The sequence below is a fragment of the Rhynchophorus ferrugineus genome, unplaced genomic scaffold (genome assembly GCF_030347505.1).
Source record: "Rhynchophorus ferrugineus isolate W39M unplaced genomic scaffold, kcgeb_rfMv2 rfM8, whole genome shotgun sequence".
NCBI lineage: Eukaryota > Metazoa > Arthropoda > Insecta > Coleoptera > Curculionidae > Rhynchophorus > Rhynchophorus ferrugineus.
The window spans coordinates 31,107,211-31,179,299 of NW_027472587.1; the positions used below are offsets into that span (position 1 = coordinate 31,107,211).

The window sequence follows — 72,089 nt, forward strand, 5'->3', positions numbered from 1 at the left end:
ATTCAAAGAAGATTCACGATAGTGTCGGTAAAGGCCCAATTAAGAATGTAGTTTTACCGCGAATTTCTTTCGTTAGTTTTGTAAAGGTAAATACTTAATGTTTTATTTGTAAAGATAATTGGTAGAAGCTTACAATAATAAGAATTACGTATACAACGTTTATTATAATACTTTGTAATTGTATATATAGTCACTTTAAAGTTTTTTATACATACGTCATTAAGTTGTTTAATGTATTCCCTCCCGCATTTTGTAAATTCGTTTCAGAATCAGCCAACAATTTCCTTCTCATTTTATTCTAGTTAAAAGGAGACACACTGCTGTCTGATTAGTTCGAACTCGTAAACGAATGAGCTTGTCAAAGTCGTCCAGTTATCAGACGGATGCAAAAATTTCCTGAAAGCAATAGTGGAAATAGCTCATAACTATAAACCATTGTTGCAACTGTAGATTTTAAATATACTATAATGCTAGAATCAATTATATTGCATAAAATGTTTGTTCAGTTATTTTATTTTTGGAATCTAGTTTACAATTTTGTTGTATATCAAGGTCTAACTGAGCTAAAATTCAGAGTTGATGCGGCAATATTACTACTTTAGCTTTGACTAGTTTTCACATTTTTTAATAATTCATTACAGATATATTGTTATTCATGCTGGAAACTGGAATAATTTTATTTTTATAGTAGAGCTGGTGTTTTCCTTCAGGTCCAAGGGCCACTACGACGAAGAAATGAAGCATAATATAATTTACACGAACTTGAAACAGCTCCTAAATACTTGGATAAACCATCATGTGTTTTTACGGTCATTGCACCTTGCCCATAGTAAACTGATAGGATATAATTAAAGAATAGCTTGATTTCAGTAGTGACTGTGATTGTTATTTTTTATGTAAGAAGGATTTTTGCTCAGGCATTGTTTGAAAATATTACAAATCAAAATTAGTGCATTTTTTATATAAAGACAACTATGTTAAATAATAAAAACAACTATGGTAATCACTCTTGAACGGAATTATGTTGAATAAAAGAATCTAATTTTGCCAAAAAATGTGTTTTAATATGGTAGGCCGGCGACTTTTCAATTGATAATTTTATAAATCCCTTAAAAATAATCTAAAGTCCTAATATTAAAAAAAAAATATTTGAAATCGTGCCAAACTCTTAAATTATTGATATAATTTAACGCATTGCTCAACACAACGCATTGGAAAGAATCCGTTCTTATTTTATGAAAGATTTATACTGCATTTTCTTCCATGTTAGATGGTAGACTGCAACTGCTCGTTAATTTTCAGACGTTTATTTCAGCGTGGACCATTTTCTGACACATTTAAGACACCGCAAACAACTTAAAATTTGCATACACTGAAATTTATTGTTGATTTCAGTTGATGTGTATTGATTTTTGATGTAAGTGATATATTTGTATAAGGATTATGCAGTCGAAAATATGAGAAATGAAATAATTTTTGCAAAAAAAAACATTTTAAAGACGTTATCATAACTTATAGGATAGGAACGTGTTTTAGAATGATAAACAAAATCTTTTTCCATATACTTTGATCATGTGTTAGCGCAAGAGCTATACAAAGGAAACATATACTGTAACGTATTCCTGGGTAATATAAATAGATTAATTGGGCTAAACAAACAGGATATGCGACATTGTATCAAAAAAATCAGGTGTGGTATTAACCAGAAATGTTTTTATTGTATTTCGAACCATTTGAAGGAATTTATTGAATATTAATTTTATGTCTTTCCTCATTGTTTGATCCATAATACTAATGAATAAATAATCTAATGTATGGTTCATTTACGGTAATATTTCTTATTCCTTTATTGTGGACTGTTAAAGTTAAATACAATTTTAACAAGAGGCACACATACTTATATCAGTAAATGTGATAAAATATTATGCCTCTTATTATTACAAACCCAAAGAGTGGCTTCACTTCAAAAACGAGAATAAAAACAAACAAATTAAATAGAGATATTGGGCAAAAATTAATATTAGAGAAACAGCAAATTTATATTGTCCGATGCCTAATCGTGGTGAGATTTAGAAAAGAATATTCTGTGGCAATAACAAACACAGTAAACACATTTCCCAGTCGTACCAGCTATGCATTGATGATCATGATCATAATAATCTATGAATATTACGAAAAACTAATACAAAAATGCATTCTTGATGATAACGAAACAAAATAAAAATTTAGTCAGTTTAAAATTCGAATAGAAATAGAAAAAATATGTTATGCCTGATATCTAATCCTTAATATTTTTCTCACATATTTATCCTTAATATATAGCGTCTCGTTCCTTTTTTCAAATGGTGGAAACTTGTTATCGCCAATAAAACTGAATGCACTAAACAAATGGTCGGCGCAAACTTGCATTTTAAAATCAGTAACTTCATTTAATAGCCTAGCCGATTAAGGGGAAATTATATTACGAAACTAACTACGAATGGCGGAAAATTCACTTTGCAGGAAAACTGGGACGCGTCGGGATGGAACTTTTTTAAGCTCCATGGTTCTGGACGACAGAGAAATAACTCGGCAGACGAATAACATCATTTTCCTTTAGCATATAAATTAACGGGGCAATAGAAGCAATAATAATATGTCGACAGTGGAAAAAATAAATTGAATATCGATAGAAAAAGTCAATACGGTCATGTTCTTGACAGTATATTGAATAGGGTATATATTATATAGATTTTTCTTTTCCACAGATCCAGTAATTTTTTTATGTACGAAACCAAGGACAAATTGAAATAATGTTTTTTTGTTTAGAAAAAAAAACATATGGAACTCTAAAAATATCTTATTTATTCTTACAAAACCATTAAAAAAATCGGTTTAAAGCCATAGATTTTGATTTTATTTTTTACATTTTAATATTAGTATAATATACAATTAAATAATTTTATCTGATGACAGTAGTTAATTAATATATTTCCATTAATCGTATTTATATCACAGTTTGTTCGTTTTAAATTTTCGCCTTTTCTGTCCCTATATCCCTATGTGCGCTTAAATCTTTAAAACTACGCAACGGATTTTGATGCGGTTTTTTTCAATAGATAGAGTGATTCAAGAGGAAGGTTTATATGTATAATACATGCATAATATACTAAGGCAACATTGCTAATTTTAGAGGTTTCTAACGTGATGTCGTAAATTAACCTATTTTTTTAGGCTTATTTAGCAATTAGCAAAAACCCTGCCTAACCCTACGAGTTAGATCAAATTAATGTACTACAGTATTGTACACCATAAAAAGGTCTACAAACGCGATGGTATATGTTTATCTTTTAGGGATAACCCACATTAACCATTTTTATTGTTTACTTTTTACGTGAGAAAATGGCTTATTTACGAAGCTATTTTAAGCAATACGGCTTTAATCCTTATCGAATTAAGTACCTTAAATACAGTGTGCAATTAATATAGATCAATATGGTTTCTTACAGCATGTAAATTAAACAAATATTTTCGGAGATATTATAAATTTAAAATTTGCGTTTAAAAATGTGTAATGTAATAAAAATTTTATGAATTTAGATATTCCAAAGATAGCAGGAAATCTTCATAGTAAGTATAGGGGAAGAGGAATTGTTTTACTCCAAATTTAATGCGTGCAGGCCAAGGGCAGTAATGAATGAACCAAAAATACTGGATCGATTTTAATCATGTTTTCATTGAGTGACATAGGCATATATATTTTATGCCCGTGCAAAGTCGGAGCGGGTCGCTAATATATATATATATATATATATATATATATATATATATATATATATATATATATAATACTCTCATTAAATATTATACAAGGGTCACTATTTATATTTAGGGAATTGGCAACACTGTTTTCTATCATGTCAGTTCTATCGTAAAGTTTGATATTTTTGACGATATACGTGTAGACGTCCGGCGTGACGATACACTCCAAACATTTTGTCGCACGGATGCTATTGATTTATTTTGTGTTTAGTTGAAAGTTTCGTCTCGGCAAAAAAATGAAACTGAATCCTGAACATTTTCGTGTGATGATATTTTACGATTTCCGATGTGGATTATCACAATAAGAGTGCAGCAATCAACTTAATTTGACCTTTGGCGATGAAGCTCCGTCAAAAACCACAGTGTATCGCTGGTTTAGTGAATTCAATCGTGGTCCTAGTTCACTATCCGACGAGTTTCGTGAAGGTCGTTCAAAATCGGCTGTTGTGTCAGAAAACATCGATGCTGTATGCGAAATGATTAAGCAAGATCGTCATGTCACCTATTGTGAGATTAAGGCATCCCTAAACATTAGTTCCACCAGCATAAATGCGATTTTACATGAACACTTAGCCGTGCGAAAGTTAGCGTTGGATTCCACACAATTTGACAATCCCTCAAAAAAAGGCTCGTGTCCATTGGTGCAAAGAAATGCTTAAGAAACTCAATCGTGATGCTTCGAAAGACGTTTATAAAATAGTGACAGGCCCAAAAATGTTTGAGCATCTCAATTAAATCGATAAGATGAAGATACATCATATCAAACAGAAGATTGTTGTCAGAACCGGCTCGTATAGGTTTATATTGTTTTTGGAAAAACGTTCCACTACCGTCACCACAAGAGACGAAATGTTATACACATATTACGGATATATATCAAAACTAATGTCAATATATTGACTGTTGTTGTGCCGTTTTTTCTTGCTCCGGGTGGAATGTTTTTTTTGTTCAGTACCTCCTGATGCCCTCCTAGCAAGTTTATCATCTGGTATTTCTCTAACACTTCTACGTCATTTCATTTCTGCAGTTTAAGTTTTATTATGGTCTTTTTTTTGGTAGTATAGAAGTCGTAGTTGAAAACTTTAGAACTTCTTGAATATATATTTCTTATACCTCTATTTTCATTTGGTTTGGTATCAATTTCTTGTTAATAAAAATTTATTATTTATTGCGAAATACACATTTATAGTTTTTTTTCGGTTTAACCTTACGTTAAAGCTAAGTGGCAAGGCAAGTCTTATCTCGAGACATATGAGAGCGAACTTTAATTAAAAACATAAAAAATTGCTAAGTATGGCAAAATTTCTAATTTTAAGAGATATAATGAAGCAACTATTAATAATGAAAACTTGATAATATAAATTGTCATCCGAATATTTGGGCTTGGAGAACAATATGTGGAAAACACAGAATCAATAAGCTATAAATCACGGAAATTATAAAACAATTGGAATATATACTGTAGGAATGTTCGTCTGGTCGGTCGGAATGTGTGGCTGTCGATGCGATTGTTTGTCCAAACACTCACTACTCTTTTGTGGAAGGAATACGCACGGGAACTAGAAACACTGGTTGAATAAAAACTTGTTTATTGCAATATTAAATGATACATGTGGTCGACGCGAAAATGTACAGGAAATTATGTTAGCTAAAGGTAGCGCTTTGGTACTGTTAAAAGGGGGTAGAGAAAAAAGAAGATAGCGAGACTTTTTTTTTTTGGTCTGGAATCGGGTAGGGGAATCCTGTTACGGATACCTGGTCGGGAAGACCCGCAAGAATAAGCGAGTTGGACTGGTTATGTGGAGGCTGCCTCGGGGCTACCCACTAAACCCCACCCTATCAGCTGATCCAATGACCCTAACTGATACTTCTTACTGTTAGTAAGGAGGGTGCCCGTAACCGGTAACACCGTTAAGAGGTACAACGGCCAGGCAAGGACGTGGCGTCGTTATCACACCACGCAGCTTGCGGTACATGAGTTAATCGCTCGCCGGAGAAGGTCGAGACAATTAGGAGTTAGAGCACGACGGGGTAGTGTCGGCTGTGATAGAATAAGGCTACGAAGAGCCGAATGAGTTATTGGCCTGAAATATCGGCCAGCTCGGTAATACATCTATTGTCCGAGAGACGAAGAGTGGAGAAATATCTCGAATAAACCTCGGATATAAAATCGTGAACTTGGGGGACGTCTGTTTCTCTATGAATTTGATTGTTCCTGACGAACCATGGGGCATTGATAATTCTCCTGAAAATTTTGTTTTGAAACACTTGGAGACGTTCCACCTGGCTAGGGGAGACGTATTTTAGATAGACACTGGAGCCGTATAGAACGACTGATCGAACCAGCATCTTGTACAGGAGAGATTTTATAGATACAGGAAGCCTGCTGGCTCTGTTGATAAGCGGGAACAGCAAATTAACAATACCTTGACCTTTATGGAGGGACTTTTGAATGGGGGAATTCCACCTAAATTTGCTATCGAAGACAAGACCGAGATAGGTGGCTTCTTCTGACCATGGGATTTCGGCGTTCTCGATTTTAAGACGCGGAATGCTCGGTGCAAAACGCTTCTTGTGGAAGAAGATAGCGAGACGACGTGGTCGTGGGCTTTTATATCCGGGAACCGCATGCTACCAATCCACCAGCGTTGCCAACCTTTGAACTTGCTGTAGGTGAATGCGTGGTAGCCTAAAATGTTCATAGCGATCGCTATAATACTAAATACCAAGATAGATATGGCAAAAAGAATGGTAAATATAATAAGAGAAAGCAACAGCTACAAAAGTAGAACGAATGAAGTACTAGAGAGTAAGGAAAATTTAAATGAAACTGCAATCAGAATTATCTTGTTCATTCTTTCAGATTGTTTGTTATAGAAATGTTCAGGCATAGTGAGTCGTTTAATGGCTTTCAAGAATAGTATAAATAAATCACAGTTTTATTTAGTTTTTCTTCCAAATAACCAATATATTTTTATAGCATATTTATTCTAGTTTTCCTTCTTTTCTCTTCTTTTTGACATGTTCTTTCCAACAAAATTTTGTATCTAGATTCATGGTACTTAGCATTATTACTGTATGGGTAATAGTGTTATTCATATTTATTGGTATATGAACAATGTGGTTGTAGGTTCATGTCATTATCAAATGTAACAATAGTAATAGTTTCTATTTGTTGTATGTCAATGTGTAGAGAAAATAAAAAACCGTACTTAAAACATTGTATTGCGTGACATTGGTTTTTGTATCTTTCTTCTTTAACTCTAAATAAACTGGCTTTAGGAGTGAAAAACTCGTACTCGTTCACGTACTGCTTCGGTAACATCCTATGAAGTTTATATATGAGTCACTTATACTAGATTTTAGCGAATGCTTTTGATACATCCAAGAACAGTGCTGAACAAACTTTATTCTCTTCGAAAGCTTTTTATATAATGTCAGTAATTCTAACTACCAAACCATTGTTAGATATTGGTGCATAAAACTAAACTGTATAGGTATTAGATTTTTTCTGTTTGGGTATAATTTTTTAACAGTATATTTTTTAATATTTTGTATATTATTTTGCCATGGTAAGCCGGGGACTTTTCAATTGACATTTTATAAATCCCTTAAAAATAATGTAAAGTCCTGATATTAAAAAAAATTTTTGAAACATTGCCAAACTCTTTAATTATTAATATAATTTCATGCATTTCCTATCTCTTGTTAATAGGTGAAAAAAGAATCCGTTCTTAATTTATGAAAGATTTATACTGTATTTTCTTTCACGTTAGATGTTAGGCTGCAACTGCTCGTTAATTTTCAGACGTTTATTTCAGCGTAGACTATTTTCTGACACGTTTAAGATACCGCCAATAACTAAAAATTTGCATACACTGAAATTTATTGTTGATGTAAGTTGATGTGTATTGATTTTTGATGTATGTGATGTATTTGTATAAGGATTATGCAGTCGAAAATATGAGAAATGAAATTATTTTTCGCAAAAAGAAATTTTAAAGACATTATCATAACTTATAGGATAGGAACAACATTTAGAGTGATAAACAAAATCTTTTTCTATATACTTTCATCATGTGTTAGCGCAAAAGCTATACAAAGGAAACATATACTGTAACGTATTCCTGGGTAATATAAATAGATTAATTGGGCTAAACAAACAGGACATGCGACATTGTATCAAAAAAATCAGGTGTGGTATTAACCAGAAATTTTTTTATTGTATTTCGAAAGATTTGAAAGAATTTATTGAACATTAATTTTATGTCTTTCCTCATTGTTTGATCCATAATACTAATGAATCCATATTCTAATGTATGGTTCATTTACGGTAATATTTCTTATTCATTTGTTGTGGACTGTCAAAGTTAAATACAATTTTAACATGAGGCACACATACTTATATCAGTAAATGTGATAAAATATTATGCTTCTTATTATTATCCATAGCTTAGTACCAATCCATTGTTAGATATTGGCACATAAAACTAAACTGTATAGGTATTAGATTTTTTCTTTTTGGGTATAATTTTTTAACAGTATATTTTTTAATATTTTGTATATTATCGGTAGTAATGCAATTGATGTCTTCTACTTCATTTGAGATACGTTTAAATGGGAATGTTGGCAAGCTTAAGTTGTCAAGCCTTTCTTGTTAATTTGTTTATGACACATATTTTTTGAGGATTCCACAACATTGTAACAGTTATATATTAACCATTTATAAAATATCAGTAAATATTATTATTTACGTGTTTAATTTAAAATTAGATCACATAATTCCTCATGTTATCTAACGAAGTCAATAAAATCGAACGGAATTGCGTCGCAGGAATGCTAGTCGACGCAAACCAGAGATAAGAAACAATCAGTGGAACGATTTTCGAGTCAGATAAAGGCGGTTAGCGCCGATTGAATGTTTACGTTCGGTTCTCTACCTGTTCGCATTGCGCGCACATTCCCCATTCTTTCGGCATCTCGAGACGCGAAAAGAAGAAGAAAAAAAAAGGAGGAACCCTTTCCTTTTCCAGATGAATAGGTGAGTTAATTGCAGCGGCAGCACGCGTGCGGAATAAGTAATGGCCCTCGGGCGGCAGACGTTCTGAATACGAATTATTTGTTTTTGCAATTTGGTACGCGCTTCAGGAGTTTTTCAACGCTCGGAAAAAATGCCGGAGTTAACTGGCGCGATGACAGACACGCTCCGAAGTGTTTACGGTAATGACGCCCGAAACAATTGGCTCCGGAGTAGGGTAACTAGGCCGGGTTATGCCAGTAGTACATTGCTACTGATTTTTTTTCTCATATCGATTTTGTTTGACCGAGAACTTTATCATGTTATTTGATTTTATAGTTTGGAATTTGATATTACCTTGTTCTCTTCTGCTTCGTAAAGCTATTATTTCATTAGTGTTGATATTTTTCATTAATTTTAATTTATAGTAATGTAGGAATGTTCGTCTGGTCGGTCGGAATGTATGGCTATCGATACGATTGTTTGTCCGAACAATCCCTACAATTTTGTGGCAGGAATTTGCACGAGAATTAAAAATACTGGTTGCAGAAATACTTGTTTATTTTTATTTAAATTGATACATGTGGTCGGCGGGAGAATATTAGGTTAGGTGAAGGAAGTACAGTAGAGCTGTGGAAGTGTACAGTTACAAAGGGGTAGAGAAAATAAAAGAGAGCGAGACGTCGTCGTGGTATTCTTTTATATCCGGGGGTCGCATGGTACCAATCCACCAGTACTGTCAATCTTTGAACTTGCTGTAGGTAAACGCGTGGTGGCCTAAAGGGTCGTAGCGGTCGCTACAGTAATAAGATACATATATTTAATAATATAACTGCTCAGTAGATAGTTCTTAAGGTTCTTCTCGTTTAAAATCATTCAGTTAACCGGAATTAAATTAATTAACAAGAACGGAAGGCAGGTTGACCTTGGATTGGCCACCTTTCTAAGCATTTCTTGCTGTAATTAAGTGGAGTTCGGGTAAAAGTAACGCAGCTGAAGCAGCAAAAACAGACTGAAGTATCTGTGAATTTAGGTAGTCTACTAAAGAAGCTTGCAGTTAAGGGTAGACAGCCACCAAAAGCGGATTGCGGTGCTTCAGTTTCTTAGCTGAAGATCATTGAATCTGGAATCACCAAAACTTAGAATACCATTCCGTGTAGTGACATTGTGTAGAAAAAATGTCGTTTAGAAGATCTTCAAATGCAGGGTGTCGGACGAAGATACACTCGATATTAAAAAACTATTTTAATACTGACCATAAGCTGTCAAGATGGAGTAACGATCACCTACATCCCTGTGGCTGTTTCTCTAGGAGGGAGGTGATACATAACACGGCTCTCCTTATCAGGCTATTTAGTTTAAATCTAGCGAACCGTTGAACGGGACCGAGATGATCTGTTTTCTAGTGTTTCTAATACACAGATTCTTAACGAAAGAAAACTTAATAAAACTGTGCAGAAATTTGCAAAATTTCAAAAACCAAACTTCGCTCGTTTGGTTTTCAGTATCACAGTAACACTTTAACAACATCGTTTAATATACTTATTAATTTCTCAGTGAACCCTCCGTTCAATCTGAACGTTTTCTGTTGAGCGCAGTTAGTTCATCGCAATCACAACTTATATTAAATATTTAATTTAATATCGATTTTTAATGAGTTTTTATAGACTAACGCGCGATGTACATGATTATCTAGAATCATTGAGAAAGTCAATTTTTAATTTTCATTTTAATTCGGTTCTTAAAAATGCTACCAATTAGAAGTGCCAACTTAGGTCGCATGGGTATAGCCACCACGGCCACTACATTCATTGGTTTCCGGAAATTGCTTGTTTATTAATTATACGTTTAAATCTGCCTCCTAGCATAGAAATTAATTAACTATAAAGACTTATTATTAGAATTTCAATATTGAAATGTCTACGTCTATGTTTTGATATGTTTTCAAATACTTTTGTATTCCTATACATTTCTATAGCTTTATCGTTCACGATTTCTAACTTTATTCCTGTTTTATTGTAATCATCAAGCGCATGCTCTGAAATTAATGTTTCACTGTGAATTTCCTTGTTCAAAATGTTAGACGTATAGAGTTTATATTGTTGGAAATATTAGAGGTATGGCAAGTTTGTGTAAAAAGCGTTTTATTGAAAACATCGTATGTCCTTTTGCTTAGAAAGTATACGTTAATTTGACCATGAAATGTTAAAATGAATGTTGCAGAGAATAGCCCATAGGCTGAAAATTCCCGAATGTAACAAAAGAAAGGCGTTTTTCCTGTTCAATATTGGCTTTATTCTTCAACGTAACCTCAATCAAGAGCCGCACAATCATTTTAGCGCCGCTCTAACATTTCAATACCACATTTGTAGAACGATTTAACTTTTTTCTCCACATAGGTATCAGTTTCAGCGATAATCTTCATTTGAACGAAATTTCTGACTGTTTCACATTTTTTTGAGGTCTGTCAACAGTCAGTAGTAGCTAGGAGCTAAATCCGGTCAATACGGTGGATGTGGGAGCAATTTGAAGCTCAATTCATGTAGTTTTGTCATTGATTTGATAGACTTGTAACAGCCAGCTTCACCAATTGCTGTCGACCTAGGAGACGACCGTTTTGATTTATAGAGTCAACTAATGGATCCATGTGTCATCCGTTGTCACATATCGATGCAAAACTCCGGTTTGTTACGTTTCAAATGTGTTTGGTCAACAATGAGCAAAAGCGGCAATAATTTTCCATAGAGCCCTCTCACAGTCAAATGGCTATGCAATATAAGTAAGTAGTATTAGTCTTAATAACATAATAATTCCTAAACTTATTCCTTAACTAAAAACGCAATAAATTCAATAAAAATAGCACAATCTATGTGTTAGGCCCGTGACTTTTGCTCCCATGTGTTATTTACAATTATAAAATGGTTAATATAATTTTAATTCCCAATTCATTATATCTCACGCAGGACATAAAACAAAATAGAATGCAGTAGATTAACGATAGATATACAAAGCAAATATCTGACGAGCTACATACAACATTTAAGAGCTTGAAATAAATTAATATAGTAACAGGAAAGAAATTTGCGCCACTATTTTAAAGCACAAGTTTGGAATACTTAAGAAAATTATTCTTTAATCAGAATTAGAATACATTAAAATGGAACAAACACATAATTTGTTTAGATGGAATATACAGGATAAATATAAGAAATTATGGAAGATTAACAGTAATTTCGTAAACAGTTTAAAGATTTCATAAATATTAAGGTGTTTATAACTTAAGACAATAAATCAATTAGTTTGATTATATACTTAATTGACTTAAGAGTAAGTTAGTTATTAGTATTATATAAGTTAGTATAATATAAAATATAAGTAAATATAAGTAAAACTCATATATACTTATAACAACGCTTAGATATTATGATATGTTATAATATTCATCGGTGTAGTAAATTTAACTAAAGCGTACTTCGTTGATTATTGGAAAAAAGAAAATTAGATTTAATTAAATGCAATTTATAAAAGGTTGATTACTATTGGCTCTTGAGATAGTTTGCATATATGTTTTGTTTTAATATACAGACATATATTACTTTAATTAGTATTATTTATCAAATTTATTTCCGATATTATGATGAAATTATTATCAAAACAAGTTTTAGTAGCATAACATTGTTTTTAATATTATTCTCTTTGCTCATGATTAACCTAATAAGTCATGGTTTAATATCGACCAGTGGGATCACTAGTTTTTATAAATACTGAAACATATATTTCAAACCGTGGTACTAAAAACTAACTAGTCCGGATTTTGCATCCTAGTTTTTGCCTAATTGGCTTCGCTTTTAAACTAGATTTTAAGCCGCGGACATTCATCTTTCTCCGTATCCGTTCAGAGACCGGCTCATAATTAGAATGTAGAACCAAATAAACCTCATAAAATCTTATATAAGTCAAATTTCTACCTAATTAGGGAGGCCAGGGATTGAATTACATCGGGATGAAACGGAATGAGAACTGCATGTTACGGTTTCCTACAGGTTCGGTACATAATTTATAAAATTACACGGCGTAGAGCAGCTCTAGTCTCTTGCCAAATAAGTTGGATTTATGATATGCCGCAAACTTGCATAAAATGGCGAAGTTGTCGGCGTTATATTAGGGGTCTTTTGTGGGCGAAACTCTTTAAAAATGACGCACCAACATGCTCCGAAAGTTTTCCTACATTCGCCCGAGTTAATAAAGTGTTATACATCATCCTGTTGTTTTTGACATGCCCTTTTACAGTGTTAATGGACTAAAACTATTTCGGAATATACTATAAATTTAAATACGGACGTATTTCGTACTTCTTTCACGCGGATATATTTCCTAAATTACTCATGCGTTTGAAATACTTTAACTATTCGGAAATAAAACATTTAACGTATTTATGCACAATGAACATATCTAAATAATCTCGCGATATATTAAATAGGCAGTTAAATAGACAAGAATAACTAACATGCTTCTTTTAGTAAAGAAATAGTTTTTGAAAGTAAACAATGACAAACTTAAGGGTTCCTACGACAAACTTTTGAATAAGTTGTTCTGTTTGAACAGGTTCGCAAAGAAAACGCCGGTTTGTTGTTGAAAATTAGCTTTATCCATCCACGTTATCTCCATCAAGAGCTACACTATGTTTCCAGTGCACATTTGTAGAACGATTTTGCTTATGCCCCAAAATAGGCCTGTAACCACTGTACTGTCAGATGATGATCGTTTTCTTTTGAACACATTATTTTGATATCTTTACGATGTTAGGTAACTCACGCAACTTTTGAAATTCAAAAAATTAATCAAGATGATCAATTCAAAAAATGAAATTTTCTTTGATCCACTGTTTTGAAAATAACAAAAGTAATGTCACTCTTAGCCAAATTCAAAGAGGTTGATCTATAATACAATTATAAAGCCAATTTGGACCTATGGGGTGCAAATATGGGGTTGCACTAAAAATTTAAATGAGTTAGTCATACAGCGCTGTCAAAACAAGATTCTTCGATTGATTACCAATGCCTACCGCTATGTAACCAATGAAGAACTGCACGATGACCTGGAAATCAAATGGATTTGCGAAGTTGTGCAGGATTTCGTCTTGAAACACGAAAGAAGATTACTAAATCTTTCTAACGTGGAAGCAATACAACTACTGGACAGCGCACAGGATGTCAGGAGATGGAAACGAACAAAACCATACGAACTTGTGTGAACATTTAGTGTGTATTATTAGTGTAAACTATAGCTATAAGTTAATAATTAATAAATAATTATAATTTTATAATTGAGGAATACATATTGATGTATTTTCTCGCACTCGTCTTGCTTGTTAATTAGTCCAAGCACATAGGAAAAGTAGTAATAAATTAATTGTAATAATAATAATAATTAAGATTGTACTAACCGTATCTAATAAAGATGTTATAAAAAAAAACTCTTAGCCAAATAACTAACAAACTTATGAGTAGAATATCATAAAACTTTACAGCCTTCTTTTGAAATCTAGATTTAACTGAAAAAGAGGTAAATGTAATAAAACTAGCGCCATTTATATGTTTTGCAGTTTATATAAATGCACACGAATGTGGAAAATAATTTCGTGACCAAGATGAAACTTCTAATTATCTTCTAATAAATATTATCTATTCTTCAAAGAGACAGATTCCTGTGAAACAAAGATCTGCCTTCCATTTGATTTATATAGGAAGGGAACAAAAAACCACAAAAAGACTGAGAGGTAAGTATACATGTGCCACAGAATACTGTAAGTAAAAATTGTTAAACTATTTGTTATGTTGCTACTGCCATTATGTTATATCACCTAATTGTTACTTAATGGCGTTGGAAATTTATTTTAATTCTTTAGTGAATGATGCTATATACTGATATTTCGTTAACTTTAAATTAATTATGTACAACGCTTAATTTAACTTAAATATTTTGTCCTATTTTATGTCAACAAATGAAAGTAATTTTGAATAAAATTACAATTGTTGTGTTTGTGTTTGTTTATGTTTTAAAACTATTTCAATCTACCTTCTATACATAGAGAATAAGAATTTTATTATGTCGCATGGATCTAGAGGAAGGAGCAGAAAGTCCGTTTAAACCAGAAGTCGGATAATCTTAGCGATATAGAACTCAGAGCTATAGACCTCCATCAGAAGCATCAGAAGTATGGTTTAACGTGTTATGTTAAATTATTCATAAAAATATTCTATGTATTTTTTTAATTATCTATATCTACCTTTAATATTATTTATTTGAATATTTTCATTGAAGCTAAAACAATATAACTCAGTGCAAATTAAAAACGGCTCAAGATACATTGGTGTTATGCCCAATTGTCTATAGTGGTGTTAATTTGCCAGATTTCTATAATAAATAATCTTTCTTTGACTGCAAGGTCACGATGCAAATTTTCATTATATAGATACCAAGGTGCAGTGACTGCATTACACAATGCCTTGTTCTGAAATACTTGTATTTTCTTTACATAGCTATCCCTAGTACAGCTCCACAACTCTAGATCATATTGCAATAAGATAGTAGCAATATTGGTTTGAACATCCAGTTGTAGATTAGTGTCTTATTGTGAATTGGAATTTTCGATTTTCTTAATTTGCAGTTAGGCTAATTTCTTTTTGACATCTTCCTTTTATTTTAATTTAATATCCAAATCATGCCTATATATTTAGCACTATATACACTATGATACTATAACACCATTCAGTTTCAAGACTGGGGGTTATTTATTTTCTTGTTGCTAAAATAAGTAGTAACATATTTTACCCCATTTAATTTTCTGTTAGATTATCACTAGCTATCTGTAGTCTCTTGCTAGATTGATGCTTCTTAGTTTTCGTCCACTGGTAACGGTTTTGATATGTCTGACTAGTATAAAGCAGATAACTCATAACTCACTTGTATAAAGAGGATAGGTCCCAGGACGCTGTTTCGATGCACTTCTACTTGTATATCTTTAAGTTCAGATATTTCTTCTTCTCGTTTAATTCTGAAGACATTATTGGAGATATGTAATATTCATATTTCTACAATAATCAATAATAAATTAAACAAAATTAATATCTCAAAAAAACGCACTGCTGAGTAATTTTCAAGAGGAAGACAGACAATAAACTTTTTATTTTTTAGTTCAACCTCTATCCTCTTATACATTTTAACAGATCCTGTCTATAACTTTGTACATGGTGTTATATTGGCCCTTATTTTTCTACAAAAAGTGATTTTTCTCTTAGGATTAGGCGCTTTCTTCAACTAATTTTGATATTGAAACCAGCTCCAGATTATCTGCTATTATTTATATTTGTCTTTCGAATTTTAGCAATTCTGCGTTATAAAGTAATAGCATGATTAAGATGAAGTCAGCCTGGTATAACAATAACAAATTATTAACGAATGGTGCTAATGTTATGTACTACTACAAAAATGGTGATCCTCCCGGAGATTTGGAGATGGTCACCATTAAGCAGACTATTAAGAACACGAACACAGACTTCTTCACCATGTCATCAATATTGAGGCAGTCTGGCCTTTTAAGTTGACGTAGTGTAATATTAGTGTAAAAAAGTTGATGAAACCTGGAATAATTTAATGAGAATTTAGTTTTTTTTTTGTAATTTAGAGCTGGATAATATTACACGTTAAAAAAGTAAAAATATTTATATTGTATTTTTTACTTGTATTACTGAAATATTATTTAGTATTAAAAATTCTATTAGTTTGGTAAAATGTTTAATATATCGTTGACAACGTCCTGTTTTTTTTGCCTCCTTTTAGTCCAGAAATCTTGAACCACTTATGAATTTATTAGTATGCTTTTCCATCACTTTATACGCATTTCGTTATGATACATTACGGATTTTATATCTGACAGTGATGTATCATTGCCTAAATTAATTCCCCTTGCGTCTATATGTGTGTGTTTTTTTCTATCTCTCTCTGATGGCTTTTGTGGTCGGAATTTCTCATTTTTCTCAATCTTTTGCGGTCCAGTTACCGTGAAAAATACTGGCTTTATTCTGGTCGTTGGTTATATGAAACGGGACCATCGGCTAGTTTAACAGAAAGTTTTTTCTTATTGTCCCTCTATATGATAATGTATTAATTAAAAATATTTTGGCATTTTATTTTTCTTTTGTTGTGATATAAATTATATTCTCGTGACGTTTTTAGTTAACATATGATATAACTCTGGTATAATGTTTTTGTAAAAAATATATTGATTATTATTAACGGTTATATAATTATATCAAAAATATTACTAAAATAATGACTAGAGATACAATTTAAGTAATGGTCTAGCAATAAATTCCACTTCTAAAGTTCATATACGTTATATATTTTGAAATAACAGATCTCAATTAAAACTTTCCACCAGATGCTTCTTGTTATTTTTATTGATTTTTACAAGGCTTGACACTCCACTGATACAGGAATAGAAAGCTAGCCTTTCCCAACAAAAATCTCCGATAGATCATAACGCGGAAACTCATTTGTCCCCACTCTAGGATTAATTTCTTATTTCGCAGACATATTTTTATATATAAGGTGGGGCAAAAGTCCCGTTACTATTGACGCAATTTCCGCTGAGTTGCAATAATGGAACGTTTATTTCTGCTCGTATATTTATCCATCATAAAATTTGGACATCTGCACAACACAATGGTTAAAGCGAAGCTTGAACTAGTCAGTCGTCACATAACCAAGATGGCGCGCAATCAAAATGGTAGCTGGTCTTTTGCTTTTGGGAAATAATATTATCGAATATATATTTTTTGTAATATAATTTTGAATGTTATATTAACATTGACAAAAAAATTTAATTCCAAATATAACACGAAACTCAAGGTTATTAATTTTAAAGGCATAATGAAATGTAATGATTTTCTCGAATTCCTTAAGATGTAAACAGAGTCTTTTATATAAACTGCCAAGTGTATTCATTAAATAAATTAAAATGGGAAATCAATCGGTCAAAAGTTTATAAAACATAAAAGAATTTATTTTTAGAAAGCTATGTAATGTTATGATATAATTAATAATATTACTCATTAATATATTAACATTATTAAACTCTTATGTCTATTTGAATACAATATAATTTGAACTGTAATATAATGACAATAATTAGATAATAATAGCACATAAGAAGCATGTTTTAAGAATGTTTTTGGAGCAAATATGTATACGGATAATATAGGACAATAACATTTAAATTTAAATTAATATAAAAGTGCTTATGCCGGATTGGTTGGCGCAGTAATAAGGGCGACAGGACGGTCCACCGGTCCGGTGTACTGTTGTGATAGTCGCGGGTTCGAAACCTGTTGATTCATGGTCGTAAATTCATGTTTATGATTGTTTAATATTTGTGATTGTCTTAGGCAAGGGTGTCAAACCCGACAAGGAAAATTATACCAGTTACGCACGCCAGTAACCAGGCTGGGTAAGACCGGATGCCTTCTGGGATGACTTCTAAACTTGGTCTCGCCAGCCGGTCGACTTAATGCCGAGGACCGTGATTCGGAGCCCTCGTTAAAACAGTAGGTTCAGCCCAGACAAATCATCTTAGGTGAAAAGGAGACTAAAATATTTTAAAAAAATTTGTACTAGCTATAAAAGTTTCTCGAAAACTACTTTCTTCAGTTTTTCGCCTTTAAATCGAAGAAGAAATGTATGAAGAAATTCGCTTTGAATAACATGAAGAATAGCGAAATTGCTCATTATATAATGACCCATTATTTTCTAATTATTTTCAAGCGTTCTGATCAAAATTTCACGTGAAAAAGGTACTTATTGAGAGAAGTTTGTTTAATGTGTACATATCAACCAATTTTCCATAATTTCCCACAAATTCTTCTCATCTTTTTAGTAACATAGCAGTACCAATTCAAGCGTACGATGATCTGGGCTACCTAAATAATATCATCAACATGGGGGAAGCCCTGTTTTGATTTGAGTGGCATTATCATGCAATTAGTTCTCCACTCACATCACTGACTGGATTACTTCAAATATTTTGACATCCTCAATAATGAAGTTGTGATGAAGACCAGCATTTTACCGCTAAGCACAGCCATATTTCAAGATAATAATGCGCCCATTTGCATAGTCAAAAAGGATCATTCAAGGTCAGTCTCGAACATCTTCTTTAACCAGTACAATTGCCAAACCTCAACATAATTGAACCGTTATTGGAAATTTTAGGACTGATAATGAAGAGCATATTTCCACCTTTTCCAACATCGTTGAAAAAACGCAAAAACTCTTATGATGTATTAAAAGAACGGGCAAACTTTAACATAGAAACTATTCAGACACATCGAAATTATTCGACGAAGAATTGCAGCTGCTCTAAGAGCAAATGATGTCAGGTGTCCATATTATCTGGTCCATCCCCTGTATATATCCACAAACAATTGATTCCTCAAGTACTAAATTGCCTGTTGTTCATTGAAAATGATTGAAAGAAGCCTGACAATTTATTGTCTTCTTCATTTCTTAGTTCCTTGTCAATAACGCCACAAATACTACTTTAAAATTGTTGAATTAATACCGAAAATGCAATTTGCGAATTCTATTTTAGTGACTGTATACTAATATAATATGTATTGGAAACTGGAAACTGTAAAACCATTTGTTATGTAAGAAAATATTAAAATCAAAAAATATAATAGTTGTCTGCAAAATGCACCCAATCACATTATAAATATGAAACCGTTTTCATATTGAAAGCTCAAATTAAAATTAAAAAAAAACTTATCAGTGGCGTTGAGAACTGTCGACTGAAAATAGTCGAAACAGTAGATACTCAAAAAAGTAGCGTCAGAAATAGTCAAATGCACGGTTAAATTTTTGTTTCCATTCGTGATGTCAGACGAAGATGTACGAATTCTTTCCTGTATAAATTGTGAGAGAGCAAAGGACGGATATATTTCCTTGAAGCAGTTTATTTTAGAAGTGATTATATTTTCCAACAGTAGTATAAGCGAGACGGAGATGTATATACTCCTTCACGTACTAACTTTACAAAAGAAAAGGAAACAAATAATTACCGAATAATATTACGGTGCAATGAATAATTTCATTTTAAAAGAAGTAGAATTGGTTTTATATTTGAATATTCTGTGGATCTGTAAAAAGGAATGGAAAAATAACCCCTAATAATAAAATAGATGTTGGGGGTATAGCAGATTATTTTAAATGTAACTGATATAATTCTAGTAATATAATTTTATAAGATTGCCGAAAATCTAATGGGTTTTCTAAACGCCCAATAAGTGGCATTTCCAAATACTGTCAATATTTAAAATGTTTAAGTAATTTTAAAGTCGTTGTATCATCTGATGTACTTTTTTCTTTCATACTAACTAGTATTTGTGTCTTCTTCGACTTGTAGTACAGTATTTGTATGTTTTAATGATTTCTTATATCACCTCAGAATATAATAATAACAAATACTGATTTTTCAAATTAAGGATCTAAAAGGATTATCTTTTATTGACTACATCTAATTGCAGGTAGCAGAAGTTTTCCTTCAATATATTCTCAAACCAACCACCACTCTACTAAAAAATAGATTGTGAACAAGTTTTCTATTCCTGCTGCTAAAATAAATCTTACCCAAAAAGTGTCGCGACCATCATTATTTTGTTGTATTTATTAATAGCCAAGAAAATAAATGGTTGAATATTAAATAATTTTCCTATCAGAAAATTTATTTATTGGAAATATTTAGTATAAATATTGAATATAGTTTATCACCTCTATACAGTTAATATTTTTTAAGTAAAAGTACACGACTGAAACAGTCGATAGTAAATAGTAATAAAATCGGTCGGACTCAAAATAGCCACTGAAAGTAGCCAACTAAAACAGTCACTAGTAAAAAGTAGTAAAATCAGTCGAACCTAAAATAGCCACTGAAACAGTCGATAGTATAAAGTAATCGGTAGTCAATTTTAATCGAAAATTCCCAACGCTACTTATAACACATGCTAGATAGACATGCATAGATAAATAATATCCATCGAATATGTAGAGAGACATCACAAAGAACGTATCATTATAAAAATCGAGCACTCAACATATGAATGTCTTTAGATTTATGAGGACTCGGAATAAATATAATAAAAAAGAGAGGAAACGCTTTCCGATATCAACGCAAAAAAGATCCTAATTCGATAGTAAGATGTATACACGATAACCTGATATATTTTTCCGATATACTTTGCAAAACTAATTTAACAGAATGTTGGAACACGTGATACGTTACCATCGGAAACCTATCGATATAAAAACAAGCGACTCGATGATAAATAGAGTTTGCCTTTGGTGAACATCTAAAGATAACAACGGCACCCGAGGTAGAAAAAATACCGACGGAAAACAATATCGTTTGCTGGATGCTTGTCTAAGACATTTCTTTGTTTTTCCTTTCGTGTGGAATGTTTTTGCGGTAGGTGGAAGCCTGAAGGAACAGATCGGTAAATAACACTTTATGCTGTGTTGATAAAAGTCGGAAAGTTCAATTATTTTCGGTTGATACCTCGAGTTTCCCCGGCAATTGCTTTGTGATATAGTGGATTAAGGGTGAAGTTTTCGGGAAAAACAATGAAAATGTAAAAGACGGCTCTATTATCTAAAAACATTTCCATGATAATGCGGAAATATAGTTTCCACTACCAATTGTGTGTTTTTTTATTGTATCAACAGAATTTTGAGTAAATTTAAATACCACAATATCGAAAAATACCTTCATGTGAAATACCACCAAATGTTTCATGTTTATTGTCTAATTTCTCTTGTTTTACATATAATTTCTTTCCATTTTTGTTCTCCCTTTGCTCAGATTACTAGCTTCCTTCATATACTGTAAATGTCCCCACTAATTTAGATGTTTGCTTCTAATATATTCTTCCACTAATTCAATATTGAGGTCTTTTCTATTTCTTTACTTATCCTATACATCTTTTTAGATCCCTCTTCTGAGGTGTTTTTGTTTATGCTGAATGTATCTTTATTTTTTTCGTTACAGTTGATGTGTAAATTGTTTTGTATACTTCCATTTTACCTTTGTTTTTAACACGTAACTAATTATTCACATTTTATAGCGAATTACAAATTCATAGTTTTTTAATTTTGACGGTCATTTATCCCATTCTATTACTTTCGATTTCTACACCCATATATTAAAATAAAAAAGCTATAATAATTTATAGACCGAAGAAATGAAACAAGTAAACCCGATACTTGAAAATATGAGAACAACCACATTTTGCGATTTTAAACTAAATTCGTATTGGCTGTCAATGATCAAAATATCAGAACTCTTGAAATATGACAAAAGCGAGCATCATACATGTAAATTTCAATTAAATATTTCACCCACTACACCAGAACAATGCAAAGCGTTTATTTGACAAGGACAGCTAGTCTAAATGAACAATATATCGCCCCCAAGAATTTCAAATTAAATTAATATTAGCCCATATCAAACGCATAGTTATATAATGAATTAAATTTGCAAGCAATTTTAAGTTAGTATGGATATGGACAGATTATATACGGCATCGAGCTCTATATTTATTATTTAATTGTATAATATGTATATTCCATAAATAAAATTATACCTAAATAAAATTCTCCCGGTTTTTTAGGATTTGAGAGAATTGACATCTCACTTTATATTAGTGTTACAGAATTTAATTATATTGGTCAACAATTGCTATTAAAATACATGCAAGTATCAGAATAGCTTTCAATAGAATTTTGTCTCATTCTTATACTAAACGGCCAATTGCTTCGGTGATGTAAATGCTGCTAAAGTACCCCACGATGGTTAAATTATGCTAACAAAAATTGATGGAAAAGATAAATTTTGATATGACTATGATTAGGTGTTGTTAGTCATAACATAACATAACAAGTCGAAGAATGACTACCGTAGAGAAAGGAACCATAACTAGTCATTTGAAAATCAGCTTTTATAAAACTTGGAGGAACCATCAGTTATTGTTACCGACAATTAACCATATGGTGGGGAAGATCCTAACAAGTGCATCAAGAACGGTATAATTAACCTAATAATGTTTTATTGTATTTTATTATGTTAATTGTAAATTTTAAATAATATACTATAATAAATACAGACAATACAATAGAAATTAAACAAAACCTAAAAAGTAAAGATGTACAATAACCATAAATACTAAAAAAAAATTAAACATACACCTAATCATAAAAATCATGCATATACTAATCCATGACATAATTAAAAATGATCGCACAATAACTCTACAGCTTTTTAAACAAAGTAAATGCTTTATGTATTATTGAACGGAAATATTTTTTAACAAAAATCGAGTAAGTAATCGAAATATTACCCTATTATTACCAGTCATAAGTATTTTACTATTTATCATTCACAATTTTAAACTTTTTACCCTATTATATTAACAATCTTGAAAAATAACGTTCCAAAATGCTGCTATATTAATATACAATGTTGTGTTATTTACAAGGAAACTACCAAAAAAATCATAAAACTATATATATTACATATAAATCTATGTAAGCATAAATTTGGTATATTTTTGTGAAGGTCGCGGCTAGGACGACTGAGCCAGAACGCCAAAAATCAGTTGAATGAAACTAGTAGGTCCAAAAACTGTAACTAAAAGTACACAAATAAATGGTAGATAGTAAATAGTAACAAAATCAGTCGGAGTGAAAATAGCGACTAAAAGCTGTCGCCCGAAACAGTCATTAGTAAAAAGTAGTAAAATCAATCGAACAAAAAGTAGCGACTAAAACAGTCGATAGTCAATTTCAGTCGATAGTTCCCAACGCTAGATAAATGAAATTACATCACAGTAATTTGTTTATATTAATATTTACTATATTCTCCAAAAGATTTCGCTTATCGAAATACATCCAAGCCCGTAATATAATGAAAGTTTTTAGGTAACGTTCGCGAGAACGAAGGAATAAGTGAGGGAAAATATTTAAATTACAAATATTAATAATGCTGTTAGCAACGCCTCGTAATCAGGCACTTTTTGAAGCTTTATTTCTGATTCAACTATCAAATTTTGCACGGCTATGCAAAAACATCCCGACATTTACCACCACACTAAAAATATTCGTAATGTTAATTATCTCAAACAGTACTCGTACATGACATCAGTCAAAAGTTTCGAATAGGCTCCGGCTTCGGCCTGATTGTCGTCCCTTTTCACCAGAGCCACCGCCCGCTATCCCACCCCGGAACGTAAACTGCTTCCATATTTATGACCCTTAAATTCAGGCCAGCAACTTTACCTTACCCTCTTTTGATTGGGACGGCGACAGAGGGGAATGAAACGGGGAGAGGGGGCAAGGATGGGGTTTTCTTGGGACAAATTTTCTCCTCCTCGAAAAGGAGCCCGGCAAACAATAACGCTGGAAAAAAGGGGTCGGTGGAGGAATGGGGGGATGGAGGACGTAGGGAGGCGGCGTTGACGGTGGTGGTGGTGGTGCCTTTATAATAGGTGGCTATAGGAGGGCGTTTGATGACGCGAGAAACCGTGAATAAGGGAAAATTTTATGTTGTGTATTAAATTTCGTTCTGATTGTTTGCCCTTTTGTGTGCACTACGATTTCGAGGGCTATTGTGTATGAAAAGGCTTCGGGGGTCATTGTTTTAAGCTGGTGCTTTTTTTAACGACATCTCGGCCCATTTGCTATGTAATAATGCTCGTTTTTTTTATCTGGCTGCGGATTATTTTCATGCAGGCTAATCGTCTTTGCGAAACGTTCTGTACTCGAATGGACTACAATCAACAAGTGATTTTCATAATACAGAACCGAATTTACTTCATTTGATTTATACTATATACGATATGTAAACTAAATTAAATTACATGACATATATGTAAATTAAAATTTCAATAATAAATAAATCCTTCTCTATTAATCTGGGAATTTCATGTTTCCTAATTTCTTTCTACTTAAGTTTTTATGGAGGAGCCTAAACATTCCTAACAAGTTTTCAAGTTAGCTAATAAACTATAAACTAACAAAAATGCTTTTGAGTTACCTCTATTCATCAAAATACGTCAACTCTCAAGACTGTTACTTTTTGTGTATTTTTTGTATATATATTTGCTTTTGGTGACTTTCAACGACTAGTGTGCACTCAGATGACAATCTTTTTCTTTTTAGATGCACATTCCGTTCAATTATTTTACCAGAAATTGATCATTTAAAAAGTACGTGAAATATCTCGGAATGAATCTTGTTGCGAAACTTCGCTAGAAGGAACTTATAAAGAAGAATCGAATTATAAAGAAAGCACTGTAATTGAAATATATGAAAATGTACTGGCTAATTGGAAGAAAATCACAATTATCAGTACATAATAAATTGCTATTATATAAGCAAATACTGAAACCTATATGGACACACGGAGTTCAATTATGGGGATGTTCTGCAAAGAGTAACTTAAAAAAAATACAAATATATCAAAACAAAGTCCTGAAAAGCATTATGGGCGCACCCAAATACTATAGGACTGATCACCTACATCGAAATCGTGATACCCACAATCAGACAAGAAATCAAAAGAATTGCAAGGTAGCATGAGGAAAAACTCCATTCTTATGAGAATATTTAATTGATCTTGTGTAGTGTTGTTTAGTAAGGTACATATAATAAAAAATAGAACAATGACATGTATAAACATTATTTCATCAGAGACTGAGATAATGCCGATGGATCCTCCTAGTTATATATCTAAATTTAAGTTATCATAAAGACAAATTGTTGATTAGTCGGAAACGAGTAGTAATAATATAATAATTAATTAATAAAAAAAGTGTCTTAAACTAACTGACAAAAATCATTTATATAGCGAGTTTGGCTTATCTGTTCTCTACATAGACGCCAAAACATCTATCGTTTAATTTGTTCTCCAGTGTTCGGTTTTTTTCATTTGATCCCATGTATGTTTTACAATTTTTAAATTGGGTAAAAATACCGAAGTTTGTTTTGATTATTTTAGAAATGAAATTTAGTATGGATGAGAAAAATTTAATAGTCTTCAAATTTTAATGAAAACACGCCAATATTAATGATACGGTTCGTTAAACGACGATCGAGATATGGTGAAATATTTAGCCACTTTTGAGCAATAATCAACGTCCACAATGAAAAGATAGTCTAAAGTAGAGAAAAGAGTACCTGAAATTCATCATTCATCAAGTCTAACAAATAAAGAATAGGTTTTCGCATTTCACTTCACAAGACGGTCATTGTGAAAATATATCTATCCAAAAACTCACAGATATATACCCGATTTACTTATTTCTATCCCCAAAACTTAAATTAACATTTCAGAATGCTCGTTACCAATCAATAGAAGACAGAAAAAAATAAATATAAGCATTATTATTACTCTTCATCTTTAACTATGTCAAAAGAAAAGAGTAATTGAAAGTTACCGATAGTCGATAATGCTTTCTCGTATATTGTCAGTGGGCAGTATAATATTATTTTCATTTTCCATATTTTAGAATCGTTGATCCCCATAAGAGGCCTATTCGGATGTGAAGTATTTAAAGAAATGCCAAACACGACAAAGAAGCAAGTAAAAAAGTAAAAATACATATTACAATATACATATCCACTAGATATTGTTTCCATTTTCACTTGTTTCTAATACTGTCATATTGCCGCGCAATCATCATAATCATTTTCACAAAAACACTCCAAAATGTATCAACTTATGTAGCATATATGCATATATTTAGCAGCATTAGCTGTATGATGAACATACCACTATTATATAAATGTTAGTTTTTAATAGAAAAGTAAGAAAGCGTAATTCAATTAATTTTTCGTATTTTTGTTCTTTTCTGTGTAAATTAACTTCAATATATGTCATTATATGCTATACGTTTCAAAATTCTCGTAATAGTGATATTGGTGTTTAGAAAATGAATTAATTTTTCAGTCACTTATAATGCTTTAACTAAATATAATATAACTAGGTATCTATTTTTGAAACCCTTTCATTTAACTAATTAATTTAATGAACTCTATGGTATAGTAAGGCATTAAAAAAATAAATCAATATTAGTATGAATATATATTTTGTTTCGCTTAAATCACTTCAGACATATTGATAATATAGTGCAGGGAAAATTCAGTATTTATAGGGCATACCTTAGCTAGAGGAAACAGCTAAACCTGTACTACGAATTTGGCTTCATTTACCTGAAAAAGAAACAAAATATCAGTACATAGTATGATAAAAATTACATGGATACAGTAATAAGGGATTATTGATGCAAAGCAAGCAGCACACATCAAAACCGAGGTTGATGAAATAATAATGGTTTTGGGAAAAGTAATTTCGGCCAAATCTGACAACTAATCACTGCACCTACCAGAGCTACCGAAAAGTTATCGTTCGATATAACGATATCTTTTTCAAAATTAAGAATCATAAAATATATCGACATTTTTAAGAAAATAAAATGATAAATTGATCCAAAAAATCGATATATCGATATCGATATTTTTAACCGACTTTGTATATATATTCTCACATATTTTTTGTCTAAAATAATAAAATATTTGGATATAATGTTATTGTGGGCAAATATGACGGAAAATCGGAATTTGTTCAGTGCAAAAGTCATTAAGTTTGCTTTTTTTGCCAACTATAGCATATAAGAATTCCTATCTATTTACAGTAATATTTTAATTAATACCAACTGATCACTTTGTCGAGGCCAAGCCAAAACAACACAAAAATAATTAGATGTTATATACAAAATATTAAATTACCAACAAAGCAATGCTTTTGCAAAGCAAGATTTCACAATGAGATAACAATAAATACTTAAATATGCCTCAAAAAATCAACCAAAATTGATGCCTCACTGGGCGAACCAAAACGGTTAGACTCCATCCAAAACGGCCATCTATAAAGCTATACTAAAACCTGTATGGATGTATGTCAGACAGCTAGAAATGTTTCAAATTAAAACAATGAGAAATATGTTCATTATTTCACCGTACATAAACAATATATATGTATACTTCGAATAGAACCTGCACACAATGAAGGAAGATATAAATTCATACAGCAAGAACAATTAAGCCAGACTAGACCAACGTATTAACTATTTACCTATTGAATCAGATCTATCATCAAGATTCGCAAATAGATGACGAGGATGACATTAGTAAGTGTGCAACTTCAGTTAAAGATATAATTACCCATAAAAATATGACAACATATTCCATTATTGTTTCGAGGAAATAGATTGCTGAGTAGCACGATACATTTAAAAAATGTAATTGTTGGAGAAATTTTGGAAGAAAGATGTAGGTGATATGAAGTTAACTGGATCATCCAGATGTATCAACGTAAACTATTTTTGTTTATTTTCAAAGAAATCCGATGAAATATATATAAATATATATATATATATATATATATATATATATATATATATATATATATATATATGTATGTATATATATATGTATGTATATATGTATATTTATATATATATATATATATATATATATATATATATATATGTATGTATATATATATATTTATATATTTATATATATATATATATATATATATATATATATATATATATATATATTAATATATGTTCGGCGATTCCTACGTTAATTGTGAGCGGATTTTCGAAATTCTCATTTTATTCGAAAGAGTATACTACCGAGGTGGTCATATTGGAACCAAAGTAGGATGTCTTGGGGGAAGGGGGAAATCGAAGGAAAACCTTAAATTTCAAAGGCACGTACAAAGTTTTCATATATTTTTTGTCTAAAATATTAAGATATTTGGATATAGTGTTATTGTGAGCTAATATGACAGAAAATCGGAATTTATTCAGTGCAAAAGTCATTAAGTTTGCTTTTTTTGCCAACTATAGCATATAAGACTTCCCATCTATTTATAGTAATATTTTAACTACTACCAACTGATCACTTTGTCGAGGCCGAGCCAAAACAACACAAAAATAATAATATAATTAGGTGTTATATACAAAACATTAAATTACCAACAAAGCAATGCACAAATTTCATAATGAGATGACAATAAATACTTGAATATGCATCAAAAAATCAACCAAAATTGATGCCTCACTTGGCGAACCAAAACAGTTGGGCTCCATCCAAAACGGTCATCTATAAATCTATACTAAAACCTATATGGATGTATATCAGACAGCTAGAAATGTTTCAAGTCAAAACAATGAGAAATATGTTCATTATTTCACCCTACATTAACAATAAATATGTGTACTTTGAATAGAACCTGCGCACAATGAAGGAAGATATAAATTCATACAGCGCGCAAGAACAATTAAGCCAGACTAGACCAACGTATTAACTATTTGCCTATTGAATCAGATCTATCATCAAGATTCGCAAATAGATGACGAGGATGATATTAGTAAGTGGGCAACTTCAGTTTAAGATACAATTACCCACAAAAATATGACAACATTTTCGATTTTTGGTTCGAGGAAATAGATTGCTAAGTAGCACGATACGTTTAAAAAATGTAATTGTTGGAGACATTTTGGAAGAAAGATGTATGTGATATGAAGTTCACTGGATCATCCAGATGTATCAACGTAAACAATCTTTATTTATTTTCGAAAAAAACCGATGAAATATCGTCAAACGCAATGAAAGAGCTGCGCCGTTTATCGTTCTAATTAAATTACACGTAATTACACGAGAGCGAAACGTGTATCTTTCGGTGAAAACGGACCTAAAAATAACTTTGCAGGACTTCGGCGCCGATCTCGCCCGTTTGATGAGGGAATGTTTCTATACGGGCGAGGGAATGATTTATGATGGAACTTTGCACGAGTCCGGGCGAGGGTTTTTAATACGTAACCCATCGTCGTCATTAGACGTTTCTATTTCAGCGGTTTCAATTATGCTTTGGCATCGGGCCCCATTTCCGATGTGTCGGGAGCTTCTTGTGTCTGTACGCCAAAGGATTCGAAACAGACAGACAGAGCCGGATGATTGAAATCGTTTGTTACGGGCTCGGTATGAATAAATTAATCATTTTGATGTTCATATTAATACGCGCCGTATTCAGCTCAATGTGGAGATAGTATGTTTCTGTGTGGTACATGGAGATTCGCGATTCATCGGCGTGAAAGAGAAAACGGACTGCGGAATTCGGTCTCGGTATTATACTGACCGAGTGTTCCATTCAACATCGAAAAATTGCTTCGAACATGGAACCCTGCTATTAACTATTGTAAAGAAAACCTGCTTACTGCTTATTCAGTTTTCTTTTTATTTATTTTCATTGAACAAATACAAGAAAGTGGTCAGGATATCCAATAAGTAACAATCCAGGCATTGTTTAATAAATACTCCAAGTATTGGGAAATGGTCTATAAAACTGAGAATATATTTCCCAATATTGAATTTAGACTCCCTAATGTTTACATTATGAATCTAAAAGAGGTACTTATGAAACTTGAAATAGGTGACAAAATCATCACGAATTAACAATTTCAAGTTAACTTTTGGACCCGAGCTTATTCTACCTTTCACATTCGCGTATGGTCGCAGTACCGCATTCTTGTATAGGCTGTTATTCTCCTCCGGAAAATTATAGAGGCAAGGCTGCAAAGTCGATTGAAAATATTTTTGGTACGTCTGTGGATGATATATGCTCGGTAAAAGTGTAAAAATCATGGCATATTTCAGTGCAGATACATATTTGCAGGCGTGGGTACAGAAATTGTTTTGTAGCGCGTGCAAAACAAAGCTCTGCAGGTGGACACGTGGCGAAAAACTATAATTTCCATTTCCTGTGGCAATGTTAGTGTTTTCAAAACAGCAGTGAACTCTCATCACCAATATGTGCCTGTCGAAATTTGTTAATTCGTTTTACAGTCAGGCATTATTTTTCTTCTCATTTTATTCTATTTAAAAAGAGATATAATGTTATTTTACAAGTTCGAACATGTAACCGAATGAGCCTGCAAAAGTTATCCGTTCATTAAACGTCTGTAAAATTCTTTAAAAAAATTTTAAAAAAGGTATAAACCGAAAAACGTTGTTTTAACGCTTGATTTTAACACATCTCAAATCGCCACGATTTTTATTGAAAATATTTTTCTGCTTATTACAGCTGTACTGAATATTATAACGGGAACGGTAACTAAAATATCTCAAAAAATAAGAAACAATATCATCAAAACATCAAAGCCTCCACTATATAAACAAACCCCATTTTCTTTCCAAAAGAGAAAAAAATAATCTTAAAGAATGTTGTATTTTCATAAATGTTTAATACGTTTTAATAGCAGTATCTCAAATATTTTCATGAAGCCAATATATGTTTAAGAGGTAGAAGTCCAAAGAATGTTCTTGATATGAAGGTAGTTATATTAGTTTACTAATTCAAAAATATTAAGGTACTATACAATTTATACATTAAATATGGGAATTAAGTAATATGTTACGAGGGTCACTATTTATATTTCGGGAATTGCCAACACTGTTGTCATGTGAGCCCATCTGACGGTTCCATCGTAAAGTTGGACATTTTTGATGATATACGTACTCAGAACATTTTGTCGCACGGACGCTATTTGTTTATTTTATATTTAGTTGAAAGTTTCGTCTTGGCAAAAAATGGAACTGAGTCGTGAAGATTTACGTGCGATGATTTTTTACAATTTTCGACGTGGATTATCACAACAAGAGGGCATCGATCAACCTAACTTGACTTTTGGCGATGAAGTTTCATCAAAAACCACCGTGTATCGATGGTTTAGTGAATTCAATCGTGGTCGTAGTTCGCTGTCCGAGGAGTTTCGTGAAGGTCGTACACAATCGGCTGTTGTGCCAGAAAACATCGATGCTGTGTGCGAAATGATTAAGTAAGATCGTCAGGTCACCTATTGTGAGATTGAGGCATCTCTAAGCATTAGTTCCACTAGCACATATGCGATTTTACAAACACTTAGCTGTGCGAAAGTTATGTTCACATTGGATCCCACACAATTTGACTATCGCTCAAAGAATGCTCGTATCGATTGGTGCAAATGCTTAGGAAATTCAATCACTGTGCTTTGAAAGATCGTTATAAAATCGCGATAGGTGACGAATCATTGATATATTCATATAAACCTGAAAGTAAGCAGCAGTCGACTGTATGGGTGTTCCAAGATGAACCAAATCCAACAAACGAAGCACTTCAAAGGAAATGGTGGCCTGTTTCTTCGGGAAAAGTGGTCATATTTCAACAGTACCTCTAGAGGATCGTAGAGCAGTAAATTCTCATTGGTACACAACCGTTTGTTTGCCACAAGTCTTCGGTGAAATAAGGAAAAAACAGAGACACCGGATTGTTCTTCACCATGACAGCCCTAATTTGGTACCCAATGATTTCTTTTTGTTCCCATCATTGAAGAATAAACTGCGTGGTCAACGAATTTCATCGCCCGAGGGAGCTCTCGAAACTTACAAAAATCACCTTTTGAAGATACCTCATTCGGAATGGAATAAATGCTTTGAAAATTGGTTTAAGCGTATGCAAAAGTATATCGATCATCGTGGCGAGTACTTTGAAAAACAATAAAACTCTATCCACAGCTTAACTATTATTTGTTTTTTTTTCCTATTCCCGAAATATAAATAGTGACCCTGAAATTCATTAGGAACCATAATTTGGAAACATAACTAATGGGGATAAAAATTAGTCTTAAAATGTTCTTTCCTTAAGTAATTCATCGTGCAAGTCTGAAAAAAGTCTGTCGTTCTTTTAAATGAAAAACCAATACATCATTAACTTAGTTTAAAATTTGATGCGCCAATATAAATCGAACGAAGCGCTTGTACCGATGTAGTCGATTCAATTTTAACGTTTTTTTTACTCCTTTTGACTCGACCGTTTATTCGAACCGACCCAAACCGGCCCTTATACCAACAGAATGCGAAAAAAATCGAAAGCCATTTATATAGCCGGCCGGGCCCTTTCTACGGCGGTATAATTTTTCCATTAAAAATCCTCCAAAGTTAGGCAAACATAGAGAATATTAAATTAATACATCATAATTTATGAAGTGCGCCCCTGACATTGATCGAGGACGAAATAAGACGTAATATAAGGGAAACGGTGTTGACAAAGGAGATTGGGACGTGGGTGAATCGGGTGTCTCTGGAATGATGCTAAACAACATCATGTTGAGTGAAAAGATTTGTCTCAAGTTTTCTTTATTGTCTCTTATCATATCACTCAAACAACCTGAATAATAATAGTATTGAATCAAATTATTCTGCTTAATATTATTTTGAACAAATCGACCGAGAGAAAATATAAAATATAGTCTATTCAAAGTTTTTTTTTGTACATACGTCATCAAGATGTTTAATGCATTGCCTGCAGCAATTTGTAAATTCGTCTCAGAATCAGACGTTTTCCTTCTCATTTTAATTTAGTTAAAAAGAGACACAATGCTGTCTCCTTAGTTCGAATACTTAAACGAATTAGCCTGTCAAAATCGTCCGGTTGTCAAACGTACGCAAAATTATTCAAAATAATACAATTACGGAATATAAACCGACAAACGTTGTTTTAACGCTTTGTTTTAAGTAAATTCAAATCGCCCTGATCTTTACTGAAAATATTTTTAGCGTGTTGCAGCTGCACTGAATAATAGTACGGGCACGGTGACTGAAATATCTCATAAACTAAAAAACAATATAACTTTATATTCACCAAAAAGAAACCCTCTTATTCCAAAACGGGCAAAGAATCAAGATCAGCTTGATGCTATCTGTATCAGAGATCAAATATACGAAATGTATAATAACAGTAAGTAGTGTTTTCAATCGAAACATAATTTAATACAATTATTTCAGAAAAAATTGTTAGTCTGGAGAATCCATAAAAAGCTGCCAGATATGCAGTTATTTGAGAGATCTAGTATATCCCTTCATAGACTGTTGGATAATATAGGACTTAAGTGGTGTAAAGATAACCCACGATGTGGTTTAATAAAACTTCCAGAGATTGATTTTAAAAGAATACGATTATAAAACACATATAACAAAATCAAGGAGGAATTATTATATCAATTTGTATATTTACATGAATATTTCAGAATGGTATATTAGGTCATTCAATGATAATACTAAAATATAATGTAAAGACAACAAAAGTTGATGGAAAAAGGTTAGAATAACTATCCATTAGGTTTTGTTAGTGCTAACATTTCTTAATAACTCATTGCAGACACATAGTTCTTCATGATGGAAACAGGAATAGTTTTATTCCGGGTGCAGAATTAGTGTTTTCCTCTAAGTCTAAGTGTGACTACCATAAAAAAATAAACCATAAGTTGTTTTTGGAGTCGTTTGAAAATCAGCTTTTAAAAAATTTGGAGGAACCATCAGCTATTGTTATGAACAATGCACCATATCACAGTACATTGGTGGAAAAGGTTCCAACAAGTGCATCAACAAAGGCTGCTATTAAGGTATGGCTTAAGGCACATAAAATTTTATTTGAATAGTTTTTGAAATCATGTTAAAAAATGAAATATTTCAAAATGCTACTCGATAAATATAAATGAAATGTTTCATTGCATTTTTCGCAATTTACTTTTATTAGAAATACTTAATACAGTGTAACTGTAGAAAATGGTATTGTAGGGTGTGAAAGATTTGTGTGCACTGATGTGATTGTAATTGTTCAATATTTAATATAAGCATTAGGTTAGAATGTTTGAAGAGAGGGTATGTATTAATATTATCAAAAATGGTGTACATGGATAGCGGCAGAAGAAGTATAAAACACAGTGATATTAAGATGACTTGACAAATACCGCACCATTGAAGGAAAAACTAAATGTAAAAAGGTATATATATATATATATATATATATATATATATATATATATATATATATATACTTTAAAGTACAGGCCGACTTCTTTCAGGAATTCATATATTCGATGAATCTGAGAAGTCATGAGTTCTTCTGTTATTTAATACATTTCTACAGTTCACAAAACATGGGAGACCCTCATTGATTCCTCGTTGATATAATGAGGTATCAGTAGCCTGCTTAATTTTACTTCTAAATATCTATTCCCTAAATTGGTAGAAGGGGAAAATAGGTCCTTTGTATTGAGCCAAAGGTTGTTTTCCTTTCCCAGCAAGTCCCACTCAAGTTGCACTAGCCTACCTACCTTACCATCCATAAATAGTAAAGATTATTTTAATATAAAGTATCTACAATTTGTTAATAGCGCTCGTAATAACGCCTTTGATGAGGTTGTCAGCCAATTTGTTCCCAGGTATGCCTTTGCGGCTGGGGATCCAGAGGTACATGGTGTCATTTTGTTGAGATACAACCTGACCGTATAATTAAGAATCTTCACCGGTAGCGGATGTGAGGAAAATACATCATCAATAGTTTCAAGCGAGTTTCGTTAGTCAGACCATGTAAGCCATATTTCAATATGGCTATTAAGTGATATTATGATGTTTACTGTTTCCTTTTTTGTTTGTTTGAGAATTTCAGCTGTAGGTATAATGGAAATACTAATGCAGGTTAAAGAGTTTATGTTGAGACCTACAATGTATTGCAGTGCCCACTCATACAGAGTATTGTAACAATCGCCGAAAAACTAACGAACTCAGATTTTGTTTATTGTAAGCCGCTAATATCTAATTTGGTGGTGGGCAAAGTTAAAAGCAAGTTAAAGGAAACAAAATTAAAGCTTAAAACTAGTTTAATAAATAAATTCTACGAATGAGACAGGGTGGCTGTTTTCTAGATCATAAACCAACAATATTCTTTTGCGACGGCTTTAAACAAGTCGCCTCTTCTTTCCATAAAATAAAACTTTTTTTAAGTAACATATTAGTGTTTGAGGTTAAAAATCCTCTACCATCTTATAATTAGCACATGCAGTAGGATTCCTAGGAGATTTTAAGACCATTCTCTTTTGAATTCATTAAATTAACCAGGATTAAATTAATTATCAAGAAAAGAAGACAGATTAACGTTGGATTGGCAATTTTTTCGAACGTACTCTAGATATTTCTTGGTGTAGTTAGGTATAGTTCAGGCAAAATTATTGCCGCTGAAACTCTAAAGTCACACAAGGTGGATTGAAGGTACCGAAATATCCCTAGCTGCAAAGAATTCCGAGCAAAAACTATTCAATTTTTGAAAACCGACCCCAGTTCATGGATTGAGGCATACGCAACACAATTGAAGGTATGACAAGACCAGCAAGAGAATACCGAAATTTCTGTGAACTAAAGAGGCTACTGAAATTTGGCAGGCGAATTATAGTAGCTCAGTTTCTAAGCAGTAGACTGCTGGAATCTGGAATCGCCTAAAATTGGAAATCTATTTCATACAGGAAAAGGCCAAGGAAATATAGATAGAGACAGTGATTTTAGAGATCTTCCAAGGCAAACTAGCTGACAAAGATACAGTACATACACACGAACAACCAGAAGCTGTCCAGAGGGCAAAACGACCAGTACAACCCTGTGGCCGTTTCTGCCTGGCCCTTCGGATATGGACGGAATGGATATGTATTAAATGTTTCTACTAAATATGTATAATTTTTAATATATATAATAATAATATTTAATATTACAAATTCGTCACCTCTCTCATTTAATCAAAATCATATCATACTATTTCTTCGTATTATAAAATGAAATAGTTTATAATTTACATTTTTAAAAAGATATATCTTAATATTATAGTGACGTTATTAACAGGACAGAGTCTAGAAATAAAATAAACAGTTAGCTTATAATAAACATACACATAATGTGGGACATGAGGCACAGCCTTGACTGTACAAATTTAATCTCATCATAATAGATATGAACAAAAATAAATAATAATATGAAATAATTTTTTTACATAATTGTTGATGAACATATGGATTTGAATACATAGTCAAAATATATTCCTTTATATATTAATTTTATTTTATTATTTTTTATTTTATTATTTATATAATTAATTTATATAATAAATTAACTGCTTAAAATGAATCGTCTTTCAAGTAGAATCTTTTCAAAGGGCAATGCAATCTCTATTAAATAGAATTAATCATCATTTGGTTTCATAACTTTGACATTATTCTATTTGAACATATATTAGGTTTGAATATTACGTTTGGCCAATATGTTTACAACCATCACTCATTTATTGGTAACAAGGAGCAAAATAAATTAAAAGTGTTTCTACAAAATATGTATCTGTTTAGTTATATACATACCATACCATTATATTGATTTTAAATACTTAATAACATACAATACAATGGTTTAAACAAGATAATTAGGGATTTTTAACATGATCTTCCTATTTTTAAATGTCCGAAAGTTTATGAAAGGAAGACGATATAATATTAATTGGCTTTCTACCTGTTTACACAAGTCTTAGAGCGAATATATGTTATAAGGAAATACTTTTGATCATAATTTAGTTTCGAAACAACAAATTATATATAATTAATCTGGGATTATATTCAAAAATACTGTTCATGCCTATGTCGCCATTTTAATTTTATTCCCATTTTTCCAGGCATTCATTTAAAAAAAAGTAAACGTATATTTAACAAAATATTTCCCAAATATTTTTCACAACCTACAAATATAATACAAATACATAGACATATATAGACAAATACATAGACATTTATATACATAATCATAGTATAAATTCGTTCTAACCACTTTAAGACAAAATAAACAACTTATTAATGATTGATAAGACCGTTTAAGTTTATCACATGTTATACCACCTAATGACCTTCATCAGTAAGAAAACAAAACGTAGATAGGATATTAAATTTGGCAAAAAGACATTATAGAGCAAAAAACGTATATCACAAACCTTCACTGTTTATCTTTAATAATATCGGTAAAATTCCGCGACATAAAACAATTTTATAACCGCTCGTAATTTGTTCCTTTTCCAGTTTTTATTGTACGGTTTTGTCAGTTTTTATTCCATTCTCTTATTTAAACATTTTTATTGTCGAAGTAAATAGACTGGTAACATTTTTATAACCCATAAAAAAGCCTTCAAATATTTGTTCCTTATGTTATCGTTATACATGTATATATATATATATATATATATATATATATATATATATATATATATATATCCACTCTTCTATTCTTGGCTTTTGTCTTGTTATGTCCATTTGTTATTACACGAGATGAACTGAGTTGAACTATAGGTCTATGAAAATGATATGTCTAATAATAAACGTCATCGAAAGAGAGGTTTTTTACCTGCTTTATGATAGATACAGAATAACAGTGTCATCTTGTATTACCATTCAATAAGTCGTCGCGACATTCCAAATAAAGAACAAAGTTTTTTAAAGTAAATTAATAAATTTTATGTTGTTTTGAGAGAAGGGGTCTATTCTAATATCATAACTGGGATAGTTAGAAGGATTGTGGGAAGATCATAAAGCTGTTCTTTATTTAATTCATAAAATTTCAGCAGAAATTTAAAATCACAACAGAGGTTGACGTTGGAGGACCAAACATGGAGTTTGGGCAAAAGTATCGCTGTGATAACTGTTAGATTCACAAAAGATTGATTTAAGATGCTCAAAGTCTACTATACACTTTATCAATTACGAATAATAATTATACTTTTTTAGCTCTATTAAACACATTGCCTCTTCTTTTCATAAAATCAAATAGTTTTTATGTTCTAAACACTTTCCTATTTCGTAACTTTCTACACCTCGTTGAACTACTCGTTCAATTCAGCTCATGTAACGAGGATTAAAACATCATGAAGCTAGACCTGAATATGCCCGATGAAATTCTGCCTAAACGTCGTCAAAAGATTGAAAACAAATCGCGGATAGAAACCCGGAATACCCGGTAAATGATTAAATAAACTATAAGTTAATAACGGTATATATTATATCTACTAGGATAATCCAACAAGTTCTGAGCCTTCAATAAAAATCTCAATTGGAAAATGCTGTAGCAAAAACAATATATAGGGTCTCAGGGGCGTAAAAAATAAAATAGGAAAGAGAACTATGTTAAAGAAAGACAGAATAGGCTTCAAAACTATATATAAAGACAAATCTGGAGATGTAAAAATGTAGATTCGTATGTACTTAAGTTCCGTTTTGATGAAGATGTGATGCTATAATAAGCTGTCTTGTCATAACAGTACAATTACAACCAGAAAGTAGAATCAATAGATATATTTCTACAGATGAAAAATAAATATTCATTAAAAATAAAAGATTAATTTAAAAAAGAAATTACGAAATATCTTTAAACGAATCCAAATAAAAACTGAAATAAAATAAAGCAATATTCTGCTCATATTTTACACCATAAGCTACATATGGAAAAACTTATTAAACTACGTTATAATTTATAACATAATTTACATTATAATGTAATATACAGATTGTACTATTTTAGAGCTTGTTTAAGTGAAATTTAAAGACTTACATTATTCCATTTCTTTTGGAAATTCATAAAACATTATACACATAGAAACATTCTTCTGTTAAAATGCAGCAACAATGTACAAAAAAATCAACAGTTCCTCGATTACATTCTGAGCCCTGTAAGTGTTTCGAACATTTTTAAGATATTACATTTACATTATGTATATAATATATATATATATATATATATATATATATATATATATATATATATATATATATTATATATATATATATATGTATATATTTAAAAAATAATGTTATATATAAATTTTAAACTATTTTATTTAACAGCAAGAAGAAAAATACTCATGTCGGTTTTGTGTACAGGTATATACATATAAAAAACAAATATTTATATAGTAATTTAATGTTAATATTAACAGTAAGGAATGAAAATTAGGTTTCTTCTATCGTAATGCGATCTGACCAACAATATTTGTTCTTAATACCTGAGGAGTATAAATGAATGAACTTAATGGTTTGCCAACCCCTGAGCATGCAACATATAATTGGCTGTGTTAAAAGTATGGATTTTATAAGTCCAGACACCAATGGACATTGTTTGTCCTTGTGACTTATTGAATTGGAAATGTAAACCTCTGAATAGAACGGCTGAGTCCGAAGGGATCAATGGAATTCGTGGTAGAAGAACAACAACTTGAAACAGGCATTCAAAGGAGTAGCTTCAAAATCGCGTACCATTGCACAATTATGGTGAATTTGTTAAGTTTACATCATACGTCTAGTGCTCTTCTGTCGTTTTATTTGAAAGATACTTAAAGGAATATTTCTGTATTATATGTGCGTAGACCAATATTTCCTATTCGTCTTCGAAGACGTGGCATTTGGTTTTAATAAATATGCAAGAAATAAATATAAGTAACTCTTATAAGTAACAGACAGGAATGGGGATGAAATGTCACTAATATAACTATACACATTGGAGACATAACTGATACTGACAATATATCAAAATATTACCATATGCTGGCAATGTTATTTTTATTATTCAATATATTACTGTGAATTAACACATTCTGTATAATGTAACAAATACTATATGCCAGGAAAGGGCTAAGTCAGGTAATATTTGAAAAGCTGGATGAATACATTAGTGTTATGGGAATTCAGTTCAGTTTAACTTGATCTGTTGAATACAACACGTTTTACAATTAACGCTACAAATAATATATCAATACAACATTATATTTAATTTATTCTACGTATATTAATAAGGCAGTCACCATGAAGATATCGCTCTGACACATATAAGCCATTTGAAATCAAAAATATGTTTTACAATTGATGGAACCTTATTGCAGCCACCTATCGAAACTAATTGTGATTATCGCATATTCTCGAATTTACCGTCTATCCAACTGTGACCGAAAGAAGAATTATGTACTGTATATAATCGATCAATATATCAATCAATATAATTTTTTATTCATCGAAAAAAAGTGTCTACATACTTTGATGTTAGTGCCATTCGAGATAAAATTTACGAGGTATATAAAAACAGTGAGTAGCCCTTATAATAGTATATAAAAAATAATAAGAGAATAGTATATAAACATAATATAGAGTCAAAGTTAAATGCGGTAAGAATACGACGATTTGACGGCATAAATTAAGATGTCGTGAGTTCACTGCTAATTTAGATACTATAGTAAATATGGTTTTTTGGCAAAATTAGTTTTTTTTATTCAACATAACTCCCTTTAAGGGCGATATACTGATTATAGCGACCCTTCAACTTTTCAATACCATTTTTGTAGTACGATTCGTCTCTGTCATATATCGACGCAAAAACTCGAATTTATTACGCTTGATCATATTCAAACACTGCTCCGAATACCATTATGGTATATTATATTATATTATATCAACTCGTCGTTGTTTTTGGTCAAACGTGAACTCGCGCGGCATCCACTTTGCACACAGCTTTCTCATACCCAAATATTCGTGAATGATATGATGTACACCTTCAGTTGATATCTTTAGAGTGTCTGTCATTTCATTCAATTTTAATTTACGGTAATTCAAAATCATTTTGTGGATTTTTTTAATGTTTTCTTCGGTAACAACCTCTTTTGGGCGTCCACTGCGTTCACCGTCTTCGGTACTCATTTCACCACGTCTAAACTTAGCATACCAATCCTTGATGGTTGATTTTCCCGGGGCAGTGCCCGGAAACTCAACATCAAGCCAAGTTTTTGCTTCAACTGTATTTTTTTCCTTCAAAAAGCAATATTTTGTCAACACGCGAATTTCCTATTTATCCATTTTTTCACAATAACAATAGTTGCTTCGCTCAAACTGCTATAATTCACAAACTAATGATCCGACAGCTGTCAAATATATACACGCATCTTTTGAAGGTTAGGGCTAACCAAAAAAGATCGGAAACTTTTGAATCAATGTACTAAATTATTAATAATTAGAAATACTATTGGTAATATTTTATAGATGTTGGTGTATTTATCTTTCTTTTAAACGAGAAAAAAAATCGACCGAAACATTTCCCGAAGAACGAAACAAGAGAAATGGGATTTTCACATCGGTCCCTCCTACCGTCGGGGCCCTGTTGCCACGTGATACTCTTTTAATACTCCACCGTTGAATCGATACTGTTTCAAAAGGCCTAGCCGACAAGCTTTATTTTCTGCCCGGGCGATTATTAAAGAGCCAAAAAGGCTCAATACAAAATGCGGAAAATAACTTCATAGTTTATCGGGATAGGCGGTAGATATTTACCCGGAAACCTTTTTTCAACTTTTTTAATTTTCCAAACCGACGATGGACTTCAGTCGGGCTCGGGATCAGATTAATATCAGCCGTTTTTGAGTTTGTTTTTCTCTTTCGCGGATGATTTTTATTGTTCATTGATATATTAGTGGGAATTGTTTCCATTTGTACGAGTTTAAAATATAATTTTTGTCTTTGAAAATCTAATATTCTTTCGTAAATTATATATATATATATATATATATATATATATATATATATTAATTGATTTCAATTAATCAATTAATTATTGTCTTATTTAAAGGAGTTTCAACGTTTAAGATTTTATTAATTTTAATTAATTTACTTTAATACTTTAATTCAACATTCAGAAAAATGGTTTGCACCAAGCCAATCTTTTTCAAAACAGTAAGCCACAGTTTTGCCATCTACTAGACTGATGCAGGAGGAACAAACAAAATAGTTGGGCGGGTTGTTTCCATTATACAATTTTTCTGACCGGAGTGTTTTTCTTCCCCGATTATAAGTTACATGAGTCACCGTGTAAAAGACAAATGATGATTTCATTTTCCTTTGTTTTCCATTGGTTAATCTATTTCACGATTTTATTCAGGCAGCATTGGATTCGGAACGACGCAGTTTGTGGGTCAAAATACACTAAAAGGATGACAATATTGTTAGCATAGGTCATTGTGTTCTCACTATTTCGAAGTTGCCAGGTGCAAATTAGGAACAACACCCATTACGCTGCCTTGCGGGACATCTGTGCGCATTTCATGCAAAAGCAGTATATTCCTTTTTATTCCATTTTATATATTTTATCATGAAGCCCCTTCGATTTAGATGAGTATGAGAGTATATGATAATATTAACGTGGAATTCAGCAGAGCAATATAGTCCATTTTTCAGGTATCTGCTGATGATGTTTATAGTGTGGTGTACTTGTTCGACTGCTCTATAATTATCAGGGAATCCAAATTGGTAACCGGGGATTATGTTATTCAAGTGCTCCTTCATTCTGTTTAGAATAGGCTTTTCCAATATTTTACCAATTACTGAGAGGAGATAGATAGGTTTTATATATACTAACCTGTGATCGTTTGCCTAGAGCACCGTTAGGACTGGGACAATTTTCCATAATCCTAGGATATCTTCGAGGTTAAAGTAAGCATTAAATGTTTTGATGAAGTTCATGATTCCCTTGGTGTTAGATTTTTGAAGAAAGCAGCGGCGACAAAATCGTTGCCTGATTATTTTTCTTCCTTGAGAGTTCTTATTTTTCTTATTCTTGTCTACTTATAATCAGATAATTAATATCATATTAATATAAAATGCGTAACTTAATATCAACACCGCAATTCCATGGCTGGGTAACGCCACGTACCTAGGTCTCCACTTTGACAAGATGATTTTTTTGACCAAGAAGATTTTTTTTACAAGATGTTAATTCGGTCCATACTCCTCTACGGATCTAATGTCTACTTCAAGTTTGTTACACCCAACCAGCTCCTCAGGAGAATCCTAAACGCTCCATAGTATATCAGAAATAATCAAATTCATAGAGAAACTGACACTCCAGAAATCAAGCACTTCATATCTCAATCATTCCACAAACAACAGCTCAACTCAGGTTCTTCTGAAAAAGCACTTGTTCGCTAGCTGGTCGATATGCTGGGAGCTTAGCACCGCGTCATCGCTAACTTCCCCCATTTCCAGGCTAAAACGAACTCATCCGTCGCTGCAGTCATAACTTTTGCCCCCATATGACACTATCCAGTCGTGTGTCAACTCGACTGGATCATCGACGGGTCCTCGTGCCCAATAACGCGCCATATCTCCAAATTTAATGCAGTAGTAGTAGCGACATACAGAGGTCAACTATGAAGCGCTTTCAATTTAGTGTATTGGTAAGCCCAGAAGCGGTGAGACATAACCCGGTCCAACATATGCATCATGGCAAGTCTTCGCGACCAGGTATGCGTCATGAATTCCACCGCCTGGTTTTAGGCCAAAACAAAAAAAGGTAGAAAACCCGTTGAATATTTCGAAAAATTAACGGCACAGAAAACCATTATACACTTTCAGCACAGTATATTTATGGATAAGCAAAATACTCATGCAGTCTAACATATTTGCGTTAAATACTTTTTTGCATGGAGCTTTACCTTTTTAAATAATGTTCTAGTAGAATTGTAATACTGTGCTCAATGTCAAATTTTTCAATTGTTATACTTAACCTAAAATCATAACACATTATTAAGTTACTATAAGGAGTAGTTACTTTTCTCAATTTAATTATTTATTGTAATCAGTAGGTGTTTTCGCGAATTACGAAATTATTTTCCATATCTTTATAACAACATGGCCAGCCAAGCCATACTGTACCGACTTGAACAAATAGTAATCTAAGACGCTATGTCCAGTAAATAAGTTAGATGTGACAGAACCTTCCATTCATGCTGCAACGATATATTCTAAACAACTCCTTCAACCTGCTCGTTTGCAAGAGAATGATTTTGTTTCTGCAACTCAGTAGTGCTGATATTATTTCAACAATTCCATGGCGGGGTAACGTCACGTATCTTGGTCTTCACTTCGACGGACTTCCCATCTCCATCAAATGCTTGCATACATGGCGATATTGTAGCGAAAGAACGATGTTGATTTAGTAGCAATCCAATCATCAATTTATTTTTGCAGATTCTCATAATTTCGGAGCCATGTGCCAGCCAAACCATACAGCATCGACTTGAACAAATAGTAATCTAAGGCGCTATGTCTGGTAAATAAGGTAGATGTGATAGAACTGTTCATTCTTGTAACAGTATGTTTTAAACACCTCCTTCAACCTTCTCTTGTGCAAGAGAATGACCTTGTGTCTGCGACTCAACTCAAAAATAGAAAACATCTGCAATAGATTTGTTTTAGCACACTTAAACTGATTTTGCTCTAGGGATTATCATAATAGATACAGTTTTCATCATTTGCTACAGTGTTGATGTTGAATAGGTTCAAAATGTCGTAGTCAATTCATATGTTAGCCATTTACTTTCCTTTATTATATTCCTCATTGCATGGAAACGTTTAAAGGCAATTGATTCCTCAAGTGCTAAGCTGTCTGTAAGTTGTTCCAGAATTTGAGCTAGATTCTGATTAGTCTAGTAATTCATGGGTTTTGAACATTTTTGATCATTTAGGAAATTTTCTTAGGACTGATATCGAAGTCATAAATTTTTAATTCGTTGAAACCATAACCGAAAGTTGTACAGCAAAATGTATAAAAGTATGTATAAAATCGATATATCCTGACCGAGGTATTATTTTTTACTGACTTCGAAAAAGGAGGAGGTTCTATGTTCGTCTATATATATATATATTTTAATATATGTTCGCCGATTTCCCTGTCAATTGTGAATCGATTTTTGTGATTATTTTTTTATTCGAAAGAGTGGTCTTCCGATAAACTTGAAAACCTCCGAAGTGGTCCCATTGGAACCAAGTCAGGATCGGATGAGGACAAGGGGGGAAAATCGAGAGAAACGCTCAAATTTCAAAAGCACGCATAAAGTTTTCGCATATTTTTTATAAAAATAATCAGATATTTGGGTAGAATGTTATAGCTGAGCTGATGCAGCGGAAAATCGGTGTTCGGTGCAAAGGCAATTCAGTTTGCTTTTTAAGCACTAACTGTAGCATATAAGACTTTGTAGAAAAATTGTAGACTATTGCTTATATGGTATAATGGTTAAAACCTTTAGCTTATTTTTTGTTTTTCTAGTTTTCTTAGAACATTTGTCAAATCACCTAGGCTAGATAGCGAGCCCCGGGGCCTGAAGCGTTCCTTATTTTCCGTCATTGTTTCTTTATTCCTATTTCTCCTCATACAGGCTGCACCTTTATTTGGCCTACCCATTGTAATACTTAATAAAATAACTGCGTAATTTATTGAGCAAATATCTAACACTAAATAGAGAAAAATAATATATTTTCAACAAAAAAATTAAACCGGCTTCAAAAAATAAATAAGGAACTAATTAAAAATTAAAAAATGATCAAAGGCAAAAAAATAATAATAATAAAAATATTAAAAAATAAAATAATTATATAATTTTATGACATATACAAAAATTTAAGTTACGAACAAAACAAAAAGTGATGGGCTAGTAGTAGTTAAAATAAGAGTGTAACTAGATAAATAGGTTTAGGTAGGTATTAAGCTAAATTGTGTGTATATAGTAGAATATAAAATAGGATATGGGATGGGATAAAACCATGTAGTAGATAGGTTAAATAAGGATTTTGTTTATTTCTAACTAGTTAATACAACGATAATTATGTACACATTTTATTTTAAATTGTTTTTTGTGTTAAAAATCTCAGTTTTATTATTATTGTAGAATATCTTGAGTAAGACAAAGTAATTAGAAAAATATTATTTTGGTGTTCAATAGGATTTCAAGGGCTTAAGTGAAATGTTTTGCATAAAATAAGAAATATCTAAAAATAAAATGAATGGTTGCAAAAGCCAAATTCAAATATGTAATACATTTCAATATATTTAAACCTTGTAGTTGCAAACATATTTTGGAAATGTTTTTTTATTGTTAGTACTTATAGAAGTAAATTTTAATGTATTATAATAACAATGTACTATTGGAATATAAGTAATAAGCTGTAATGTATTTTGAAAATGTTTACACAAATGTATTAGAAAACATTTTAATAAAATTTTATTTTTTTATTTCCCCCTATGATGAATATTCTCGTTTGACACGCCCTCATGTGACTCAGTTGTGCAAAACTAGGCTAGAACTTTATACATTACATTCTGTGTCTATTTAGCTTACGAATTATTCTATTTTAGTTGTATTATGAATATGTGTAAAATTTAAATTAAAAAACTGTAAATATAAAACCTATATAACAAATTTAAACAAATATGCAGGCTACAAACACATAAATGAATGTTTCGGCACATAAACATGGACACAAATACGTCCGACGATTTCTAATTTATCAAGTAGAAAATCCCCTTTCTTGCCGCCAGGATCAAAAATAGAAAGCAGGAAAATTGTCGCCTTTCCTTCGCTGTCATGTCGTTCGCTAGGATATCATCCGCGACCACGTCTTACTCGGGCGTCCTTCGTCAGAGTCGTCGGCGCTGCAGGATTTGCCACATTCACTGTCATTCCTTCCTCAAAAGACGAGTCATTTTACAGGACCGTGTTTATCTGCAAAAGTACCACGGCCATTTGTCATGGCACCTAATTTATTAAATCTTCTCAGGTCAATTAATCATCCCTAATGGTGTTTACACAAGAACTAATCCCGGTGTCACCTTAATTCTGCCTGTTTCGAAGAAAGCCCAGCTGCTGTTAAGAGTTTCGCAGCCGTTGTTTTGTCTGGGCCGGTGTCATCAGTATCGATTTCACTTTGGTTTTAAATGGTTTCGTAATAATAAACGTTGGGAACTATCGGAAGAAAACAGTCGAAACAATCGATAGTCACAAAACAGTTGAACCAGTCGATAGTCAAATAAACACCGATTGAAAATAATAATTACCATTTCAGTCAGATACACGCTTCGACTCTTTCTCTATTCATGATAGTAGACGGAGATATACAAATTCAATTATGTGGAGATCATGAATACAAACATATGATCATACTACAAACAAAATATAAAACCATGTGGTTGGATTCACAGAAATCTTCTGATTTTCTTCAGTGTTGCACAGTAACGGTATTTCTTGCACGTTGCTATGATTTAAAAGCTTTATTTTAAGTTTCAAGGCATAATCAATTTTAATCCAATCCATTTGATTTTGAGGACATCATGTAGTCCTTGGTTTCGATAAACATAGTTGGATTATAAGATGGTTTGATATTTTAGTATCCCATATCTGATTCCATCCCATATATGCACTTTATAGGTTCAAATAGGCTTTACAACAGACAGATAAATAAATCTTCTTAATTTTAGGTAATGTTGTCTAATCAGTAGTGTTCTTTGATTTTAAATCTGATATCTAACGTAATGTTTCCAATTTAATCCGAAATCACTCAATAATTATTTATTGATTGTTTCTGATTGAGGAATCGAATTTTGGGTGATATGAAAACATAATATTTTCATTGCTTGAGGCTTAGTTCTTAAATCTAAAGAATTGACATGATAGATGAAAAGAATTGTTTTTCTTTGTTCTTCCAACAAGAAAAAACATTACATACTGAAGAATTTTTTTATAACAATTCTAGCTGACCAGGCAACATTGTGTTGCCGCGTAAATAGTTTCTAGAGAATTTCTAATGTAGAAAAAATAACAAACTTATTGGAATTGTGTAAGGATGTGCTACATGAGCGAAAAAGTCAGGGAGCGCTGTGAACGATGAGGGAATATTAAAATAACAAAACATCAAACATTAATTCTTTTAATTTATTATAATTTATTTCAAGTAATAATTATTTATATCATTAATTGATTACATAACATAAATCTCTTAATGCTACAGCGTGAACAATATTTTTTGTTAGTCCGTCTTTAGTGAATATAAACAAACTTGATGGTTTACCCACTCGAGAGCATGCAACGTCCGTGTGAAAAACATGGTGTGCTCAAATCTAAGCCACAAACGGACATTGTTTGGCCTTGGGATTTATTAATAGTCATTGCAAATTCCAATATAATCGGATATTGAATTCGCTTAAACTGAATTGGCACATCTGTGGGTATAATAGGTATTCGTGGTATTAATATAATTTCACCTCGAAACTTGCCAGTTAAAATGGTGGCTTCGATAACATTTTTCATTAATTTTTTAATGACTAATCGCGTACCGTTGCACAGCCGTGGCGTGATCAAATTATGAAGTTATGCGGTGGCATGCCTGGCAAATCCAGTGAGTTCAAAAACTCAAAATGTCTCAATAAGCAGGGGTTTGTGATGGAAAAGTGAAAATTTGAGGTAGTATGTATTTCTTAATGCCACATAATAAAGAAATTAAAAAAACATAAAAAATAAAAAAATTGGGGTTTACACCCCTTATCTCTTAGGGGTATGAAAAATAGATAGTAACCGATTATAAGACCTACCTAATATGCATAAAAAATTTAATAAGAATTGTTCAAGCCGTTTCGGAGGAGTATGGGATCGAACATTGTGACATAAGAATTTTGTATATAAGATAATCAATGTAATAGACTTAGTAGAATAGACTGTAATATTTAACAATTTTTTTTCTTTCTAACTACTTCTACTGCTTTACCTCAATATATTTTCCACATGATACAGGCACAACCTCAATTTTTGAAACGACTATGTAGGTGAAAGAGAGGAAGGGAGAGAGAGAGGAAGTAGGAGAGAGATGGTGTACAGTATAGTCAGATGTAAAGCAGATAAAGTAAATAATCATTGGTTCATAAAGAGGACATAAGGCTAGGTAATGAATCAATGAAATAGAAACAGTTAACAAAGTACACACACAGGGGATACATATCTATCTAGAAACTATAAAAGCTTATAAGCTTCGATTTAAAATTATGAGAAGAATATTAAACCAAAAACTAATTACAAACTGATCGGAAATAGTAAGAATGGAAATAAAATGAAGCAGTATAACCTGAATAAATTGTAATAAGCAAGAACTATAAAATGTAAAAAATAAGAGCAAATAAGACGAATAACATAAGGTGTAAAAACTAAAAATGGATACAATTTGGAAAATGGATTGACAAACGAATGATACCTAAAACTTTGCTACATAATTTCTAAAACTTACAGAATAAAAAGGAATACAATTATAGAGACATAAAAGGTAAAGAAGGACATAACAACTGAAGATGAAAAAATAATCGAGACATGGAGGAATTGCTTTATCCCTAGAAAGCAATATGACAAAAAATGAACCGACGAACAAGAAAAGAAAGTGAGATTAGAGGGGAGATAAAAATTGAAGAACTAAAGAATATACTGAGAAAACTAAAGAACAGAAATGCATCGGAGTAAGATAAGATCATCGTTATCAGTTCATCATCAGAAGTGGCAGAGTATGTCAGCAATTTAACAAAATTAATAAATGTCAAATTTCAATTTTGCCCATTACATGGATAGCGCCTGTATATATGACTAACTCTACAATGATAAATGACTAACTATTATTTATGTTAAGTCATATTAAAACCATATGTTATTAACGGATATAAGAATTTAACTGTTAAGTTAGATTGTTCAATTGTTTACATCTATAATTCGCATTATTACCAATAGATAGAGCTGATCTAAATACATTCAAGGACCTAACTATAACGTAAAATTATTCTTTACCATTAGTTTCACGAAGTAAGGTATATCATAATATTTGACGATAATTAAATTACTAGTTTTCTATGGAAATGGATAAGAAAACGCATTAAAATATCGTTAGTATTACTCTGACATGTGATTTATTAATTTTGATAGGTTTAAATCCGACGATATTTCATCACTGTCACTTTATATAAACCTGTACTTTTTTTCGAGCTTGAGTGTAGGTTTTTATTTATTTACTTCTCAAAGTTCGATTTCCTTAATATCATTTTAATAGAATATTCTGGCATAATTAATGTGAAAAATGTGCTTTTAGCTATAAACTCACACTGAATAATTGAAAGAAAAATATTGGGTAATAATACTGAGCTCCAATATAAAATGGCAGTTTTGTATTAAACGCTATTATATTTTACATAATGCAGTGAACTATGAGGAATTTTAACAATTGTAAAATGGCTTTATGGAATTGTAATTCCTCTTTTGTTGGGGAGTAGGACATAAGACAATTTAAAACGCAGTAGATAAACGAAAGACATAGAAGGCAAATTAGAGATCTATCTAAAAGGGTGAGATCGAAGAGTGTAATAAGTTAGCAAAGAATGATGCAATTTTATTTAAAAACGTAGGCAAAAAAATTATTTTTTTGATCAACTTGGTGCCTTTATTGCTTTTGCAATATGTATTTTTGGTGAGAAATATGGATAAAAGATAAAAACTATTTGTAAATAAGCAGCGGTTAAAATAAAACTAAATACAAAATTTGCATAGATCGAAAACATAAGACAAATAGTAGAAATCATGAATTATTAACAGTAAATGTGTAAATATATTAAAGCATTGATATATTATTATTGTGTATAATTATGAGTGTTATAAGATATGTGATTACAAAACATTTTATTCTGTGAATTTTGTATCAATTATCTTGGTTATTTATTTATAGACCTAAGTTTGAGAAATCATTAGTTAATTTAATTATTTTAAATACATTTCCTTAATATATATTTCTAATTAATATATTTTTGTAGCAGTTTTGTGTTAAAAGCTATTACATTTTATATATTGCAGTAGGCTATGACGAATATTAATACTTATGAAATAGCGTCATAGAATTTTAATTCCTCTTTTATTGGGGACAATTTAAAAAGCAGTAGATAAACGAAAGATATAGAAGACAAATTAAAGATCTATCTACAAGGGTGAGATCGAAGAGTGGAATAAATTAGCAAAGAATGATGCAATTTTATTTAAAAACGTAGGCAAATAAATTATGTTTTTGATCAATTTGGTGTATTTCTTGTTTTTGCAATATATATTTTAGGTGAGAAAGATGCATAAAATATAAAAAATATTTTTATATAAGCAGCGGTTAAAATAAAAGTAAACACACAATTTGCATAGATCGAAAACATAAGACAAATAGTAGAAATTATGAATTATTAACAGTAAATGTGTAAATATATTAAAGCATCATTAATGTGTTTAACGATTAGTGTTATAAGATATGTGATTACAAAATATTTTATTCTATGAATTTTGTATCAATTATCTTGGTTATTTACTTTATGGACCTAACTTTAAGAAATCATTAGTTAATTTAATTATTGTTAATACATTTCGTTAATATATATTTCTAAGCCAAGTGTAAAAAATAATCAATCTAATTGTATTTGTTTTAATATACATGTTAAAGTGAAAGAACAATTTCGAAATTGTTTTATTCATCTATTCTCTGTTTTATTATATAAGCATGTACTATTTAATTTATGTTCCCAATGTTCGTTCCCATACTCCTTCGAAACGGCTTGACCGATTATTATGAATTTTTTTATGCATACTCAGTAGGTCTGATAATCGGCTACTATCTATTATTCAAACCCCTAGTTATAAGGGGTGCTCACCCAAAGTTTTATTTTAATTTTTGGATAATTTTTTTTATTATGTGGTATTAAAAATTACATACAACCCTAAGTTTTCACCTTTCTATCATCAACCCTTTCTTTTAATAGTCATTTTAATAATTTTATCATTTTTTATCCCGCTCGATAACCAAGGGATCTATTACCAGGGGACTTGGTATCATGTAAATCTACACATACAGTTTGGGATGGCACTGAAGCTGTAAATTTTTCATCGGAATTTTTGAACTCACTGGATTTGCCAGGCATACCATCGCATAACTTACAATTGAAGGTTGGATCTCCAGTTATTTTGCTTGGTAATTTGACCCCGCCACGGCCATGCAACGGTACGCGGCGGTAATCATTAAAAAATTAATGAAACGTTATCGAAGCCACCATTTTAAATGCCAACGTTTGCCTGGTCAGCTAATGTATACTTATATTAGATGTTCTCGAGTTGTTGCAATTCTGAAAATAATTTTACTTCTGATAATATTTTTTTATAATGTTCGGTAGTGTAATAATTTAAATTCGTCAATACTTTGTTGAATATTAAAACTTAATAGTTTATATGTTTTAATATATCAAATACATCTCAGATCTTATATTGAAAATTACGGTGTAAAGAAATTTTAGTAAAAAAATTTATTCTTTATTATTTTATAGAACTTTATTCATTTTCTTGGAACTAGCTAGCACTAAATATTAAAAAGCAATAAACTAACTTTGCAGGTATAATTTAACTTCTACTATGTTTTTTATTTACTTTAGCTCGTTGTAAAATCAACCGAAGGGAAAGTGGTAACAATTTTAATATTATTTTGATAAAGTTTTGACAACTTTTATCCCTGGCAGTTTTGACGTACTAAAACCCAACTAGTCGATAGTACACACAAGTGTAAAGTTACGTGACTTCTATCTGACGAGCGCTTCATAAAAGGAAGCAGTTCTAAGGAATAATAAAAAAACTTTTCCTATATTGCGGAAATTAATCAAAGATTCTGTGTACCTTTCGTTGTTAAATAATGATGTTTTATCGCCTAGTGAAACAATTATTTTGCCATTTTATAATTTTTATTTTGTTTCAATCAGTAATACACAGTAGGTGGCGAAATTATTATGCAACGCTACTCGTATGTGTGTAATTTATAGTTTATTATATTTGTTTTAATAAATAAGGTTCTTTTTATTTTAAATACGTAATGGTACTCGTTTTATTATTTTTGTGAAGTGGCAATTTACTGAACGCGCGTCATTTGACGGTTGTGCGACGTTTCTTCCCATTCAGTCCACAAAACATTGAAATATAGAATGGGAACTTATATGGGAACATAATTTCAGTGTACTGCTACACTGCCAGAGGGCCGCCGATATAAATAATACGGATTTCTTTGTTTCGATTTGAATTGTCCTGACCACAAAATATCCAGACCTGATTTCAATGTTTTAATTTTTATGTCAATGTTTTAATATTTCAATGTTTTGTGGTTCTAACAAAATGTGTTTAACAAAACTATAAGTGTTTGCTTTTTGCGTTCTAGAGCAGAAGATTATAGACCCAAATGTGGCAGACCACTGTATAACAAAGATACAGTTCCCAGTTGCAACCTAAATAGTGTAAAAAGTCCAATTTTTTTTTTAATAGAAAAACATCAGTGCTTAAAATTATATTATGTCTCTATATAGATCATATAGAAATAGAGGATCATGTGCCTTTAAGTTCAGGCAGTCATGAGTCAGACCATAAAACACCAAAAAGTACAATAAGTGTGTGTAATATATTTTTGTTACATGTTCCTGAGCAGCTCTTGATGAAATTTTCCAAAGTCCCCAAACCCTTACCGCCTTCCTCTGTGTATGCGAGCTTTGGAACGTTCCCCATTTATGAAACTTCTCCAGGCTTCGATCGCAATCTCTTGCAGATTAGTCTCATACGTGGTTTACTTTTCGTTGCTTTTAATCATTCGCCTCAAAATTTGCTCAATTTTGATTCATTTCAGCAGTGAATCACAAATCGAATCTCGGTCCTATTCACATTTTTCATGTTAATTCGCTTGAAGTATCCTGTCTCATGTATTTGATTTGAAGCCACTTTATGTCAATGATTTTATAAAATGTATCATTCTACCTTTATATATTTACGAAATTCATTGAGTTTTTCAACGAAGGAAACATTTCAAGGTTTCAAAATAAAATATTTTTAACATGGTAGGGATCATGTGATATAAGCAGTAGCAGGAGCATAGAGAGTTATTCTGTAAGCATTTTCTAGTGGCTTGTTTAAAAGCATGTTGCGAAATCCATCTGATTATATGTTAATAAATTATAGTTAGTTGAAAACTATACGGACATGTTTTCTTTTCTATGTACTATGTAATAAAAGTCTGAAACTACATCAGTACCTCTAGAATATACTTGTGATTGATAGAAAAATGTAGAGTTTCGTTTAGAGTTTAATTAATAGATTAATATAAATCATATATGAAGAATAAATGCTTTGTTCTTTAAGTAATTAGTAATTTAGTAATAATTTAGCTGTATTTATGTATTATTAACACATTTTTGCTAGTTTTCACCGATTTTTTGCTTTCCTTCTACAATAACTTACAAACTAGGTATATATCAAGACTAAACTAGACTTATATCATTTTTAAATTTTCTCATTGTCTGTCTTGGATTCATTGTGGCACTCATTTTTCCATCTTTAAGATCTAGATTCATTTATAATCGTTACCAAATTGCAACTGGACTCACATTAATTTTTTCCACTGGTTGGTTTGAGTTGGGTCTTCCTCTAATAACACCTGAAAGCCGCATCTACAATCACTACCACTGTTTTCGGTCTTCCAGGACATTACTTATTTTGAATTTTGGTATCAGCATATGTGAATTATCGAAATTATGTTTTCTGTATCATAAAATAGGAACTCTGAAAGTCATCGTTTACTCTGTCAGTAAACGATGACCTTCGGTTGCTATTTTCTTTTGATGAGACAAAAAAGGTAATGCGTGCTGCAAAATACACATTTTCAATGAAAAAATTCGTCATTTTCAGAAAATTATAAGTCTGTGGCGACCGCCACGACCCTTTAGGCCACCACCAATTCACCATCAACAACTACAAAGGTTGGCAACGCCGGTGGATTGGTACCATGCAGTTCAGGAGTATAAAAGGCCATCACGACGACGTCTCGCTCTCTTTTCTTTTCTCCGTCCCCTTGTAACAGTACAATTTCCACAGCGCTACCGTACTTCCTTCACCTTAACCTAATATCCTGTCAATTCTCCCATCGACCACATGTATCAATCGTAAGTTAGAATAAACAACTTTGATTCAACCAGTGTTTTTAGTTCCCGTGCAAATTCCTTCCAAAAATAGTAGTGAGTGTTCTGACAAATAATCGCAGCGGCAGCCACACATTTCGACCGACCCGACGAACATTCCTACAATTGGTGACCCCGACGTGATCAAAGTGCCTAACAGGTAAATCAACTCAACATAAGCCACTCGACAGGTGCTTGATACGTGCATGGAAGGATAGCACGAGGAACGGAACTCATCAACATCACGTGGTCGACGACATCCCACGAGACTAGCTTGATGGACGAAAACCACAGAAGCCCATCATGTATACCAGCAACACATGAGCACCCTCGCAACACGAAACGGGACACGTAACACATTTACAGGTACCCTCAAACAAAGCTAAACGCCTCAAGACGAACGACGTCCTGCTACAGCTCCGATGGCAGCTGGTCCCGTAAAACTCCTCGCTCAGGTTGGGATCCCCATCTCATCAGCAGTCCCCGGGCGTTTGTTTGCGTGATTGCGGGTGCATTCCGGAACTTGCACCACATATAGGTACGTTCCACGGCTGTTCCACTAGGAGGGGAGATATGTGGCGACCGCCACGACCCTTTAGGCCACCACCAATTCACCATCAACAACTACAAAGGTTGGCAACGCCGGTGGATTGGTACCATGCAGTTCTGGAGTATAAAAGGCCATCACGACGACGTCTCGCTCTCTTTTCTTTTCTCCGTCCCCTTGTAACAGTACCACTTCCACAGCGCTACCGTACTTCCTTCACCTTAACCTAATATCCTGTCAATTCTCCCATCGACCACATGTATCAATCGTAAGTTAGAATAAACAACTTTGATTCAACCTGTGTTTTTAGTTCCCGTGCAAATTTCTTCCAAAAATAGTAGTGAGTGTTCTGACAAATAATCGCAGCGGCAGCCACACATTTCGACCGACCGACCGACCCAACGAACATTCCTACAAGTCTATGACGCTGTTATTTTGGCGGAACGCAGCTATTATATACTTATATCTAGGGAAATCTGTTACAAAAAGCGGAAAATAATTATCGACATATCGGGTAAATTCGTGTTTAAAGATTGGTGTTTATTTCCAACTTTTTCTAAGTACTTAGAATGTATTACAGCCATATATAAAGCGATAGCAGATACTATAACATATACATTAGAAATCTAAAGTCAATTTCTCCAAAAGAAGCTGCAAAAGAAACAAAATAAAATTAAATACAAACACAAGGGGGCTCTTCAGTCATTATCAAACAACTTAGCCGAAAAATGCTACTTAACATAACCTGCTCCTAATTATTATTTCTGTATTCCATTAAAGATATGACAGATTTAAATCAATTTTGGTCAATATATGTAAAACTATTTTTCCTTTCCAAACTATAGACGAGAGAAAGTCCAAAGTTGGAATCGCTCATCGTAACTATCAAACTATATAAAATTTCAGAACAATTTATATCTATTATATGCACGACATTAACTTAACGTCGGAGACTTAGTAAGCGACAGTGTTCGGGCTTTTTCATCAAGTCAAAGGTTCGAACGAAATCGAGTTGAGTCCAATGATTGATTATGATGGTAGAGGAACAATGCAGGGTATTAGGAAGATGGAATAATATCAGCATATTGTATGTTGACGTGTTTCGCCAATTCAATCATTTAAATTATTTTTAATCGTTTTTTTATAATGCTATGAGATTGTTACTATATGTTTTGTCTGTTATCAAAATGTCCAATCTATGTGCTTCGATATATTTAGTTAATATTGCTTCAAATTGTTTAAACAATCTCTTTTTTCAGGTTTATGGAAGTGTCAACAGATATTAGCTATTTTACTCCAAATCAGGGCAATAAAATAACTAATCTATTAAATCGACGACCCAAAGAAACCTATAATCTCACTAGAAGTCGTATGGCACCCTTGTCAACTAGTATCCTTTTATAACTATGTTAACCAAACCAAACCTGCGGGTCATGGATGCCTGTCATGGATGCATATTTGAGTTAATTCATACAAATTAAAATTTTTCACGATATAATTCAATTTCTGATATAGGTATCTTTTCTATCTGTTTTGTAAAGGATGTATAATTGTGATTACATTACTTCAGACCATTTTTCCCATTAAGAAAATATTTTTTGAGAAAGTTGATACAATATATATCAATTGAAATATTTTCAAGTATTTTCAACACTTTTACCAGATTTTTTTGGAAGCATGACGATACTGTGTTGAACGAATATTGGTGGCCTGGCACCAACATTTGAACTATTCAACAACTATGGAACTATTCATCCATTTTTGCATTTCCTCAGCATTTCGAAACCTTATGTTAGCCAAATCATGCTATATAGATCTCAACAAGTGGTAATCAGATGACGTTGTAATGGTTTATCTTTAAAACTCTTGCAACGGTCGCCGAGTGTTGGCATAGAAGAGGATGATGATATTCGTTATTGCTGGACTTTTTCGCAGTTAACATTGATAGATATAATTAGTAACACCTTCATTAGGTTTTAGAAGTTCATAGTACACTATACTATGTTTATATCACCATTTGTACAGCTAGGTTGTACAGTCACGAAAATGTTGCCTGCCAAGCAATGAAATAGCGTGACTGAGATGGTGAGAAGGAAAATTTTCAGTTAATTCGTGTAGTAGTTGTCTCTCCTCTCCTTTTAGGTCTACCCCGTCACATATATACGACATAAAACATTTATCAACTAAAAACCGTTCGAAATTTCTTCGAGAGTTTGAACTAGGTTTTTACCCAATTAGTTTTGAAATTCATTGCCTTCGAGTGTATTTGGTCATCTAGGCCGCTATTTTTGAGTCGCATCAAAATAACCACTTTTATATCATTGAAATTAGACGGATAATTAGGTTTCCTTAAAGAAGTATCACCATAAGTGTCTAAAAAGCTTTAGACGCTTCAGAACCAAAGTTATTGGAATCATACAACAAAGGTAATGAAAGTGGGAAATTTGAAATTTTGAGTATTCCATTATTATCCTCTATATACATGACATATCTCAACGTCAAACCGCCAAATACAACAGTTCGACTAGGTTGTTTAACAGTCAAAGTATCATGACCTTATACATTCCTGCTATGTGTATTAGGCAATTACACCTTTTCTTTCATTTATCTAAACTACTTCGAACTGGCAATTCGAAGATACTGCAATATTCAATTAAATGAAATACTTTAAAATACCGATACTAATTCGATTTCCGAAAGTATTTGGCCAGAGTACAACACTTCTCCAGTATCAGTAATAGAGGCTATAAGCTATCTCATACAAAACGGAGGAGAGGCAAGAAGCTTAATTAAATCAAATTTCAACTGTAATTAAACAATCATGTCTAAAAGTTTTTAATGAACTTCGGTGGCACATTTCCTTTTTTTGAGCGTTCAGGTAATCTACTGATATCTTATTTAAACACTTATTCTACTTTGAACACAAAAATCTGGATTACTTTGTATTTCTTAGCTTTCACTATACGGCCTCAAAATAAAATTCTAATGCTTTGAAATGAAGTTCATCCATCATGTCAAATGAAGCTTTACAACTTCTGTGAAATCATAACTTAACAATCTTATCCAACACTGATTACATCTGATATACCCTTTTAGATACCTGGCAGAAACATACATACCATTCTCCATTTGGTTTCTCATTTTAGTAATATAATGTATTTCTAATTCCTTTTTTTATTTATATTCTGTTCGTTTGTTTTACTATTCCGTATATTAAAAAAAAATTAAGTTTCCTTTTAACAACGAGAGTTTGCCGGACTGGACCTACATTTAACGTAGGCTCCGAACCACGGTCCTCGGCATTAATCTACCGAGTGGCAGATGACTAACTTAGAAATCATGCCAAAAGACATCCGGTCTTACCTAGCCTAGATACTGGAGTAACTGAGATCATTTTCCTTGTTGGAATTTGCACTCTTGCCTAAGGACAAACACAAATGTTAAACAATTAGAAATATAAATTTACGACCAAGCCCCAGTAGGATTAGAACCCGTGACTATCGCAACAGTAGAAGGACCGTCTTGTCGCCTTTACCACTGCACCAACTAAACCTAACAGGTCACTTGAAAAGTTCCCGGCCTACCATAGTCAAACACATATTTTTGGCAGAATTAGTTTTTTTTATTCAACATAATTCCCTTCAAGGGTGATACACTGATTATAGCGACTCTCCATCTTTTCCATGCCATTTTTGTGGTACGATTTGTCCTTTGCTTCAAAAAAGCCCTCAGTTTCGGCGATCACCTATTCATTCGACGAAAATTTCTTCCCAATGAGCATTCTTTTATGATCTAAGAACAGAAAATAGTGGCTGGGGGCTAGATCTGGAGAATACGGTGAATGCAAGAGCAATTCGAAGCCCAATTCATGAATTTTAGCAATCATTTTCACTATCTTGTGACACGGGCAATGTCTTGGTGAAGCAGCACTTTCTTTTTCATCAAATGCGGCCGCTTTTCGGCGATTTCGTCCTTCAAACGATCAATACCGTTATGTAATAGTCGCTGTTGACGGTCTTTCCTTTTCAAGGTAGTCAATGAAAAATATTCTATGCGCATTCCAAAATGCAGACGCTATAACCTTACCAGACGACTGTTGCGTTTTCCCACATTTTGTAGCGGGTTCATTGTGTGCAGTTCACTCGGATGACTGTCGACTGGACTTCGGAGTTAAATAATGGAGCCATGTTTCCTCCATTGTCACATATCGATGCTAAAACTAGGGTTTATTACGGTTGATCATCTTGAAACACTGCTGCGAATCATCAACTCGTCGTTGTTTTTGGTCAAAAGTGAGCTCGCGCGGCACCCACTTTGCACAGAGCTTTCTCATACCGAAATATTCGTGTATGGTATAATGTACACATTCAGTTGATATCTATGGAGTGTCTGCTATTTCATTCATTTTCAATTTACGGCCATTCAAAATCATTTTGTGGATTTTTTAAATGTTTTCGCCGGTAACAAAACTCTTTTGGGCGTCCACTGCGTTCACCGTCTTCGGTGCTCATTTCACCACGTCCAAACTTGGCTAAAAGACATATGGATTTAATTCTAGTAGCTCCAACTATGTGTTAGGCCTGGGACTTTACAATTGACCTATTACACCACTCCGTATTAATTATTATATAGTCTTATGTACACGCCCTTTTAGCTATACTCTTCTGCCATTTTGCCTACTCCACTAATATAGTTCAATTATTTTACTCTGTGCTTTGTAGTGTGTATAAAAATATTTAAAAAATATTACTAATATTAACTTGAATTTATAAAAGAGTACTATCTCAAGTGAATAAATATTAACAGGGTTACTACATAAATAAAAAAAACTACACTGATATCAAATGGTACAACATTACAAACGACAGTTTTGAAATTGGGTTAATCATAGAAATTAATTAGAACAGTTAACAGTGCTATGAACATTATAATAATGATAATAATTTCGCACTTTCATCTATTAATTTTATCTGCGAACTGAGAATTACCATAAAGCTTCGGATAGTGTTGTTTTTATCGTCGCTATCTCGGCTTAGTTCTTCTACAACTTTAAAAGCAGCATAAATCATGGCGTTGTCTTCTAGACAGCAAACTACGAGACGCTTTCGAAGAACATTATCCTTGAGTTTAAGCCGTTTTTGTATAATTAGAAGTTTTATTTTTATCGGACATGTTGCTACATTTAGTTCCTAGAAAAATGCTTCCATTTTTTATTATTTTTTGCATTATAATATGAAGGAGTTTTAAAATTAGTGTTTACTTCGATTTTGTTTGTTTAATGGATACATATACGGGTATATACAGATAAATGAAGCTTGGAAAGATTTTGCGTTGCTAGTAGAATATTATTGATAACTAAGAAGCAACAAAATGTAAAGGAATTTTGCAAAAGATATTAGCTAGTTTCAAAATTTGGGAGTTTCTCAGTTTCTTTAAACTTTCGAATAACAGAAAAGGTTCTTTGATGTCAATGTTGGGCACTATTTGAATCACTTGTTATTAAAACACATAAATGTAATACAAATATATCTATTTGAACTACCCCTTAAAATTCTAATTTGTGAGTTGTATTTAAAATACCCACCGCTAATGTCTTTTCACGTAGTATTTCAATTACTTACGGTTTCAAAATACATTTGAACATAGTTTAGCTTGCACAAAATTTATTAGCATCTATTTGGTAAATATTACAAAAGAGTTAATAAGAAGATTATTCGTCCCGAACTCAATCTCTTCTTTTAATTACGAGCAAATTAAACAGGGTCTAACATCGTCGTAGTTCGAACCCGATATGTATAGCACTCTTAACTTACCTAAGTTATCATGTGCCGTAAAAACATCAATGCGTTTGAATATAGTGAGAATTTCACAGTTTTATTTACGACCGCATGTCTCCATCTAAGAGCGACATTTCGAGGAATCACGAATTCCCCTGTCAGCGACACAGGAATCGAAAAAAGTAATACATACCTTCTCAATCATCAGACCTAAGGTCATAGATCAAGAATATGTACAGTTAGTATTCACACTAATTGCAGCTTTAAATTATTATGCATTGTAGTCAAAAATAGCTACTCTGGAAAATTTCTGACTACTTGCCTACTGATTGAACTTCGTATATTAATTAAACACTAAAATAAAATTATTAGTGTAAACAATATACTTTTAATTATCATAATTCATCAGAAGATCAATAATTAATATAAAAGGTCTTAACTGGTTAACAATTTATTCTAAACTAATGCAAAATAGTATACCGCTCTAGGAATAGTAAACTCAATAGCGATTCTACTCGAGAATTGAGTTTTTTCGTAAAATGATCGAATTTTGGGAATCGACCTTTAATTCTCGAAGTCGACTAAGAACCGATTCTTGATATTCGATTTTAGGGCTAAGTGGCTAGTTTCAAGTTCTACGATCACAATAAACCTTTCTGTAAATAGTCATACAAATAAAATTTATTTATTGTTTGATATCTATTAATACTAAATAGTACTTCTCGTCAATATATTTATTAAAATGGCGCCTAGTGCACTGATGATTATTTATTTTACAAAAGTAAACAACGGTTCTCCAGCGTCGATGTAGAAAACAACTGAAATATAATAATAGTGGAGTAGTTAAATAAACATCTCAAGAAAGTATATAAAATTTATTGATAATAATTTTAATTATAATTAACTATAAATTAAAATATAATTAACTGATCTTAATCAAAATCGCACTAGAAGTCCATACCTACTTTTTTTCTTTTCCTTTTCTTTGAATTATTTTCTTAATTTTGTACAAATTATATTTTCAACCATTATTCTAATCAACTAATTACCCTCAGTATTTCATCAAATTCATTTTGATCATGATAATCATTCATTTTGATCATATGAATGATTTCATCTGAATCTGATAGACTTACTTTACTTACAAAGGCAAGTAAGACAACTTTATTCTCAGGTAAAGTTTAATCGACATATAATTTTTTATATTTTCACATTTATCCATATATTTACATTTGTTGGTCATCTGAAAAAAGCCTGTAGAAGGTTTTCTGAAGAATTGTAGCCTCTTCATAAACCTGCTTTATTAAATGAATTTCATTATTTTATCATTCGGTCGCAGCATTGCGATTCAAACAATAAATTCATTAACTATAACAATTATTAGTCTTTAATTTAACATAGAATCGATTAAAATTGAAAGAATCGATTCTAGTGCTCGATTAATTGATTCCTAGTAATCGTCGTAAATAAAATAATAAAATCGGCATGGAAAATCCATTCTTTAGTAAATCTTTCCATCTCTATATCTCCCGAAGATATCCCTCCCGTGGCGGTACTATTCACAGCATGAAAACAAATAATAAATTAGGCCTATAACTAAATGCTGCATTCTTATAACATAGTCACAAAATATAGAGATATTAGAAGGGAATCTCAAGTGCATTACTTGTAATTACTTGTAAACTGTGCTACCAGAGGCCGCTATTACTAATATAAGTACCGGGACATTTAAAACATTTCAATAATAATAACAGCAGTAATAATAACAATAGTAAAAATAAAAATGCAATGAAATTTAAAAATATATTTTACTTAAGTGTATGTAAAATTTGCATCGGTAATATTATTTAAAAGTAGAATTCATAGAATTTTCTATGTATAATGACAAATATAGAGTACAGTACAATATATCTGTTGAAGACTATTTATTTTGGAATCTATTTTTATTTTCTTCCACATATTCAATGTAAGAATATAATTGTAAGTTATCCATATAAGCTATATTATATATAGATTTTGCAATAAAAAAATTTCATTTTTGCTTATTACTATTCTGTTCACTTTTCTCATCTACCAAAACAAACAATACCTAACTATTATCTTTCTAATCACGTCTCGTTGATAATACTCAATAGAGTTGATCGTGTTTAGAAATACATGCATTTACTGATATAAAATAATGAACAGACTGCTTGGTAAGTTAAGCTTGGTGCATAATATGGAAATTAAATAGAACAGTCGGGACATCATTTACCAACAAATTAAAAAAAAGTCCCTGGCTTTGTCAAATTACATCTATCATACTGTCGGTTTTTAATAACTTCACTGTTCAACTCAATGTTATTTCCTGACATATTTGGATGAATGTTTTCCTTTTCCTATGCCACGGCTAAATAGAGATATAATAGAGGCATGTTATATTTTTCAAATCAGTTACATATAGTTAACGTTATAAAAGATTTACAATTTAAATAACAACTGGAAACCGCATCCCTGTTAAGCAATGCTCTTCCACATTTCGGTTTGTATTCAGCCTGTATAAAATGTACACTACAAACCATTCATTATTTATTGCTAAAAACCATTTTTGACATAGTTCAGGATCCCTGGGAAAGCTGTGCATTCTATTTGAAACGGTACTACATCCTGGGACGCAACACCTGAGATGTCTTCAGATTTAAACAAATGATTTTAACTAAAAAGGAACCATAAAAGCACAGTTAATAAAATAAGAATATTTAACACGTAAGATTAGACATATTTTAAGTATGCTTTGTCAGCTATGTTGAAAAATGCATCCAATTCGGAAAGGACGCTTTCAAAAGAAGCTTTGTTGAAAAAAAATTAAACCGAAATTCTTTGTGTATATATGAAATTGTTCTTATAGGAAGTATATAATTACCAAAAAAGTCCAAAATATACAGTAACTGCTTGACTATTTCCGCCAAATATAAGCACACCTACTCTACGTCTTCATATCTGTTCTATAAGTTATCTTATGAAAGCTGAATATGTTAAATTTAGCTTTGCTACCCAATTAAAACTTCAAGCCACCTAGCTGCAAATGAACAAATTAAAATATTGTTTCATATGTGTCCATTTGAGATCCCTTTCTAAATTTTCAATATTTTGTGAAAGTGGTCCAGAAAACAGAGAACCATTCCTAGCGTAGAGACGGCGACGCGGCCCCATCGCGGTATCAGGATGGATCAGATCGTTCCTTATACTAGTAATATCTTTCAATAAAAATTTGAGAATAAGAACGTGCTTTACTGTCTCGTACTTTCTCTCTCTTAAGGACAGCAAAGCCATAGTTGACACATGTTAATCTAATAAATATAAAGAGTTGTCAACGTGATTTAAATAATTCGAATATATTTTTTCAACTTAGAAAAGTCTGTAGTATTAATGATAACCATTAAACATAATCACTAACAATAATAATAATACCGATGGATCCAGTAATTAACTAAGACCCTGTTAATAATCCGTATCCGAAATATGATCAGTTTAATTTCATACCATTTAAACTTTTCGAGGAGTGATCCGGATAACGGGACGAAAGAGACCAAAGAAAGCTCCCGCCTCTTAATTCTTCCATTTTCCAAGATAAATAGTGTTATTAATGGAGAAATGATTCCCTCTCGAACGACCGAAGAGACAGAAAGACAGAACGGTCACGGATTTATGAGAAACGGTATCGTTACTGAGGAATTAAACCGATATCGGTACGGTCTCTGGTGGGCCGACATTGTTCTCCAACTTACGTAATTAACGATGGAAATGGAGATTAACGGAAGGGGGGAGGGTACGGAAGTTATCGTAACGGTATTTAGTCGGGGATTTTTTTCCGGCCTGGTAATACACAGACGACACTAAAATTCGACACGGCCAAAATCTCATTGCTTTACACTGCACATGCGCACTTTCGAAATTTGTTTCAATTCGCAAGGGCGCCAACCATTGACAGAACAGAATGTCTGTTTAAGAGTTAACTGTTTCATTAGTGGTTTTGTGTTGTTTTTTTTTTATTTTAGAGTCAGATCTTTGATATTCAATTTAATTATATTTTTTATTAATAACACACATAAATGCTAACTTTCAGTATTATGTACATTAAGAATATATATGAAGAATGGTTGGGACAGCCTTGTAAAATATAAGTTAGGCTAATTGTAGAATTCTTTCGGTTCTATTGTTAGAGGGCCTAATTTGTTAGACCTTTTAACTGAAGTTTTTAATGTATATGAAATGGAAAAGAATTATGACCTGATAAAAACATAACGTTCGGAGTATATTGAACGTCTGCTAAATATAGACAGGCAAAAATATACCAAATAAACGGAACAGACGTTGTTTAAGTACCGAGGCTAGACGAAACGTGTCGGATGTTAGACCTGCTAGAGGACTCTTTATGGCGCCTAACCACAGATATCAAGAAGTCCCGAACACCCAGATATTCTCAGCAAATCGGTGTACAGAAAAGGGTTTCTTGAACCAGCCTTGTCCACCACCACCAAGAACCCGATGGAGGAGCTTCAACGATGAAATACTGTACATCCAGAACGAGAAGATAGTCTGACAGTAATTTGCATGAACACCGAGGGAAAGAGAAGGAAACGAGTTAGGTTGAATATCATTGAAAATGAGAAGAATAAAGTATTGCTCAGTTTTAGCAATCACCTCTTCATTCGACGAAAATATTTTAACAGCGACCATTATTTTGAGATCTGAAAACGGCAAATAGTCGCTGGTGATCTGGAAAATACAGTGGATGAGGAAGCAACTCGAAACCCATTTCATGGATTTTTGCCATCGTTTTCATTGACTTGTGGCACGGTGCATTATCATGGTGAAGCAGCACTTTCTTTTTCTTCAAATGCGGCGGTTTTCGGCCATTTCGTCCTTCAAACGGTCCTTTTAATAACCGACTATTGCGTTTTCCCACGCTTTGGATGACTGACACTCGGATGACTGTCGATTGGACTTCGGAGCGGAATGATGGTGCCATGTTTCATCCATTGTCGCGTATCGATGCAAAAATTCGAGTTTATTACGCTTGATCATCCTCAAACACTGCTCCGAATAATCAACTCGTCGTTGTTTCTGGTCAAAAGTGAGCTCGCGCGGCACCCACTTTGCACAGAGCTTTGTCACATCCAAATATTCGTGAATGATATGATGTATACGTTCAGTTGATATCTTTAGAGTGTCTGGTATTTTACTAAATTTCAATTTACGGTAATTCAAAATCATTTTGTGCATCTTTTTAATGTTTGGTAACAACCTCTTTTGGGCATCCACTGCGTTCACCGCCTTCGGTGCTCATTTTACCACGTCTAAGTTTAGCATACCAATCCTTGATGGTTGATTTTCTTGGGGTGGTGTCCGGAAATTCTGTATCAAGCAAAGTTTTTGCTTCAACTATAATTTTTTCCCTACAAAAAAACAATATTTGATCAACATGCGAAATTCCTCTTTATCCATTTTTTTTCACAATAACAAAAGCTACTTCACTCAAAATGCTTTAATTCACAAACTAATGCTCCGACAGCTGTCAAATCTATACACGCTTCTTTTCGAGAGTAAGAAACATATAGATTTAATTCTAGTAGCGCCACCTATGTGTTAGGTCGGGGACTTTTCAATTGACCTCTAATCAGGGATCATTATTCCATTCCTTTTATCACACTGTTGCTATCCAATTAAAAATTATTTGATCTGTGGATCACACAGAACCAAATAATTATCTTGCTCCTTTCCTCTTTCCAAATTAGCGCGGGAAGGAATTCGTACCTCTTCGTTTATTGTCACGAATGGAAAAACTGTTGAAGCCTGCATTAGACTAAACTAGTAATTTTCAGTCGTTAGTTTTTTAACTGTCCACTAGTTGACGATTTTGCGACTATCGACTATTTCGACTATTTTAAGTCGACATTTTCCAACACTAGAGTTATAGTACACCGACGTACAGCCGCGTTTAAACAAATCTGGCGATTCCTTTCGCTGGCTCCCTCTTATTCGATCCGGGTGATCGTAAAGTGAGGAAAGTGACTGAAAAAATGGGGTTCTACTTAAGCTAAATTCAATTTTCTCTTCACGGTCCAGCTGTTACCATCTGTTGCGAGTTTAACCGTTCTGTTTACGGGGTTTCGGAGAGGCGTAATGAATTTTCCGTATCTGTGAACTGAACGGACTACGTCTACCTGTTGCCGAATTAGAAAAAGTTATTGGGTGCTCCATAATAAGTAACAGTTCTTAAAACAGGAAATAAAATAAATGTGATACCAACTCTGTATTGAAACGGATAACAGGGATAGATATTTTTTCCGGTGGAACATTGAGTAAATTCGTCAATAGTTTCTTCCTCATTTCCAATACTCTACAATTGTTTTGCGAATAATATTGTGCGAGTATATCATATTTCACACGTGTTTCTTTATCTTTTTATTATCGCTTTCTATCCTTATTCGTTCCTTTAACAATTAAGACAACAACACTACAATAAAAAAGCACACAAGTCGATCAACAGTACTTCGCAGGACATACAATCGACTTAAAATAAAGATTCCTGCTGTAGATAACAGAATCACGGCAGTACCACCATGACAGTTATCTAATATATACATAGACCTATCCATGAAGGTACTAAATAAAGAAATTATTAGCCCCTCGATAGTAAAAGAGCTATTTGGCCTGACACTTGAGAAAAATTATACAAATCTTCTCGCCATTTACACGGAAGGTTCAAAACCGACAGATTTTTGTGGGTGTCGCATATACATCAAGACTATTAAAGGAGCACTTTTGGCTCCCTTCTATAATCAACATTTTTTCTGTGGAGCTTTCGGCCATTTACAAGGCCCTCTCTGCCTTGAATGGCTCATTGATAGGCGGACCAATACTTATAATATCGGACTCACTGAGTTCTTTGGAGATTCTGAGGTCAGTAAAGACAGTCCACCCTCTAGTTATAGCTTTAGAGTGGTGCATACAGCACCGGAAAGAAAGAGAGTAAGTTTAAATTATCTATGGGTTTCCTCTCACACGGGAATAAACGGTAACGAAAAAGCTAACTCTCTGGCGAGCAGAAAGGAAGATTCAATTAAATTCGGTGTGTTATATAGCAAGGATGACGCTAAAACTGACAAACATTTTATACAAAATAATTAATCAACTTTTATTTATTGGAAACTCCTTATGGAAAAAATTAAGTTATGGGAGATCAAGGTGGACTTTCAGCAATCTCCTAATATTAACAACTTTAACAGGTTCAAATTAAGCATCGTCGCTCGGATGTGGATAAGACACAGTAAACTTACCCATAAGCATATATTAATAGGAAGATACCCTCCACTATGTGATCAATGTCAGGTACAGCAGAGCGTCAAGCACATCCTTCTAGACCATCCAAAGCTTTAAATACTAAGGCAGCAACTCGGAATGCCAAGGTCGTTAAAACATCTGGTCCAACTCAAGCACCTGGACATGCTCATCAACTTCTTAACAGTCACAGATCCATTACAGCTCTTATAATATCTTCAAAGAAATCAGTTATAATTAAATATAAATTTACATGATTTTATATTGTCTTGTGTTTCATATAAATTATATATTGTTATTTTACTATTGCCTATTGTATGTTATGTAATTATTGTATCTCATTATATATTTTATTTAAATATTATATTGTAACCGACTCTAAATATCCCAAGAGGCTGATGGCCTTTTAAAATAAAATGTAATTAAAAACATACCCTTATTCGGACATTCTTATCATTTCGATATTATACAATTATAATGAATTTCCCAGCTTGGTGGAAAGATTGACGGAATTAAATGATCATGGAAGAAGCAATAATGCCTGATGGCAATGATGCCAATAATGAGAATGGGTATTGAACATGAAGGGGACTTTTGATATCAAATGCATGGTTTTGTCAATATCTGGGCGTCTGATGAAAATTACATAGAGATATTTCAGATACAAGATACATTTCTCGATAGGAAGTTGAGAGTGAACGGCAGACTTCGTCGCAGCATCTACTTGTTTATTCTTACGAATCAAAACGTGATAGCGTCAGCAACAACGGTCTAATAAGAGATATCGTAGGAGGATTTGGGAGTTGGAAAGGAACAAGATGGAAGCTATGACAGTATATCCTTTTTGAGGAAGCAATCGATCGAGTTGCAAGAGTCAGAGAGGATGCGCGTTTCTATACGATTTATTAGGTATATATAAGTATCTGCTGTAAGGTGTATTATGAGATATTTCCTATATTAATTGTTCTTAAAATTCAAATATAAAAGTGTGTAAGACCTTCGTTTCCGTAGAAGCTGCCGCCTTTGCTGTCACCTAGTATCAGAAGCAATTCGCAGCAATAGTAACATTTTTGGGCTATGTCTATGAACCGTTATTGCTGGATTAAGATTTTTAAGTATTTAGGTCACAGCTAACACATTCAATGTTCACCAGGAGCTTATTATATTTTGTTCTGTCAAATTTAAGAAGTTTCCATTAATTTATAATAATGTATTTTCATAATATATATATATATATATATATATATATATATATATATATATATATATATATATATATATATGTATTTATTAACAACCTAGATACGCCAAATTTCCCTTTTCCTTGATATCGTTGCTGTATTTCTTTAATGCTTTAATTAAATCTTTCATCTTGCTTTTCCCTTGCATCTCCCGAATTTTCCGGAAAGTAGTCTAAGTGGGACTGAAGAATATGTAGAATTAGAGTCATTGAAATGCTTCTATAATTTTCCTAACTATTAGTTTATAGTTAGAGTTTTTATGATTGCGTAAAAATTATTACTGTGACTTCCTTAAATGCAGTCTAACTCTCTTTTTGATTATCTGCCAAATTTGTAATTAATTGTGAGCCAGTCTTAACACCTTCATTAGAATATATTTCTAAGAGGCCTGGAAACTATGTTTTGGAGAAAAATTATTTTTCGGAGGTGATTTTACAAAGTGCGTCATGAATCTCGACTTTATACGCCGCAGTGGTAAAAAAGGTTTATGTGGAAGTATGAACATTTCTTGTAAGTCATTCTTTTCCCCAACTTTAAGCTCCCCAAAATCAAGGGAAATTAACGCGAATATGTTTTTTTAAGAGCGCTTTAATTGAGTTTCTAAAGAAGTACTTCCCTGGTAAGAGAAAAAACTAAATTTAAATAACAAGTTAGTATTATATTCGCCGGAAGAAGCCAATCTGAAAATGTAAAGCAGAATATCAAAGCATAGAATAAAGAACTTTAGAAGTGAAAGTTATAGGGAAAGATCAGGTCCCACGTTTAAGCTTTTCAGAATCCCCATTACCGATGTAGATGAAAAATGCAACAGCTATATGTGTGTTTCTCTCTCGTTCGGCTTCAGTATTAATAATTCTAACCTAGGCAGTTAATGGTCATTTTTAGGTGATATAATGTGTGTTGTTTATTTACGACAAGTTTTTCGGTATATGTTTTTATATATATTTAACAATTACTTTAGATTATTCTGTGTATTTAAATTTATTAGTGTAATAAAAAGAAAACCTTAAGTGGATCTCTTATGATCTTCTATGTAGATCCAGGAAAGTTTGTAATCATTTTAAAGATGAAGACTATAGAACAAAATGTGGAAAGCCATGGATGAAACAAGATGTAATTTCTACTTGTAATTTAAATAGTGAGTATTTTGTTAAATGGTAATGATTTATTACATTTAAATAATTAAGCAGTATTTATTGAGATTGTTTACCTTTACTACGAGACAAGGAAAATATGCCTCCAATGGCAATATTACAATCACATAAGTTTTTTGAGGCTGATAGATAATAGGAGATTCCTCTACCTCAACGAGACCCCGAGGTAAGTATATAATAAAAAACTTATGTTTATTATTAGAGAATGGAGGTTCTAACTTGAAATGTATTTGTTCATCTACAGATAACTCGGCCTGTCCCATCAGCTTTGTTTTAGGTTGGACGAAAAACTAATGGCTTTATCCTTATTGAAATGCCGTG

At 32.3% G+C, this 72,089-nt stretch overlaps 1 long non-coding RNA gene across 1 annotated transcript in view; it reads left to right on the forward strand.

The window, feature by feature from the left end:
- Positions 1-70,928: 70,928 nt before the first annotated feature.
- The window catches only part of LOC143201018 (uncharacterized), a 1,577-nt gene continuing 416 nt past the window's right edge, over positions 70,929-72,089 (forward strand). The window contains exons 1-3 of the long non-coding RNA XR_013006868.1: positions 70,929-71,752; positions 71,805-71,934; positions 72,013-72,089. The exon at positions 72,013-72,089 is cut by the window's right edge and continues 186 nt beyond it. This is a non-coding gene — a long non-coding RNA (uncharacterized LOC143201018). The remainder of the gene's footprint in view (positions 71,753-71,804; positions 71,935-72,012) is intronic.